Source organism: Rhyacophila brunnea, unplaced genomic scaffold (genome assembly GCF_057557595.1).
Source record: "Rhyacophila brunnea isolate RB1 unplaced genomic scaffold, BYU_Rbru_1.0 scaffold_2, whole genome shotgun sequence".
Lineage (NCBI taxonomy): Eukaryota > Metazoa > Arthropoda > Insecta > Trichoptera > Rhyacophilidae > Rhyacophila > Rhyacophila brunnea.
The window spans coordinates 6,984,534-7,056,622 of record NW_028232859.1 but is presented as its reverse complement, the minus strand read 5'-3'; the positions used below and the strand labels follow the sequence as shown (position 1 = coordinate 7,056,622).

Sequence of the window (72,089 nt, the reverse complement as noted above, 5' to 3'; positions counted from 1 at the left end):
TTACACGCCGATATTTTGCAATTATCAAAATTACCATTCCCAAGACGTATCATTACCTATTATTTGTAATCCTCAATCATTTTTGCTTCATTACACATAGTAATATGACAATATGAGCAATATAAAATTGACTAAAAATAATTACAAGATAAAAGAACTTTTTATATAGTTACCACGTTTTTAAATTTTCTGTTAAATCATATAAACTTGACAATGATATGTATTAATAAATACTTTTTTTTGTACTTGATAGAAATACTGAATAAATTTAGAATAAGTAGGTACTGATTGACATTTCATATTAATTTCCATAGTATTGCACGTATATATTAATAATTTAGTTGTTAGGACCTACTTAGCAACCGACAATAGTAACTTTCCATACAAAACAGAATTAACTGAAAATGAATTCAATTCTGCTTAAAGATGGCCAAAAGTACTAAAAGAATGCATTATCGTCGTGTTCTGATATATTCTAAAAGTTTCAAATGTCTAGATAGTCGGGAAGTTAGTTAAAAATCTTCAATCTTCGAATGCAAATCTTAGACAAACAAGAAAAAAAATGTACTGGACACACAAGAAAAAATCGGTACCGGACAAACAAGTATACGAGCTAATAAAAACGTGGTAATAATAAGTGTAAAAATACTCAATATTTATCCGCAAGAATAAATCTCCCTCTCTCAAGGCCCCAAGGACGACTAATTATTGGGTTATTTTGACCCTGATACAAAATAAGCATGCCATTGTATATATTATATACATACGAACGTCAAACACCCAATAAATTATTTGCATGGATCGGTTATTTGTCATTTGATAATAATCATAATCATTAAGCACTCACGATGGCCTGGATGGCAACATGAGTTTATGTTGGATCCGCATGGACTCAATAGGTTGAACGAATAACTGATAATGATTATTCGTAAAAAGCAGTGGCAGGCTAAGAGTCTTGGAGGCCCGAGGAACTGATTGATTTTGAGGCCCCTTTGATAAAATAAAATAAAAAACATACGTACCTATCTAAATTCTAACTACCAAATTACTTAGTAAAAATAGCAGTACATAATATATCTCTTCCCTTGTGACACGGTGACACAATATAATATAAGTGGCTTATTTTTTGTATATTTAGGTACGTATCTATTTGAGTGGTCATGTTACTTATATGTTTTTTCACGTCAAAGATCTATAAACTGTACAGCTACACTGTGAAGGTCTAATTATTCGGCTAACTATCGAACGGGGTAATTTGCTTTTTACACGGTTTTTATTATCTCCTATTCTTGTTTGTCCAGTACAAATTTTTTCTTGTTTGTCCAAATCTTGCAATCGATTTTTAACTAACTTCCCGACTAGATAGACATTTGAAACTTTTAGAATATATCAGAACACGACGCCAATGCATTCTTCTTTAAGCGGAATTGAATTCATTTTCAGTTAATTCTGTTTTGTATGGAAAGTTATTTCGGAAAAAAATGGTAAAAAGTAAAACACTATTATTGGTTGCTAAGGGGGTCCTAGCAACTAAATTATTAATATATACGTGCGTTACTATGGAAATCAATATGAAATGTCAAAATGACATTTCAGTATTCTATATTTTTATTCAGTATTTTGATCAAGTACAAAAATAAGTATTTATTAATACATAGAATTGTCAAGTTTATATGATTCAACAGAAAATTTAAAAACGTGCCAATATAAAAAGTTCTTTTTATTTTATTTTTTTATTATTTTATTTCCCCCGTTGATCTACATTTCTATGAGTCATTTTATAAACGAATTTTGTAACTTTATTGCGAGACAAAAATTGATACGTTAACGTTAAACGTTCCCTTAAAAAATGTGTCTTAAAGTAGATAGTCATTTTGACAAACTCGGGTTAGTATGTTTCCGGGCTGTAAATCAGCTGGACATTTTTCCAGACAACCGCAACGTTAGTAAGATGTCAGATAATGATTTAGTCAATTTTCACGAAAAATGCAGTTGTACACTTTTACTTGTATGACGACGATGTAGATGTGCTGCAGATATCACAATATATTATGTAGCTTGTAGCAGGACGTGCAAGACTTAGCGATGGACTGGGAGAAACAATGACCTTGCAGTTGTCATAGTATGCTCCGAGGCTAGACCGTGAAAGCTTTAAATAAGTAAATAGGGAAAATGTATATTTATTCTTGCAGATAGTGACGTCCCGTGTCAAATTGTATGTGAATTCAATAACTACAATACTTATTATTATAATTTCTTCTGAATCTTCTAAAACACAGAAATATAATGAAAATCAATAACAATTCTATATACCCACACATTTTCTAGCGTTTATAGTCTACATGTCTCTTTACCACCACAGTTGAAAAACAAATGTATACAAAAACTACTCTCAAAAGGTTGTAATATTAATATTTCTTCCATAATTCGCCGCCCTTAAAATATGTCGTAACTAAGCAACTCATTGCTTGTATACCCCACGGGATGATACATTTGAATAAAATAAAAAATAAGATGGTAGGTACACAGTTACTACAATACACATGAAAACTTTCCGAAGATTGTCATTAATAAATTCATACAATTAATTTTACAAACATGTAGATAGATCTCTATACTTACTGAAAAATAATGTGTACCAATTAATTAATTCATATTTCAATTCATACCTAATACTATTTTAAAAAATACTACTCGCATACCAGACATTCTTCATCTTTGTCATAGAAAAAAACATTTTATATGTGTGGTAGTAATGAAATAATGTATAAGTTATATTGTTAACCGACAATGTTTAAAAGTTTTCGCTGACGTCATCGGGAAACTAATTATTCGGCGGTTCGAAAACTGTGCAGCAGTTTAAAACTTAGTGGCACCCCATGGGGCTAATTTTATTCCCATGGCCGTCCTTGCCTACCATCTTGCAATGACAGGGGTAAATAAATTTAATCCGCAGACTTATATCATAGTTTAGAATTTTAGATAATATAGGTACTAAGTACCTATGTTCAATGATTCGCCAACTATTTTCTATGCGAATTGTTTAAATTGGAGATTCAAATATTTCAATCATCTGCTACACAACACTCATAACGAAAAACTATTTTAAAAACAATTGATGTATTACATTATTTTAAATAGGTATAAATAGTTATCAAAGTTTCTCAACCTTTCATCTGCCACCTTTTTGTTATCAACGTCAGCGACAAAATCTTCTGGGTCACGTGTCTCAGTCATGAGGATGAAGAAAAAATAGGTAAGTAAGTAATATTTCATTCCCATAAATAATTTGTGATTTTTTTCTCTCCCGGGGGTTCCAATGCAGTGGCTAGGGGTGGAAGTAGGCTGTTAAGATTCGACATAAATAGTGCACACTAAATTTTGTCAGTCATACTTATTTGTTTTCATTGTATAGGCGCGTCTTTAGCGTCCAATGTATTAATGTTTTACCGTTCCGGTAAAACGAGAATATTGCCATACTTTGGTCAACCTCTGTATCTTATCATTCAAAGAAATAAATATATGCGGTAAGCTATACCTTGGAAGAAAAATAAAAATGCCCTGGCTCTAGAATCTCTGAGACTGGTTTAAGCCCAGCACCCCATCCCTATTTATAGTAGGGGCAGACAGGAAAAAATGGCATATTAATAATCCTAATAGCAATATTGATGAAATAAAAAATTCTTACCCAACCTTGAGCTTCCCTGATAGGTGGTAGACCATTCCAAACGTGAAGCCGCATAGGATCATTAGCGGAAAGCCTTTGAGAGAATAGCAGAACAAAAAAACTCTAAGCCCTTCGAGCTTGTATAAAAAAGACGGGGTGTAAAAGCGATAATCAATCCCGAACAATGTCAGAACGCGGGGGCACCCTAGCCTTTTTATTAAAAAAAAAAACAATCATAATATTTTTAATGCTTCGAATGTCGGAATTGTTATGGACTATCATTAATTCAATGCTCAGCGTTCAATCTTTAATGAGCGAATGACCAATAACCCGATAACCAACATTCAGTCAATTCGAATCTGTTCCGTTTAGGTGTAGTTACATGTTACATACTTGAAAACTGGCAAAACGAGATGCTGAGTACCGGGAGACTGATGAACGGCCCACATGCCCAACGTAGGTCAACATGGAGATTTCATGGTATTTTCAAAGAGCCTGAACATTCCTTAAGCGTTGTAGATAATCTATTTATATAATTTTGAAATCTTATTATCCTTTATATTTATTTTAAACATTTGATGACTGCATAAAGTATTTTTATTATTTACATAAAATAGTATTCTTTTAAACCTCTCGATCCAATATTTTAGAACATAGTCATATTTCAGTACATCCATGTGCAGTGGTGTTAAGATTTTTTACATTTATTAATTTTTAAACGCATTTATAAAACCATTAGTGAAATTAATATTAACATTATATTATAGTGAAATATTTACGATAAAAATTATATTTTATAATCTCTGGTGATCCCAAATTTGACAAGAATTAGGCATTTTATTATTCAAAAAATGGGCAAGATTACCACATTTGAAGATAATTCTAAAGTTACTGATTATAAGCTATGTCTTTGACCATTCAAATGTGATAAACATCCTACGAATAATGATTGTTTTATAATAATTATTGACCTAAGAATAAGGTATTTTTTTGAAACACGCCATTTCTGATGGAAATGCCCAGTGGTTAAGCTACAACATACGGCCGTAGCCATAAATTGACATACGATAAATAACGTAGGGAGTAAGATCTTGTTTATGCGCGTATTTGAACATGTACCTAACCGGAAAAAATCGTTTTTTGTAAAACGGTACATGTTCAAACACGTGCGTTAACATGATCTTAAAATAAATATAAAGGATAATAAGGCTTTAAAATTATATAAATAGATTATCTACAACGTTCAAGGAATGTCCAGGGTTATGCTCTGAAAATACCATAAAATCTCCATTTTGACCTACGTTGGGCATGTGGGCCCTTAAACAATCAGTCCTGGAGTACATATTCAAGAATAAGATTGAAAGACGGGCTACATAACATGTATTTATGCTGGTTACATGTAAATTGTACGTCAAACATTTCACCGTGGCACAGTTCGCCGTGAGCTTTCTATCTGAAAGAGAATATGACCGTACACTATACGGTCTTCAATTGTATCAGACTCAATATGAACATTAATTCAATTTTCATAGCTGATTTTGGCAAAATTCGTGAATTCAAGAATGAAAACCTAACCTAACAAATAATCCAATATATCGGCTATTTTCAAAATTTGTTTGCTGCTGGCTTCCTGTAAAGTGTAAACCGACAAGAAACGTGTTTTAATTAGACATGAATTTTATGTCAGTGCTATACGAACCAAAGAGGTTGGACGGTCTATAATATACGGCCATATATTTCCGATACAACATTTCACTGTGAATTATAATACGACGAACTGCATACGTACAAGTTTCCGGACACGACATATGGTAAAATTCTACCCGATGCTGTAATGACTTCTACTAAATAGTATATTCATTCCATACATACGACTTATACGAAGTTCATTCCTTTGTAAACGTACATAGATAAAATGTGTTTGAAAAATGAACTCTGTCTATATTTAGGGACGTCAAAAAAGTAATGATAATTTTTGACCGATACTTGCGAATATCAATACTTGTTCTTTCGATATGACGTCCCTATCTAGGTAAGTACATTGCAATATGAATTTCAAATCCGCATTCATGTCTTTATATTCACATAAAAATGTTCGGTACTGTTCGGTTTTACGGAATACAGCGGAAAACGCATTTTGAAAACAGCTGATAAACTGGATTATTTGTTAGTTTGGGTTAGTTTAGGTTAGATTGAGTTAGGTTAGGTTAGGTTAGGTTTGGTGAGGTTAATCTAACAAATAATCCAGTTTATCGGCTATTTTCAAAATGTGTTTTCCGCTGTATTCCGTATAACCGAACAGTACCAAATGTTCTCATATTCGCGCGTTAAGCGTCTCCGCAAATATGAACTATTAAACGCAGGGTTTGACCTCCACCTCATCTGTCGACTACTCCACCGTAAGAAATGTAGATATCAGACGGCACGGTATGCATGCGAGGGGCATAGATGGTCATTAATTAAACGACGGCGTAATCGGCGGGTTCCGTTGATCTTGTCATAATTTTTCCTTCAACCCCAATGACATTAATATGGACGAATCATCTGGAAAAGAAAATGACACCCACTTTATTGTCGGGTCTGCCGAATGACATAATCTGTTCTACCGCCATTACAATAAAGGTGATATTGCTATAAATTCTTGATGCTTTTTGTTGGGTCTGCCGAATGGTTCGGTTCGAACGGGTTCGCTCAAATGAACATTGACATTAGAAACACTGCTCTAACGCCATTACAATAAAGGTCATATTGCTATAAATTCCCGATGCGTGATATCGCATAATGGAAATTGGGTGACGTCTCCCTATACATGCGAATGCGCGAATTTACTTGCTAGCTACTGTATTGAGTGCGTCGTCCATTAATAATGTCATTGTTCAACCCCGTCAAACGATTGGACACTCATTCAGATGTAGTTAATAAAACCTATCTGGGTGTCTCTTAAATACGTACTTAGGTACTAAATAAAGCTCGTGTAAGTCTAGAATCACTAAATGGATGTAGGATCTCTTTTAGTTTCAAAATACCTATATTTGTTGTATACAAAGTAAGTACCTATATAAAATATACGTCTGCATAATATATGTTATATTTTTAACACTACAACATGCTATGAGACAGTAGTGTAGTTAGTAATACAATACGATAGTTTATTTATTTTTTTATTTATTTATTTATAAAAAGAGTATTACGGCATTACAGCTATTGGCCAATGCGCCATAATACATAATACATACAAATGTATAAGAATATCCTAATTACAAATAACAATAAAAAGACAGCATGTGTAAATATTAATGAAATATGATAATTTATACAATTATAAATTTAGCCTATTTAATACGTCCACAAACATTATATAGTTAATAAAAAACAAATCAACCTTTATGGTGCCATCAAATAAGCTAATTGCACGATACACAGCATCATGAAACATAACATCTGTCCTGCGACGAGGTATCTTGAAGACCGTGGAGCTACGAGTGATATTGGTGGGAACATGAAAATTAATATTTGCCAGTATATACGGATTGTAAATGAACCCACGAAGAAGTAAAAAGAAATGCTTTAAAAGAACAATCACTCTTCGGGTAGACAGGGATTGCATTGATAGCATACCCAGAAGAAAACGAGTCGGGAAATTCATTTTATTGTCATTATCATAAGGAAAGAACCCGTATGTTCTTAAGTAGAGAAATCTAAGAAATCTATTGTGGACTCGATCCAACTTAATTGTGTGGGTGGACCTATTAGGACTCCAAATAATGCTGGCATATTCAAGAATACTCAACACAAATGATACGTATAATGTACGTAGCACTCGGACGTTTTCGAATGATTTTGAAACCCTCATTACAAAACCAAGCATTTTGCTAGATCTAGTACTGATGTCAAGAATATGCTGATTGAAAGTGAACTTTGCATCATACAATACACCCAAATCTTTTATCTCCGTTACCCTACTCAATATTATACCAGACAATGTGTATGGGAACAATAAGGTGAATTGTAATAGAAGTGAAACAATCACAAACACCCAGAAAATCACATAAATATATTCTCAACTCACCGTGATCGAATTCGGAGCCCCCGAGTGCGTACTGGCTACGGTCAAAAAATATTAATGTATGCTTTGAAGGATCGGTACTTTTTAACCGATCCTATCGATATTATTTGTCTTTCACGGACAAGCATCATTTATTTTGATATCGTTAGTTGCAAGTACTATTAATACTTCATTACTTTCACATTTTCATTTCACAGTAGGTAGGTATAGCAGTGGTGAATGGTGGAGGTAGGCTGTTGATATCCGACATAAATAGTGCACACTGAACTTTTTCAGTCATACTTATTTGTTTCCATTGACATAAGAATATAAATTGCAGATGATATTGGTATTGCACGGTTTAATTGAATTTTGAAAACTAACCAATACGTACCATCTGCAATTTTTATTCATAGTTCAATGAAAAAAAATAATATGACTGACAAAGTTTAATGTGCACTTTTTATGTCGAATCTCAACAACCTACCTCCACTCTACGCCAATGAGGTATAGTGTGTATTGAGTTTTAAGGGTTTGTGTACCGGCTTAGTAAATCTCAGTACACACTTGTGGCGATCAACGAGTCCTATGAGAACAAGCATTGTCAGCAAAATCCGTGACATACGAATCGATCGCAAAAATATTATTTAATTATCATTTTTATATATATTTTTTCACAGGCCGTCAGCGTATTGGTTAGAAGTCTCAGTGAGAAACATTGGCGGCGAAAATATGACTGTTTAGTACATACATTTTTAATATACAAATTCCACACAAATCTAATTACAAATTGCAAATAAGAACTTATAAACATGCAACAGCAAAATAAATGTATTAATTAACAATTATTGTAATATCTACTCGTATTTCAATTTTCAATTCGTCCGAGGACAATCAAAGTAACTTGATAATCGAGTAAAGATAAAATGATTACGCCACAATCGAGTTGTTAGCAAAATCTAATAATAAGTGTCGGGAGCCTAATGAGGCTGTATTTCTCCTTACAGACACTGTAACTGAGTATCTAACTGAGCAGTCGTCTAACTCAGCTTCGACACAAAGTTGGAGTAAACCTTCTAAACTTTGCCGCTCTTGGACGATTGAGGCTTTAAAACGTATCAGAAAACCTCAACAATAATAAACTAGTATTAACTCAAATGTTTTGAAGAAAAATTGTGAAACCTTCTTCTGTACAGATAGACTTTGGGAACGGCATTAAACTTTTCATCCAATACAATACAATAATTCATATTCTTCTTACTTCGTGTCCTCTTCTCAGTTGGAGCATATGAAAACCCCGCGACGCCTCCAAGAATACCTGTCACACGCTAGTTTTCTTGTGACTTTCCAGGTTATGCCGGCATCCCGTATTTCCGTCGTTTATATTTTGTGGGTAGTATTACGCGGCTTTCCAGGACGCCGGACTCCGGTTGGTATGAAAAATAAACAGGCCAGAATGAAACTCTCTTAAGGCATCCGTGCCTATCACAAAGCCGAGGCAGTGGCGTGTTTAATGACGTTGAGGCCCAAGTTCACGAACTGGTTTTGAGCCCCACTACGATAAACAAATAACAATATAAAATTTATTTCCCAAATAAATCCATACTGAGTAAATTAGTCTGAGTCAAAATCGCCACTGAGTCGAGTCACGACCAACGTTGCTTCTTTAGTCTGGCTGTGATAAGGGCTGATGGGGTTCGAAAGATATGTCAGTATCTATAGTCTAAGGTCACCACACAACTAGTAGATATCTGTCGCGACCATCTGTTACACGGATCTCGAATCTCAAAGCCTTCGCAAGGTGTCATTACTCACTATTTTAAAGCAGCACAAACAGAAAGCAAATCTGGAATCAGCGGTATTTGAGTTTAACTGAGTACCTACATACAGTCGTGAATCCTAGGCATTCTGCATTGACTTGAATATGACTCTAACCATAGATACGGATAGCAGGCTCTCTTTACAACCTTCAATCTCTAGTCATGTGTACCGCAAGGTATTTAAATTTTTCGACACTTATTTGCATCGAATGGGACAGCGCCATCAGTCGCACGACATCACCATGGGGATGACAGATATACTCCGTCAGGACTTTTTTAGTATGAAGTCAAAGAAGGCGATTTAGACACAATATAACCATGTATTATAATTATATGGCGATAGTAAAAAAACGTTTGATTCAAAAAGTGAAATAAATTACAAAACAAAACAAGACCGGCAATATATCAATCCTCGCAACAACTTGCAGTTTGGCCTGGCGTATGGCTAAAAAGGGAAAGCATGCATGCTGCATGACTCCACAATGTGCCCCGTAGTCGGAATCTCAACAAACTTGCAAATAAAATAATTACAAGATAAAAAGAACTTTTTATATAAGTACAACGTTTTTAAATTTTCTGTTCAATTATTATGCTCAATATGCTCAAACTTGTACTTGATATGAAGTAAATAAAAAAGTAACAAACAAACAAACAAATATAGAATACTGAAATGTCATTTTTATTTCCATAGTAACGCACGTATAATAATTTAGTTGCTAGGGCCACCCACTTAGCAACCAATAATAGTGGATTGGATTACGGATTTCTTGCGAAATAACTTTTCATACAAAACAGAATTAACTGAAAATGAATTCAAGTCTACTTAAAGATGGCTAACATCGTGTTCTGATATCTTCTAAAAGTTTCAAATGTCTAGCTAGTCGGGAAGTTAGTTACAAATCGATTGCAAGATTTGTAGCGGACAAATAAGAATACGAGCTAATAAAAACGTTGTAAAATGGGATTCTATTAACCTACGTATCAGTAACGAAGAGTGGAGGTTGGCTGTTAAGATCTGCCGTAAATAGTGCACTTTAAACTTTGTTAGTCATACGTATTTGTTTTTATTGAGCTAAGACTACAATAATTTACAGATGGTGTGGTAAGTTTTTAAAAATCAATTAAACCCTGCCTAAGCCAAACCTTCACAGTTTTGGTATACTTTGGGCAATGCGACAAAATTATCCACACTTTTTCATTCAAATTTATATGTTTTCGTTGGACTAAGAATACATATTACCCATATTGTTGATTATTTTGTTTTTAATTCATTAAGCCCTATCTAAACCAAACTATAACAGATAAAAATATTATTCTATCTATAATGTAGGTATGATTTAATTGCATAATTTTAGATATTTTATAGATAGACGAGTGTTTTTTGGACTATTAATTATTATTTATTATGTCTTACTTTTTTTCGCATGGTTTAACTGAATTTTAAAAACTAACCATCTGTAAAATGTAGTCTTATTTTAATTAAAACAAATAAGCTTAAGAGCCTACCTCAACCCTTCGCCACTGCTACGTATGCATCATAATATGATATTATATTATAAGCACATCTAGAATGCCAACATAAGATTCGATTAAGCCACACACTATATTTGCGTGGAACAATGACTTGGTACTGAAAAAAATACCTACACAAATAATAACACACAGTTTAAATAAATCTAAATAGTCCTTGAAAGTATAAGAACATTGTTATTAAGTCGAGTCAAAGATATTTTTAATATAATATTTAATTTAGGTAATTATCAATAACGATTGGACTACCCTGACTCAAACTAATCCAATCTAATCCATCCCTCAAAACACTTTGACAAGAGCTGGATGGGCTATGAATATCAATTTGGCATTGCTAATTTGCAGAGCTGACAACTTCAAGTGAACACAGACGCTTTATAAAGACATATCTAATATACAAAACTAATTTTGTATTAAACTTTATAGAGATTTCAAATTATTGGCAATTTTATAGATTGCTAAAAATGTATGTTTATTTTTTATCGTTTACCTACATTAATACATTTTGTGATTGGACTTTCGCTCACATGATAATCAATTATATTATGTTCAAATTCCGCTAGGTTCATGATTTTTTCTAGATTTTTTTAAAAATAATATACCTACTTATATTTTTCTTGTGCTATTCTTCAAAAAAAAAAAGATACTTAAATCTTAAATCCTGTGTATATTATTAACAGTACCGATGGTATTAATTGGTGTGGAGTATTTAGTATTAAAAAATATGTGCATGGTATTATAATACATATAAACACCAATAGTTTTGCCGGGTCGTGCGAATTAATTGTTATAATATAAGACTATTTGCGAACCGGTTGTTAGATTTAATCTGAATAACCAAAACAGCGTATAAAATTGTCATCTCAATATGCAAGCAATATAAAAATTCTGTAAGTATAGTATTATCAATTACCTACAAAACTACGATACAAATCCAGAATCTATTATTTTTCCTACGCAGCCAATCAAATCGCATACAAGGGGCTCCAAGCTTCTAATAACAGAACACGATTTTTTTTACTCATAATTTATATTTTTTATAAATTTTAAACAATCAAAAGGTAGGTAAATATATAAAAACGACAAAATAAAAATAAACTTACGTGCTTTCGTTGAATCAATTCATCTTGGAGATAGGTATATATATGTAGAGATAGTTTTTATGAAATATTATATATCTATAATCACAGTTTTAATGTATTTTACAACGTTTTTCTTAGCTCGTATTCTTATTTGTTCGGTGGTTCTTTGTCCGGTACAAATCTTGCAATCGATTTTTAACTAACTTTCCGACTAGCTAGACATTTGAAACTTTTAGAATATATCAGAACACGATGCCAATGCATTTTTTTAATACGTTTAGCCATCTTTAAGTAGAATTGAATTCATTTTCAGTTAATTCTGTTTTGTATGAAAAGTTATTTCGACACCATTATTGGTTGCTAGGGATCTGGGGTCCTAGCAACTAAATTATTAATATATACGTGCGTTACTATGGAAATCAATATGACACGTCAAAATGACATTTCAGTATTATTTCTATCAAGTACAAATTTTTTTGATCGTTTAAGCTAGTCAAGTTTATATGATTCAACCGAAAATTTAAAAACGTTGTATATAAAAAGTTCTTTTTATCTTGTAGTTATTTTATTTAAAAAAGCATCACTTTTCCTAAAAAATTAAAATGTGTGTAACAACTTAAAATAGTTTTTATTTATATCGATTTAAGGTTTAGGTACTGTGACCTCACTACAACTCAATTCGATACTCGATAAATAAAGAGGATTTCAAGTTGAACACATTTTTATTTTCTATAATATATGGATATTTTCTAGATTATAAAATAAATACATTACAACTAAGTAAAATAAGTGGCATTCTTGGTAGATTTGTAAAAGTACAACAGAGCAGGAAGACACAGTATTGTTTGAAAGAGAAAAAAGTAAATAAGGTCTTGGAAAAACTTTTATCGTGCGTTTTAGCCGCCCCCAGGATTCTGCTACTGTTGATAATGTAATGTAACAAAAGAAAATCCGACCCTGCTAACAGATTTCAAGTGGCGTGTATGAATCCCAACGCCCACCTATGTCTTAATCAGGCATGGAAAAGGAATAAAAATGCCCTCGCGACTATATATTATTACGATATTTTTTTAATTAGCGTTTAAAATTATATGTCGAAAGAAATTGGTTTTTTTATCTGCACATAAAAATGTCGAAGAAAATTGGTAAAGTATTTAGATGACATTATATAGTGACATATAATTTCATAATATTATGTTACGAGTATATTGTAACCAAATGAATACAAAAATAGAATATCGCCATAGGTATTAACAAATTAGCGTTACCTTGACGACTAATCTGAGATTTATAATTTAGACCAAATATAAGGTTTCTGTTTCTGATGAGTGGATGATTGAATACTACAAAAAGTCTTCAGAAATCTCATGGAAGCCCTTCGCTCCGAGCGAATATGAAGAAAAATACAAAACCATAAGTGTACTTTTTTTTCAATATATTCCCAACATGTTTCGTCTTGTTGTAAGAAGATTATCAGTATACACTTTTTCAAAAGTGGTTTGTGATTAGATTGATACTGATTAGTGAAAATTAATTTAAAAAACGTCAATATGTCGTATTTTTAATTTTCTTGTTTCTTTATCAACATCATCGTAATATATTATATAAATCCACTGCTCTATGAACTATGAAGACCCTTCATAGTTCATCTTTCGATATTCTGAATTGCTAAAGCGTCGATGACATTTAGCTACTTTACAAGCTGCTAGTCAGCGAGATTAAAAGCGGGCGAGTCAGCTAGTACGAATGTGATGATGACACACAAAACTTTCCACTCGCTCTGAAGCCAACAAGCTAGCGAGTTGAAACCGTCATTTATTGGGTATTATTTGACAAGATGTATTGAGTAGTTCGTTTTTTTACCGGCAGATTCGCCACTATCACTCTACTGCGCAGACGCAGATCGGCCCACACGCAGCGAGTAGCGAGTAAAGTAGCCCGGCTTTCAACTTGTCTCGATAGGTTTACAATCTGCTTGTTAGCTAGTTCGATGATGACACTGGGCGAGTTTACAAGCAGATTGTAAATTCGCCAGTTTGTAGCTTGTAAAGTAGCTCAATGTCATCGACGCTTATGGCACATACTTCAGCAAAAGTACCTACCGAACTATCCTGCCAATACTAGGACTTATAGATCTACCTTTCGGACATTATCGAAGTCGTGAATGCCACTGGATGACTAGATTTGCTGATTACTATATTCTTCGGGGTAAATGTCATGCCCATTTTTATTTAAGGTTTTTAGTAAAATGTTATACCTACGGCTTTTTTCAATAATCATAGTTTGAAACATCATCAGCAAAATATATATTCGAAAACCCTTAAAAAGGAATTTATTTCTGAGACTCACGTTCTTAAATCTTATGTCTTGAATAAAATAATCAAATAATCAACCATAACTTGACGGCGGAGAGGTATTAATTTAAAAATGACGACTACAGGGTATACAATAATTATTAATATTATTGTAAATTTCCTTATACACGCTGACACCTGTAGGCAACAAGTGACGTCTTACCTGCGCGATCTCAGATGAACGGCAAATGACAATAAATGAAATCATAACTCCCTCTCACTCATCGTTGCTATTATTTTTACCTGAATGCCGTCGCTGGCTGCATCGCCGTGTGCCCTTCTTAGTATTTTGAGTACGCTAACATTCAATTGAGTAGGCACTTAATTATGATTTACAATTATTACTAAAAGCAATTCAATTTGGGCAGAAACATAAAACACTTACTACTAAATCTTAATATATTACGTTTTAAATGTAACCTAACTTCCAGTTGTATGATCATCGAAGTCGATTCCAGTCAAATTCCTGACGGAGAGACAATATACCTAGTATATGTCATTAGTTAACATATTTATTCGTTTCTTTTTGTCTGTGACGTTCTTCTCTAAGTCAGTCTTAAAAGACATTAGAACTTCTACCCACTTATAAATAAAATAAATACATACGAAGCGATTTTAAATATATAAACATCTCGCTGTCGTACTTTTCAGTAAAGTATCCATTTCCTCACACCAGCCCTGTGCAATCCCATGACGCGCGAGCCCCCATAAAGCACAGGAGATTTTCTTTATTTTCTCTTTAAGTCTCCTTTATTCCTTTCTAAAAGCTTCTCTTTGAGACGGTTTATCTTATTTGGAGACAGCTCGCTCCGCGTGAAAAATGCTCCGACAGTGTCGACAATTGTGTCACTTACCCCCGTCCCCCACATACATAATAATTAGATATCATTCTTTTACACTAACACTTGTAAAATAAAAATCTTTAAGACATATTATATTAACTGGTTTACGTTACCGTCGCCGTCGATTAGTCAAATAGTTATAATATATAAGTATATAGATGAACTATATAATATATATATAACTGTCAAAAGGTGCTATCTTTTAACAACCCCTCTCTAGACTGCGTTAATTTGTAGAGCGAGACAGAGTACGTCAATTTAACACATTGAGGATTGAGATGCAAGATCCGACTGTTTTGAAATATGATTACGTCACGGCCGCCATCTTCATTTATAGTTTCCTACGAGCTGTCAAATATCGAGTGGCTAGTAGCAGCTAGTAGTAATATAATATTTTTTTCTTTTGCTGCAATTGCAATGGCATGACTAATAAAAATGTAGGTTATTATGTTGATATGTCTGAAGTGTGAATACAAAATTCAATTTTTTACTTATATAATAAATTTGAGATAGCCGCCGATAACTGCTTAATTTGGACCAATGAAAATAACGGAAACGTAGTAAAATGATAACTGTTTAGAATAGACCTGCTGAGTCCCAAGTTAGCTATGTTGGTGTTACTACGTATTGTTGTTTAATTTAATAAAACGCATTTTATTGTAGTACTTATTCCACTTAATTAAACAATTAATTAAACAGTTTGTTTTATTCCACTGATATGTATTTAAGTACTTTCGTACGTGTTTCGAACAACAATTAATAATGTTGTCGATGGAGGTACGTATGACGAGATTACTCACATAACCAATCTGGCAGGGAACGTATTAGGACTCCTGAATAGTATATTCAGAAGTGACCTTTCATTGTGACTAAAGCGGTAAGTGTTCAAACAATATCCGCTACCAGTGATCACGTATTCATATAAAATAATACCCTTAATTTAAACAATATCCAAACACTGCGAATTGCGCAATGTTGCACGGAAATCTTCATGCTAAAGGTCGATAAGTAAACGGATGGAATGACGAGTGGACAATCGTTAGAAAAATGCAGTCGTACAATGGTATAGGTCTTTCGTTCTACATTGGCATTGTTGTACGCTAAAAACGATTTGCAGTTGTGTTGGTGTTCTTTGGTAGTATTGACACAGGGTGTGCATGAAGAATTACGGTAAATAAGCATATTTTTATGACTTATTGTTTTAATAAAATATAGAATAAAAATGCGTACATTAGAACATAGGTACCTATATATTATTTACTTATACCGATAGTTACAATTCAATGAAAACATCATGTTTTATTATTTATTTAGTTGGGATTAGGAACATACAATGTTTTGGAATTTATAAATTAGCCTTAACGATATCATTATCATTATTTAACAGATAAGTTATAAATTTATAGAGAACTAAGCAATTAAAGACAATTATAATACAGCAAAGACATACTTTTGTTGGCAATTTCATTTAATTATACATACAATCATTAGGACTTCGGAGAACAATTACAAATGGCATTTTCAACTATAAGTACACAATATGATACGCTGTTAAAGTAATATAAATAGTAGGAAGAACATAATTTATTGAAGGTATTCGTTGATGTCACCCATTTGAGTCACTGTCTGTGTCGTCGTCATCAGAGGTATCTGCGGTGTGGATTATAATCTCACTGGTCAATTCATCCGTTCTTATGTCGTATTCCAAAAAACTGCGTTCTTTTTTTTCCACATGACCACAGATATTCCGCCACTGCTCTATAGGCAATTGATTGCAGGCTTCTGCCACCAATCTATCTACAGATGCCATTGTCATTTCAATATTGTTCTTTCCTACATAACCTTTAACAACAGACCATATGTTCTCTATGGGATTTAACTCTGGGTGATAAGGAGGATAAGGCATTAATAGTATGACTAATTAAACGGGACATTATAATTCAGTATGCGTATCGTTTCGATAACAATCACTATATGAACACACTGTAGACGATTGCAAAGAATGAGTTTATGATATGCTTATTACCAGCAACTGTCTTTAACAATAGAAACTCCGCCTTTTATGCCCCTAAACTGCACGGATAACCAATTGGTGATAAGGTAATAATTGCAGGCGGTTCTAAGTAAGGTTTTATTACAGGGCTTAATGCATACACACAAATAATACCAACACAGATGCGAAGCAATTTTAGCGTACAACAGTGCAGATGTAGAACGAAACTACTATACCCAAGCGGTACTAAACGACCACAGTAAAGTTAAAGTAAATTACAATGTTCGATCCTAAACGGAGCATATGAGCCTACACAGTGTGGAGATTGTATATACCTACAGTTTTGTTGTGGATCCGGGATTGACATTTTTTTCCATTGTATAAAATTTTTATATTTACAAATAACATTGGTAAAATCGGTCAAAAATAAATCTAGTATAATTTATACTATTTAAGACATTTATTGTTAATAGTGTATACGTTCAATCTTGGACGTACATAAGTTTAATGGAGTAAATAATATTGTAATATAAATAATAATGTGAATTTAATATGAGATTGCTGTTTCTGATAGTAAAGACATAATGAATGGATTAGCGAGATTTAAAATAGTAAAGCAAATAATCATGGCGTACTTATGGCCTTTCCGCTTCATAAATCTAATTAGTCAGCCAAATATAAAACTGCCGTAAAACGTATGATATCATGGTGGAATTACTTTGTTAAAAGTGCGAAGCATTGTTTTTTTCCAATCTTTCTCATTATTAATAATTTATGTGAAAAAAATAAAATGAATCGGCAACCTACACATGGGTATAAATCAAACTTCATTCAAACTCAGTTTATTTCTAATGTAGTTATTTTTTATTAAAAGTATTTTTTCTGTTATATTTTCGGTTTTATTTTATTTTCCATAAAAATTGATAAAAAAATCAATCCCGGGATTCATAGGTATCGAAAATAGCTCGGGATCCCGGGATTGGAATCCCTAGTAACGACTACAGAGACAACCTAATACCCACTGGATAGATTAACTCACTATATTCGATGAATTACGTGATAATAAAGAATTAAGGATCGATAAGAATGTAATGAGATAGGGAAGGCCTTCATCCATCAGTCGGTCATGACAGTGATGATGATAATGTGTATAAAATCCTAATGACAAGAGAAACCATTTTTTAATTCAACATGACGCCACAGTTCTTCTATAAAGTACTCGTTTTAAATCGTTCACATCAGATGTTTTCCTTATAAATAATACTTTATGTTGTGAATAGATAGAATAATTTACGTATGTGAGTATGGTGTGGCAAAAATCGAGTTAATGTTTCGGGATGGTGTTATAATGTCGGCCAATTTCAGCTGAAATGCCTTCACTATAATACTCCCTAATGCGTGTAGAAAGACAAAGTGAAAGCAAAGAGAATAAGACATTTTTCTGTATCACATGTTTTTGAAATACAGACTATCAAGGTCTTAAAATAAAGCCTGGTATGTGTTGGACTCTAGTTGGATATTTACTAAAGTCAGATTATGTGAATTATTTTCAGACGAGGCAATGGCTGTCCCTTCAGGTATTTTGGTCGGTACAAGCTTCTGTATATCTTACAATCAAAATCTAGCTGCAATTTAGTTGAAAATAGTGTCAGTTTTACATAATTTTGAATGAAAATAATTGTATTTATTTTGTAAACTTTTTTATCTCCAAGCACAGCGTTCATGAATATGTTATCATCGGAACTTTACCACCCCCAGTGCTACGATAGAACTACAGGCCATGACTGATCTCACGAACGTTCGATACACAGGCACCTCGAAGACTATATAAATATATAGACGCTTCAGACTATATAAAAGAAATATCTTAGAATGATCACAGATGCCCCATGGTTCCTTCGCAATACTAATCTTCATAGAGACTTGAACGTGGTAATCATCTACGACCACGTCTAAACTGTCTAAAAAAATCTACAGCTCCATGACAGCAGACTTCTTAAACCAGTCGATCATAAATCTTAACAATTACGATCCAGCCATCCCCATCGAATTTTCGAGACCACGATCAATATTGCTCTGAAAACCTCCTTAGTCTATATTTTACTATACTATAATTAGCCTATATACAGTAGGAGACGACGAAGGGCCATATATATACAAAATAATATATTTCATATACTCCATCAATTCAAATGAGAAACCACTCTATAACCCCTATTTTTCAATGTTATTTTTTTATTTACAATTAATATTAAACATTTCTAGCAAAACAAAAATCTTTTAAGAAACTACAACGGAATATAGAACCAATTTTATTTAAATTTAAGTAGTTGTAGGGATCTATTGAGAAAATTGCATATTTTAACTACTATTTTGTACATAGTAGGTATGTAGGTATTATGTAGTAAGGCTTTTGTAACTAATTGAATCTCGATGGCGGCGACCCTTAAAGTAGTATGGTTTATGGATTTGCAGCGTGTATTAGCTGTGATATATTTACTAAATAATATTAATAGTACCTACTTTTAGAAGAAGTAAAGATAAATTAAAATTTCCATAATACGATTGTACAATAAATATGAACATATAGGCACTTTACCGATTATTTTTGGGCATACTCAGAATTAACAGCATCAGCTATGGACCACACATCACTGACTAGAGTAGTATGTAAAAATACCATTTTCACTAAAATGTACATAATATTTTTATTTTTTTTTAGAATTATTAATAACCATGTCCTTGCTTTTTCGTACAAGGTGGTTGTTAGTAATTTTGAAGAATCACAAACACCCAGGCTTTGATAAAAACACATAAATGTTTTTGTCATGACCGGGAATCGAACCCAGGAACTCTCGGGTGGAAGGCGAGCGCCTTACCAACTGCACCACGAGAGCCGCCTACATAATATATATTATGCATTGTACCTACATACCTACATCTCTAACTAAATAATAATGTTAACCACTTAAAGAAATAAACATAATATTATTGTTTACCATTGTATCCATATTAAATTAAATAATACTATTCATGCAAAATATTACATTTTATAATAATTTGGCTTTATGTTTCCTAGAGCTTTCTCACGTGACCAACTTATGCCCGGATGCTTTCGACGCCATTCCCACTTCTTTCAGCGCCACTTTGCCTCCTCTTAAAGCCTCTTTACCCCCACCACTCCCAATCCAGGAATAGAGCCTTTGAACCTTTTCTCGTAGTGAAAATTATTTAATTATGTTATGGGATTAGACGAGCATTATATGTTACAATTTACCACATATATAGTGTTAATAATTACATCTACATTAATTACTTAAGTTATGTCTTAGTTAAAATTGACTAATTAGTTGAAAGCTTTTATTAGCTTTTATGGTTATATCACTTATCATGTTTCATATCATAATTTGATAATTGACTGTAGTGATGAAATATCGAACGCAATTTAATTAATACATATAGGTAACACAAATATACATTGCCCTTAATCTTCGAGTGATTATAGGTAGTATCTACAACTGAAAACCGACCGGACGTCGTATATTTTCAAAGTTTTTTTCTAGAAGATAATATAATATATCTGCGGTGTTTTTAAATGAAATTAAGTCATTGAAGAATATCATATTCGTAAATCTTATAAATTATTCGAGAGGTCTAGAAGCGAGAGATGATTGGCAAGGGACAGTATCCTGTTTACGAGACCAAATTCCATCCTAGGATAATAGTCTAAGAATGAATGAGAAGGAAGATAGACACCCAATAAATCGATATTAATCCTACGAGATTCAATTAGATTTTTGACGAAAGAATTACTCAATTAATTGTAAGAAATAACATCTTGGCTAATTTAATATTTGTTAAAAGTTGATTTCAAAATATACCTAGACATTATGTAAACCAAAGGTTTAGAATGACGTTCCTTAAACCAGCGCTTTTGTGCTCAAAGTTCGCGTCGAAAACGGATTGCAAAGCTCCTCCCGGGCTGAGATTTGTCAATCCGACATGTGCTTCTATCCTACATAATCCATCGTCAGAAATTTTGGTCGAATACAATTTTGCAATTTTTTGGCAAAGCATGCATACAACACTACGTTCCTTGCCCGTTTTCATAATTTGGTACTGTTCGGATACAGCGAAAAACACATTTTGAAAATACCCGATATACTGGATTATTTGTTAGTTTGGGTTAGTTTAGGTTAGGTTGGATTAGGTTAGGTTAGGTTAGGTTTGGTTAGGTTAACCTAACAAATAATCCAGTTTATCGGCTATTTTCAAAATGTGTTTTCCGCTGTATTCCTGATAACCGAACAGTACCCATAATTTTTACTATAATTATAGTAAATACCCATAATGCATGCAAAATATAGACAAATATTCAGGAACAGGACAAGGTGCATGCTGGTCATAACGCCAAAGGTGAGAAAACGAAATAAGAAACTAAACAAGAGTAGACGATGTCATAGATTTTAATAATGTACAGGTACATAGTTGGGAGAATAGACAATCGCTGGACAAATCTAGTCATCCAACGGTACCCAAGAAGTAGAAAACGTTTAAATGGCCGACATTTAGGATGCCGAATTGACGAAATTGTAAAGTTCTATGGAAATGCCTAAAAAAGTAACGCACGTAGCAAAGAGGATGAAATCCAGGCTGTTGACGAGCATACCTACTATTACTAGGCTTCATAAAACTTTTTTTATGGAGGCGGAACCTAAATATATAAATCTGAAGCTAAAAAATGGTACCTACTAAACGATACCATGGTTAAAAAAGACGAGTAACAGGGTCTATTCTAAAGTCGTGTATCGTGGATTTCAATCCCGCGTCCGACAATTTTACAATGAATCTATTATATTGAGCGAGTGGCTATCAACTATTTCTTGCTAAAAAATCTCCAGGAGTAAATTTGTGTTTAACGTAAGTGCTATTTTTACATGCAAATAATATAAACATCTGTCTCCCATATCGGAGTGGTGTTATAGTGTTCCTAATGGCGATTTTCTTTGACGCAGATGACGCAATTGATTTAAATCATAAAATTTAAAAGGGGGCCTCGAAACAGTTCAGATCAGTTACACGGCTATTAAATTATGTCCGAATCAAATATTGTTCACAAACTGAGTGTAAAATATTACCCAAGGCATACAAAATCCCTGATACTAACATAAACGGGATCTGTAACAAGTACGCAAACAGATACGTAGATATGTATACATGTATGTATGTACGTTGGTAGTTGGAATTTATGGTTTATATTTTATTTCTTATACTGAGGTGGCCTTAAAATTAGCCAGTGCCTCGGGCCTCTAAATCTATAAACCCGCCACAGCTTAGTAGTCCTATTTTGCGTTATTTTCATACTATGTTTAGGCTATATCTCTATACAAGAAAGTTTCTTGAACGTCTTTGATGTGAAAGCTCTATCTATAAGTATAATATAGTACCTATTTAAGAGGTTTTTCTACAACATACCTATTTGAAAATTGGAATTTTGTGTCGCAGCCCTGGCAACACAGTTTTACCGTTCCATCCAGAAGTATACCAGCAGTACACAAAACCTCCCGCGAACATTCAACGCTAACATTTCTATTTCCTCACCAGTTTATTATTTTCCCTTCTTTATATTATTATTATTATTGTTACATTCTGTGAGTGAGAGAGATGTTGCTCTTGTTATGTATTTCGCTGTTTGCCACCGCGAATAAAGAGATAGGACAACGAGTGGAGGGACAGGGAGGCTAAAATGACGAACTGCGGGGAAATGGGAAAGTTACCGCCAGAATAAGAAAAGCCAGCGCGGCGACTTTGCTATTGTTGTGTGCTTTCATGAAACGGCGGCCATTATGAGAGAAGATGGAAGACGTTTTGGACATAAAATTGAAGATGACGGGAGACGTTTTCGATCGGCAATGCATATTCCATTTAATTCAAACAATTTTGCGCGCGTCCGTCAATCAGTCATAATTAAAAAAAAAAAAAAAAAAACAACAACGAAAACAAAAAATTCAAAACATTTATTATTTACCTCACCATCGTAATTTTTGGGACCAATGCCACAGTTATTCCCAGTGACGTTCCGTGATCGCTTGGGGCGGCAGTTACTCGAAGGGCGTCAAATCGAGGAGAATCATTAGGTATATATAGGTACCAAAACTTAGTACTAATGGAAATATATTTTCATTAAAACATTCAGCTCACTGGTTGGAAACATAATGTATTAATTAACATATAAGGTTTAACCGCACTGTATTTTTAGTCGGGTTCGCGATGTCTAGTTTACTTCTGTTTTCCTTGAACGTCATGTCCTTGATGACCAGCAATGAGACGTTCAGACATACCTACCCAATTAATGTATCCAAATATTTTTGCCAGTCACTCGCGAGTTTTGAATGTTGCCACGTATATTTTTAAATGTATCTGAAACCGTTGAAGTAGAAATGGCATTTAAATCAGTTTTAGTGAAATATATTTTGTCAGTAATGTATCTATACAACACATTTCTTAGAAATTGGAGTCATGAAAGGATAATAAAAATACTGTACAAAAGGGACGGTATTTTGGCTCTGCTTAGGGGCAGCAGTTTGTCTAGGAACGTCACTGGTTATTCCAGTGCCCACAGATCTTGCGTATCGTAAAATTCCGAGAGATGTGTGGCCAATCCGCTTATAAATTCAAATTACCCGCTTCATGATTCTCAGTCATGACGTCCTGACGAAAATATAGAGGAAGTAATCTTCCATATAATATAAAAATTAAATAATTTGTATTTTTCCGTTCCTAGGAGGCGGTCCGGATCGACCCTCCCCATGTTGTGTGCACGCCTGCCCTCAAAATATTAAATGCGCGTTATGTTTACGTGACAAACTTTAATGCATATTATTTTTTAAAACGTGTTTAAGTTTATATCATATTTCTCCATGGTACCTACTCTAACTCTGTTTACTGTTATATTCAAGGCCTGAACAAAAACGATGCATAAGTGCGAGTGAAAAAGTATTCGGCACCCTTATAATCTCTGCGACACGCGCTAGAGTAATATAAAAGGTTTACAGATGTGTGAGATGATTTGCTGTGGTGTCGCCGCCAAATCTTAGTTTCTTGCATAGCTAAGCGTCGATAACCTCCGAGCGCGTGTTGCTAAAATTGATATTTTTGTGTTAAACATACAGTCAGTGGTAAATATTTTTAGTTAATAAAGTAGAAAAGATGGTTCTGTGTGTTGTATTAAAATGTGTTAACCGTAATGATAAGCAAGACTATGGTATTACGTTTCATAGGTAAGTTGATACATGTTCGTGATAATTTATTTGTATATTATTATATATTTTATATGAAGTGACCTAGTGTTTCTTTAAAATAACTTAAATTATAGATATTTTTACCTAATGGTTGCATTTTGACCGCTTAAAAATACTATATAACGTAAAAAAAAATAGAAAATTAAATTTTAATTCTGAGCGTCTAGTGCGAGCACTTTGGGCGAACACCAGCGAAATGGTCTATGGTCTCAAACATTTGTATACGAATGCGTTCGCTCGCCCACAAACCAAACGCACGGCACGCAGCTTTATTTAGCAATGCAATGGGTGGCGTCTAGATGTATCTATAGTCTAAGGTTATACTAATTACACCCAGTAGGGTAAGCCAACTCCCACCAATTTTGTGTTACCTGATTTCGACGTAGCTACCGTTTCATTTTCTTGCCGGGAAACCAACACTGATTATGTATATACATTATCCTATGTATGAAACTTTACAGACTATAAGACGTGTGCAATAAGATTTAAAGACTTAACGGCATATTGAGAGACGATAATTTACTGTGTTGATTTAATACATTGTTTTCATACTGTATTATATTCCGCCTACAATGTGGGGTGGATCGGGGTGAGCTGGTAGGGTCAGAGGGCGGCGACCCGCCCCCAAAACCTGCGCCCTAACAGCCTTTTCTTGTTACTACGTGCTCTGAATGCAACATCCACAATGGCGTTACCAATCCAACACCTCGAATGTACCTACTGAACGTAACTATTTTAATCAACCACGCGAGATGTTATATCTTAATAAATACATACCTACCTAAGAAAAATGTCGAAGAAACCATTACCCATACATAAGACGGAGCATAAATATATGAGAGTGAAGCTGAACATAACATCAATTTCATTATCTATAAGTCATTTCGTATACATAGTAGATTAATTTGGAGAAAAACTTCACATTATGATCAGTCAAATCTTTCAAAAACCGGAAACTCACAGTTTCAAATTCACAGTGATGTCACCTAAGCTGTTGATAGACACGTTATACATTTGCATATTTAGAATATATTATAAAGATTTTTGCAACTTATCTCACTCTTTTTTAAAAATGTGGCATGTAACGTTTTCGAAATACAACATTCAATTAACTGCAAAAGATTTCACATTACACATTCATGTGTGACTAACCTCACACCGTTAATAATTGTCGTATCTGCAAAAATCTGTAAGAATTTAATATTAGTACTAAATTTTAGACTGAGCCAGTCAAGTTCGTAATTTATTAAAGGCAAATATAGCCCCCGAATTGTGAATTTATTATCCTACTTCATTATTTATAATATTTAGATGAACAATCACAACTTACAATGAATGTTGTGATATCAATATGTTGTATTCCAACATAAGCCCAAAATATGAACTGTCAGACGTGATCTTTTTATACCACGGCGATTATATAAAAAATGTCAGTGCTATTCCATATGCGTAGTGGCTCTACAGCGTGTTAACTTTCAATTTAGATATCCACCTTGTATACAGTATTGACTCTAGTGATATCCGTGATGTTTCAGGTACCTACATAACAGAAACGTCAAAATAGAGCTCTGTTCAATCAGACAATGTACAACATATTATTTTGTCTATCATATCATCCACATTATATATAAACAAATCAAATAAGTGTGAGATTCGATAGTTTGGCTGTGGAACAAGATGTAGGGGATGATGAACGAGAAAAAGTAACAGAATACACATTAGTCTATAACGCGTGTATACGTGTATGGATTTACTGGTACCAGTAGTATGTAAATTAAATTATTGCTATAAAGCTGTTTACACGCAAAAGTGCTGACTGTCTCGCCAATCTCATTCTTGTTGTGAAACATTGGTTATGAAAATTGGTAAACGTCAAAATACTCTGCGCTGGCGTAGTTCATATTTTTCCGGCAGGTTTACCACTATCGTTCAACTGGGCAGGCGTAGATATCGCACAAGTTCCAACAATCGCGTGAAAATTCAGAAGCTGTTGAACTTTTTTGATACATGCATGCAATCTTGTAACTTGCACGTTAATACGTGTTTACAAGTGAATTTCTTATTATGATCGCGATAATACGTACCGTCAGCAGTAAATTCATGCACGTGTAAACGGGCTATACGTCGACAATAATTAGACAGTTAAAATTACTGACCACTAGGAGAAATTGCATCTGAGCATAAATATAATTATATATATATTATATATAACAATGGTCAAATGGTTCCACTATAACAACGTAATGGAAACTTCATTGCGTGTTTATTTCTAAATGTTTATACGACGAGTCCCTCCAATTATACTGTGTGAAAACATCTTCTTGGCTACGCTTTTAGGCGCTGTTGTTTACTAAATGGGAGGAGGTTGTTAGTTTATAATGGAAGTGCGATTAAAAATGGGCGGAACATGTTAGTTCACAGTTTTAACACGTAGTCAAGAAGATGTTTTCGCACTATCAGGGCTCGAAATGGACTGGAACGCACCGGAGCGCCGTTCCGGTTCATAAAATCTCCAAAATTATCGCTCCGTCTCGTGGAAATATTAATTTGACCGCCTGAGCTAGATAATATGTCATATAATAAAAAAATCCAACAGACTTATTTTTATAAAATACATATAAAATTAGATAACAACGTTAATATTTTCATAAAATTATCGAGCGCTCCGGTTTGTAAAATTTTCCATTTCGAGCGCTGCGCACTATAGATACTTACTCGTATTATTAATGAATGATTTGTTTTATGATAATAATATCATCTCCATTGTTCTGTATCTCACTTCGAGACGAAACTTTGGTTGGCTTTCTTTAGCATAATTTTCCAAGAGACTATTTTATATAAGAAGATATCATATTGTTAGTAAATCAATGCATAACGATCTAAATGTTATATTTCGTACGTGGTACATAAAACCCTCGAATTTAAAGCTCCTGTATCAGGAAAATCAGTCCAACAGGGTTAAACTCGTAAAGGCGTCTCCATTGTGAAGGGGTAACCTCACAAAGACGACCTTTTTGTGCTGCAAATCGCAAAGCGCTACAGTTTTGGCAGCCTTTCACCCCCAACTACTTGCACGTAGATCGATTTACTCAACGATAGCACTTATCGAAAAACGCGGCGAGTATCGAATTTAAGCTCTCCGTCTATTGGCTACGTCGATTTTGTATGATAAAGATTTATTAAATTTAAACTTGGAACATTATTTTATAAATTGAAATATTACAGTTTTCTTCTTTCTACTTTTGCAATAATCACGAGATGTCAATGATCATTATTATGTCATATTTAATAAATAACCATAATTCTATACTAGATTTTACGATATACTTGGTTTTAAAGTCGTGTGTTTGAACGGATGGTCAAGAAATTAATTTTGTTTTTTCAATACGTATTTGATTCAGTTTAAAGACCCAATGGGTTGAATGAATGTCTAACAACTATTCCTTGTTAAAAGTCTGTTAACACAGCCTCTACAACAAAATTTAAATAAACTTTCTATTAATTCAAATATTATAACACAATATAGGTACCTATAGTACAGTGGTAGCGAACCTATGGCACGCGAGATGATTTTGCATGGCACACGTCTAAAGAGGAAAAATTCGTATACTAATAATCAATGACAGATCGCATTGTATAAATAATATCAGGCAAATACTCTTCAAGGATAAGCATTACGTTTAATATAAATATATAATTGCATAGTTCAGTCTTTAAGCTTTATGTGTCACATATAATATTATCGCACTAACCTCATCAGGTGGCGGGAGATGCCGAGCCGCGAACCTCTGATTTTGATCAATTTACAATGCTTGATAACACTATAGTGAGAGAATGCCTAATCTGGCGGAGCAATTCTACTGTCAATATATGTCAATAGTATATTTCGCGTAACGAAACAAACTTATTAATACATTAACCATTTCATTTCTACCCAAAAATAATGGCTGCACCAAATAAGAAACAAAAACTTGGAGTAGCTAGTAGTAGTAATTCTGGCAGACAGTTTCAAAATTGATGGACCGAAATGTATGGCGTAATTGATAAAAGTGATTTAATATATGTGCGGTAGGTTCCGTGAGTGGTATCTAGAAGATCGTCATTTTTATAGAACTCTTACAAACTATTGTTTGCTCATGAAAAACTGTTCGGCACGTCAGACAATCAAAAAATAATATTTGAGAAATTTTGGCACGCGCACGTAAAAAGGTTCGCCAACCCTGCTATAGTAGTTAATTCACATACTGTTTTTACGATCAAAATCAAAGATGTCGAATCTCTTTGATACTTAGGTAATAGTATATTGAGAATTCTGTGGTCTCAATATGAAATTACTGAAGCACGTTCCAATTCAACGTAAATTATGTTGTTGTATGGAAGAAAGAAACACCAAGCCCGAGATCCCTGAGAGTTTTTATGACAATAAATTAGAGATCCCATAAGTACTTATTGTATTTTCTGCACTTTAATTATGCTAGATGTATATACAAAAATAATTATACATATTTGTGTCGCTACATTTCAAAATCAGCCAAGTCCACCTTTAGGTATTTTTGACTTTTTTGTGAATTGCTGAAGAACTACTGCTTTCTAACATTTCTGCATTATCAAAATGTGGAATTTATTAATTTTAAATACATATTCTATACTCGAAATAATATAAACTTTCACCCTTATGACTGTGTATTTGTGAAAACAAAAAGTTGTTTTTCTCCTATTCATCTATTATGGACTTGGCTGATTTTGAAATCTAGCGACACATTTGATCGGGTTCTATTTGATCCATTTAAACGAAATGATATTGCTTACAAATATCTCTATTTATATTATAAATACGTTTTCAAAAAAAAAACAGGAAACGTAGTTACCTATTTAATATTATATTTTTGATAAGCAGCATTGTAAAACTATATATAAAAGAAACTGAAAGAGCTTCAAAACCGTAGCTTAGTTTAGAATTGAAGAGTTTCTCATAATATATATGTACACCCTGTAGCCCCTTATGATTAAATAAAATTATAGTCCTAAAATCGAAGCTCTTTTGTAAATTGGGTCCCATATTTTGTTATAGTATAATATCTAAATGGATTTTAGTATGCTAAGGAGTCGTGGACTAAGATGGCTTGAATGTTTAAAAAGAGACAGAACATCCCTAAGAGAGATGAGTGGAGACGTTTCCTAGAAGCGGTTTGAATTAGGATCAGCGCTCGAAATGGAAAAGTTTACGAACCGGAGCGCTCGAAATTTTTCTGAGGATATTAACAAGGTTATCAAATTGTATGTGTATATTATAAACATAAGTGTGCTAGATATTTTTTTATATCTATAGCATATCTAGCTCAGACGGTCAAATTATTTTGTCTGTGAGACGGAGCGATAACTTTACATATTTCACGAACCGGAACAGCGCTCCGGTGCGTTCCGGTCCATTTCGAGCCCTGATTAGGATTAGTTTTGGTTCAGTGCCGATGTGAATAATGATAATGAAGTAATAAACACATTATAAAATAAAATAAAATATTATATAGTTAAGGCATTGCTATTAGACTCGTTAAGTATGTAGATTATCTTATCGCAGGATCCTTATTATTGTATCTTTAAAAAGGAAAAATTACTTGTTAACTCTTATTGCGTTTGTTTCACAGGCGGAAAATTCATTCAATACACATTATTAATTAATGAACTCTATGCAAAAATAGTACCTTCGTATTAAAATAATATACGTATATAATAAATACGTTGGCAAATTCAGTTGCAATCCGTTTTATTTTTATTCGATTACAAATATTTACAAGATTTAATGTATATCGGGTGTTTATTTTTTCAATTTGGCATTTTAAAACGCAATTTTACAAACACAAACTAACAGTAAAATCATTAACGTTTTGTGTACATAGTTTATTTGGGTATTTTGTGTTTCGGTGCATTAATTTCGCACAGACATTAATGCAACTGCCCAATCAATCAATCTTAGCTCTCCCATATAAGTAAGTACCTATAGGTAATAATACTTCCGTTATCAACACTTATGATACCGTCACTGTACAGGCCAATTGTCGTAACCCTCACTTTTCACCAAAGTGATATTTTGATTATAATGGACTTATTGCATACTCTTACACGAACTGGCCAAGTATCATAAATCCCAAAAAAATATTTCATATCAAAATAAATCAAACTATTTTTAAGCCATTTGTAACTCGAAAAAAAATATTCCAGCCAAATGCTGTAACCGTCTCTAAACGTAAGCCACAGGGTATGTACAGAGTAAGCCACTCAATTTCTAATAAAATAATAAGTAAATCCAATGCCCACAGTTTTTTTTTGACTTCCTGAACAATTTGATATTTGAGGGTTACACTATTTGGCCTGTACAGTGACGAATTACAATAATGTCGGTTTCGTTCAAATACTTGCTCACCTTATTTTAATACATCTATCCCATGCCACAAAACATATAAATACTTGACAAATCTTCTAATTATTATTAATAATATAACAAAGTAACGTAAGTTTAGGTTAGGCTTAGTTCCTGTGTTGGTTTTAGATGTGTGCAGACCCCAGTCGTTAACGTATTTCGAGGCCCCGCAAAAATGCAATTCAATCAAAATTATTTAAATATTTATTTTACTTTATACGTAAAGACAGTTGTGTGAAATCGTCAAAGATGAGTTTGAATCCCACTCGGTCAAATTCGTTTTCTAAATATTTTTCTGATAGCTATGTTTCTGGGTTTTTTCAAAATAAAGTATTTTAAATGAAAGCAATAATAATATTATATTATTTAGTCTTGAATAAAAAACAATTTAACAGAAAATAACATGTTGAGTGGCCCTCGCCATTGTACGAATCAACCCTCCAGTCTCCACTAATAAAGTGGATAATGCCAAATAAATCCACCCCCGTCTCCCTTCACAGCCACTCCCTCTATAAATTACATCTGTTGATGTTAATGTAACGTAAATTAGGTGTAATTGGCATTGAATAAAATAATTATTACTGAACACAACTCTGCTGAAATCGGGAAGTAATTCTTTCAATTTGGGCAGCGATTAATTCGCCCCGAGCTACGCATTTCAGTCAGGCATACTGGAATTACTAAGGATTTCGAATTATTACGGTTTATTTTTATATAAAGAACTAGTTTCCTTACCCGGCCATATGTTATGTATATTATGGATTACGATCCCTGACAAAATTATCAATCCCTGGATCCCGGAAATGACAAAAACATAACACTTATGAATGTTTGTCCAAAAATCAAAAAATGAGTATCTTTATTCAAATTTGTAGGTATTGAATATCAAACTCAATAAAACATTTTACACATTTTGAAACCATGTTTTATTACGTTTGAGAAGGGAAGAAGAGAAAGTAAGGTTTCGATTTGGGTACCATAGTAGAAGAAGAAGAATAAGGGAGGAAGCTTAAGAGTAATATAAAAGAAACCGTTGGCAAACCAGCAATACCGAGGATACGTAAATTCTACTTCATACTGTACCATAATAATAATATATGTACCTACTTACTTCTTTTCGGAAAATTTGAAAACTGTTTTAGTGAAAAGTGATTTCACAATGGAGCCCCAATCCATATTATCATCATCGGTCGGGATCGATCCATTGCTGTATGAAGGACCCTATAACCTCTTCCACTCTTCTCAGTTCCTAATTCTTCGTTACCACGGACATCCACAGAACATAATGATTTTATCGCTCCAGCGCGTTGTAGGACATCCCCGTGGCCCGTTAGTACCTCTTGGGTACCACTGTGTGACTTCATTTTTCCATTCGCCTTTATCTCATTGCGTACTCTTGTCTGCCTCCTCATCTATTGGTTTTCTTTGTGGTGTTTCGGCGTTATGCCCAACATGCACCTTTCCGTACCACGTTGCGCTACTCATAATTTTTGGATTTATATGACATTAAGAGTTCATACCATTTTATTCGTTAATGTAACAATGTACACGTGTTACAAATAAAACAATAATTTTCACACCCCACGTGGTGATAATCCTTACACTTTTCATCCCTTAGCTTGTGAGCATTGTAATTGGATAGCCATAATATGCTTCGCCACCCCTAGATCATCATTTCATATGACAGCTTTATTTTTATTGATCTAGTACTTAGCAATACATAAACAAACACCTTTTATAAAATAACATAGGACAATTATTTATTGGCGATCAACAGCTTAAGCCAAAACCTTTCACGATTCGTTTTTGTACTTAAGAGAAAAAAAACATCAAACACATCTACATGTGCAGCCAATGTTGTCAAACGTAATTCGCAAAAATATGGCAGATAGGGTAAGAAAATCAGCGACGTCCCGTGGGGGTAGGCAGATTGAGCGTTGCTTGGGGGCGGCAGTTACTCGAAGGGCGACAAATCGAGGAGAATCATTTGGAATATATAGAAATAGCTAAAATTGTTTTGCTGCCATGTTGTACAATAATAGCATAGTGAAAATGATAAATATAATAATCTATGTATTGTAATGGTAAAAACCAAATGTGTCTGGTAATTTGGGTGTCTAACATAATTAGCTACTTCTTATTATAGTATATTTATTCGCTTTTTATATCTAAATTTAATTTTATATATTTTAGTGGTATTTATTTGGTTAGTAATGTATCCATACAACATATTCTTAGATATTGGAGTCATGAAAGGATGATAAAAAATACTGTATAAAAATATGGGGCGGCATTTTGCCTAGGGACGTCACTGAAGAAAATAAGCTAGATAACATAAAAAAGCGAATTTTTTAAAATTATAGTTCGTAAAGATCGATATATTTAAACAAATAAATTTGATCTAAATTTGAACAATGGGGAACAGGACACCACGAAGAATGGATTACTTGTCAACTAGAAAAACTTGAAAAAAATCAATGGTTTCTATAAACGGCGATCTATCGATCTGTCGCGAAAATATAAATGTATTGTAACTAATGTAATCGACATTCGGCCTTGCGCCTGGGGGCCCCCCATCCCTCCGCCATGTAAGTGAATAAGTAGGGGCTTTTCTTTTCATTTCGTATCATGCCTGATTTATTTTATTGCCCGCCATCATGCTTTATAGGCGGAAGTACAGTTGCGAAAATGCAAACCGTAAGCTGATATATGATTTCTACAACTTCTTATACAATCATTGCTGCTAAATTTCTTTCAATCCACATAAATAATTTTATATAAATTATTTTTTTGCAACCATGTGGCATATATAGCTTCATAAATAAACTTATAGTAACTATATAAAGCAACTTTCAATGGAAAATCACAGAATGTAATGTTTTCACATGGGAGCGGATACCTTTGATCCTGAAAGAAAAATATATATCGAGTAACACTATCCACTCATAACATCACAGTTTCCTTGATTTGATCATACTAATGAATAATTATAATTCCTTCTATCACTATAAACACATAAATAATATATTATTCTAAACAAAGAAAACTAACAACCTTTGTGAACTTAATTATATCTTCTCACATGCGCTCATGATGGAAAATTTTACGAACCGAAGCGCTCGATAATTTTCCGAAAATATTGACATATTTGTCTAATTTTATGTAAGTGCCTATGTATATATATTTTATAAAAAATATTGTGTGTTCGATTGTTTGTTGTATGCGATAATTTTGGGGATTTCATGAACCGGAACTGCTATCCGGTGCATTCAGGTCAAATTGGAGCCCTGTCTACCCATGATGAATTTAATTATCATACTGCCGTACCATATTATTAGTGAGCTGACAATATACTTGTATGCGAAAATATCGTTAGGTACCCCATTTGAATAAGGAAGGATTTTGATTTCTTTTATTTTGTTAACTGTCAATTCATGGTGGAACTGCATTGTATTGTTGTTTTAATTTAATAAAACGCATTTTTTTGTAGTACTTATTCCACTTTTATTCAATAAATTAGGACCGGTTTCTTCTGCCTCAGAGGGAGATTTTCAACCGTTGAATAAAAATGGAATAAGTACTACAAAAAAATGCGTTTTATTAAATTAAAACAACAATGAAGGATTTTGAGTTAATAATGCCATTCGATGTAGAAGGGTCTTCTCTTTATAATTCATAAAAAAAAGAATCAATAATATCTTCAGTGTGTTATAAAATCGAATAACCCTTTCTGAGATCAATCATTAAATCAGTTATATATTGAAATTTCTAGATTAATTCCTTATTAAACTGTAAAATGTCATTATGCATTGCTGAATTCTATTAAACTGAATATAAAAACATACATTTTCTTCAAAACCAAGGCTTTAAAATTCAAATGAGAATTTCTGCAAGAAAATCAAACGCCATTCATTATCTTAGAGCAATGTTTTTTGAGTTGTTTCCTTATTGAAAAATGATATCGATATGTAGATACCTACGAAGTATTTCATCAATTCATAAAGGTATCTACCGTGGTGGTCCCAAGGCTCTGGCCGGTTTGGAACCCCCTTTGCAAAAATGTAAGTACATAAAGTAAGTCCGCTTGGGTATTAAAATACAAGAATGGTTAAATTATCAACAAGTACCCGCCTCATCTGCTTCATGGAAAACCGACACAAGGTATCTATCTCCTAAATTTATCGCCAACCATGCGTTTCAAAATTATCTAACTCGCATATTGGGTAGGTAGCATTTTAGTATTCAAGCGTGGTATCCGTTGTAACTTACCTTCGGTTTGATTGGAGTGAGCACAATCGCGTCTCAAAGACAAATTCGCGCAATGGGTTTGGTTTGGTTTGGTTCGGTTGGTTCGCCACTAAGACATATTTGCCTAATGGCATAACTAAAGGCATTAACTACCCTTAATGGTATGACCAGGGAATATAAAGTCGTGCAGAGATTCTCAAACGCACATCTAATGAAAGCATTACTTCGTAGAGTTTCAACATATTTGGTACAAATGAATATGACATTTTTTACGATATGTGTATATCCAGTATATCACACAGTATCGTGTTGTAACTAAAACTACTCGTCATGATTTTGTTACGAAGAGTGGAGTGGTAATTAATAATAAGCATTTCATTTACGGTTGGATCCCCGGACGAATTTATTTTTTATACACGCTGTTTCAACATTTCACAAAGCACATTATTTATAATATGATGATTGATAATTGAGTTTTAACCAGAGCGTTGGAGCAGACCCTTTTTTGAGTTGCTCCGCTCCGGGACCTAATACTTGGTCCAGCTCCGCTCCAGGGTCTGCTCCGCTCCGGATTAAAAGGTGTTATATGTATACACATGCTAAATTCTTTAAAATAAGTAGTTTTGAAATAAGGTTTATTATGCGTACTTTTCATTATTAATTCTGTTAAACAAAATCCGACAGAAAATTGTCTTTCATGCCTCTATTGTAAAAAAAAAAGTAAGGTTATTTATCACTCAGTTATTTTTCAAATAATTCCAGTGTTGCAAAGTGTCAAATATAATAGTTTCATCGGATTATAGGACGAAAATTTAATAATAATAATAAAAAAAAACATCCGTAGCAGTGGAGCACCACAAATTTTCGGTGCTCCGGCTCCGCTCCTGCTCCGGGTAAAACCCCATTGCTCCACTGCTCTGTACTCCTGCTCCGAGTTCCGCTCCAACGCTCTGGTTTTAACTAATTGATTGGGGTTATAGCATGCTCTATAGTCCTATAAACAAGCCTATGGAAATAGCATGCTTAACCAGAATATTATTGTATGCTAATACGGTCAAACAATCGATATTGTTGACGAACAACTTTACTGAATTTATCTCTCGTCCTTGTCACAGAAGAGCATGGCCCTCTGAAAGGTCCGAATTTCATGCAATCAAACTGGCTCTACTCTCGTCAGTTATAATCACTATCGCGTGTCTTACCGATGTTTACGATGGTAACAGTACCTACACAGTGACAACCCTTGGGGCTAGCGGTTAGACCATGGCCCCCATATCCTCAAGCGGGCCACGATTTTAAGAGCAGGACGATACCCTAGATCAGCGCATCCCAAACGGAATTCTGCGGAACCCATTGGCCCCGAGAGATAAAATTAAGGGTTTTTTGTGTATTTTTAAATACACTTGAATTATTAAGTGGTCGGCACTCGGCATTATATGCTGCACAGATAGCGACCCTCTTTTGTAGTAGCCTGTAACAGACGACCCGTCGCCATATTGGATAAATAACCATTTTTATTCGTCTGGAAACACAGTAAAAATAATTATAAAATAAAAATCTAAATGTGAATTATCATTTAACATCAAAATACATTGCACAACCACATATTATTTTTAAATGTTTATAGTCTTGAAATTAGCTTTTTTTAGTATTAGAACAAATTTGTAATGTGTGCTTATCTCATTTACTGTAGGTAATTCAATGTATACCTGAAACCAAACTACCTTATTTATAAAAAAATAATACTTCTAAAAACGGGATATAATAATTTTATATTCATGTCCTTAATAATAGTGCAATTGCATATTATTGTTTTAAATTTTTTGAGTTTAATAAATGAGCATGGTTTGCAAATTAAATTCCGTTTATATTAACACTACCGATGACATGACTTACCTCTGCATTATTATGTTGGTCACACTACATACATTTTCTAATATAACCTCTTTTACGTGGGTCCTATATGAATCACAATAATTAGTTACGACCCACAGTTTTCTCCGAATATTACTTCCCTCCGTACAGAGGCATTAAACCGTTAAACCAACTATATACTCAATTCATCTTTCTTTATTTTTCCGTCCATTGTTCAGCGATTTCATTTTATTGGGCGCCCTAAACAGCGCACTTTGCTCACTCTCGCTGCTAATGTTAATGCAGTGCATTCATTTGCCCTCCCCGCCTCCGGCACTGGCCAAAAACAAGATGTTACATTCAGGACCGAACCGGTTCTATACAGAAATTATCTTGAAAAAATATTTTTGATGACATTTCAATACAGCCCACACTTATATAAGTAGATAATACCTACAATATTTAATAATATAGTTGATTGTGATGATTACCAATATTTACGCCCAGATATTCAATAGGGCTAAAGGGGCCCTGAAATTGGCAGCGGACCGGGCCTAACCAGTGTCACGATAAGTAAATTAATTGACGAGGAGAAAATAAAATTAAGGTAGGTAAGGTACCTACCTATTATTTTTTTTAACATGAAATATGTTTTGCTCATGATCTCCGACGCAAAAGCGTTACGAAAAAGAGACGTAGAATAACTACTGTCCAACAAGAACTTCTTGGCTACGTGTTAAAACTGTGAACTAACAAGCTCCTCTCATTTAGTCGATTGTTTTGTCTGTGTTTTGATAGGCTTGTGCCTAAATCTTCTTGTTGGATAGTATAGACGCGCAGCCCGCCCCGATTACTTACGCGCGCCGATTGTTTTCATTTTACGTTCAGTAGCCTACATTCTGTGCGACGTATTGTTCGTTTGTTATTATTACTCCTTTAGTTTTATATTGTAATTACATAATTTTCAGAAAAGTAAAATTGTTCGAATCCTTTGGATTCGGTTACTTTGACAAATAAATTTTCTTTCGAATTTGGACAACCAGCATTCAGAGAATCAGTAGGCAAAGCATGTTCCATGTTTAATAATTTTAGCCGTCAGGGTTTAAGTAATCATCATCTGAGGGGCCAGGAGGGCGGAGCCTCCCCGTGAAGCCCAATCATTTGAGGGGCCCAGGGGGGTCAAGCCTCACCCGCGAGGCGCAAGGCGCCGAGTTTTAAATCGGTATATTTTAACTATTTATTTTATGAACGTCCGAACTGTCGAGGGCCTTTTCAAAGATAAAAATGCTGTCCTGTATGTAGTATATATGTAAAGTATTTTGAAAAATAATCATATTGGTACACCTATATCAACACATGTTAAACAAAGCAAGCACACATGCAGGCTCTCTCTCTCTCTCTCTCTGTCTAATCTGCCAAAGGTATGCTTAGCTAACCATAGACTGACTCTTTGACGCACGCAAATTGGCATACGAGAGATTTTGCGTCTTTGTTGCGCGATCGCATTAGTATAACACCCACGTTGCATCCACCTCATGTACGCTGAACTTAATGGCTTAGCCACGTATATTATTATGCTTCTTCATTTACTGTTTGTATTCAAGTTTCGTTATTTTTATAAATTAAAAAAAACTATTTTAAGACAATACTAATAAAACTTACATAATAATAAACACCAGCGCTTCAAGTCTACACACAAGACTGCTATCGGTGGTTATCGAAGGTAGTTTATCATATTTTTGTATTGAAGTATTATAATTGTTGCAATAAGTTAGCCGTCTAAACAGACAAAAATGTCTATCTCGCTCCAAAAGTTAGCACAGCCAAGAGAGGTGGTGTTAGAACACAGTACTTATTGTAACAATAATTAGAACTAACTTATTGTAAAAAATACTTCAATACAAAAATATGAAAAACTACCCTCGATAGCCACCGATAACGCCCGACTTCAGTCTTGTGTATAGAATAAATACGCAGCTCTATGAAAATAGATTCAAATCGACACGTTCTTTAACTATACTGTTACCCTATATTGCTTTGTTTATGATCAAAAAATAAACAGTATTATTGAGCGCACCGGCAATAATGTTGACAGGTGGCACTGCCATCTGGTATTTTTCTAGTAACTGTATTACATAGTGACATTTTAAATACATGCTAATTATTAATGAGAGGTTCGTATTATTGAATAGGATTTAGGTTTAGCGTCCTGTGTTTCGTCTTACGCGTACCTACTTCAGGTGATGTGAATATTATATTGCGTTATTAATAAATTAACCAATTAAACGTACGTAAATTATACCTACATTCTTCATAAGTAGGAACAGAACAGTCGTCTGGAGATGAGCAGACCAAGCACTGCGTACCTAATGACGGCATATAAACAGCGCTTGAAATGGAAAATTTTACGAACCGGAGCGCTCGATAATTTTCCGAAAATATTAACCATATTTTTAAGTATGTATATTTTATGAAATAAGTGTGTTAGATTTTATGTTATATGGCCTACCTATCTCAGATGGTCAAATTATTTTTTCAACGAGACGGAACGGTAATTTCGGGGATTTCATGAATCGGAACTGCGCTACGGTACACTTCGGTCCATTTCGAGCCATGATATAAAGGAAGAAATGATAATAAGTACCTACCGACTACGCTACAATTTTTGACAATTTATTTCGTAGATACTATACACAATGCGGAACAACCTTTCCTACCCCAAACTTCAGTAGATATACGTTGAAGTGCATGTCAGTAGTTTAAAAACTTTTATTTAACAAAATAGGTCTGTTCAAGATACCTAAACATAATATAACAACAACAAAAAAACACACATTAACCAACTCGGAAAATAAATATCGAGCGCTCCAGTTCGTAAAACTTTCTATTTCAATTCACCATAAATAAATAACGTTTAATATTACGGACTGGAGAGTCTGTCATTGCCTATGAATTTAACATGACATGTAACCGTTTTGCAAAAAAATATTGTGAATTCTTTTTACTTCCACCGCCAACTTATTTATATTCAACATCCCAAAGTGCTTCCAAGGCTACTGCCGCCCTTTTGGATTGCTCCAGTGCCCCCTAGAGAGCCGCATCACTCATTTTGGGAGACACTGTTTAGATCAAAGGATTTTCCCCAAGTCAATAAAAAAAATCTTAAAAAATCAAAATGCGAAACCGAATTAGAAAAGTGCATATTAATTAAATATTCCTATAATAAAACATAAAAATAAATTACAATTTAAAATAACTTTACAACAAACATACATACATAACAAATAATTATTATCTATGTTAAGCTATCACCATTATCACAAAATTTGTAATTTTTCCGACGACACAATTTTAATTTTTTCAACAGCCACACTGCGTTCTATCAAATCTGACGTTCCAATAACCTCTAAAATTGCACGTGAAAATAGTGACATTTGAGGTTGATATGTACATTTCTTACAAGAAATGGATTTACAACTGAATATTTCATCTGTAGATAAAAAACCTAAAAAGGTATACAATAATTATCCAAATTTTAAAGCACTGTTTGCTCGATTATTGATATTTTAATTCATACTTTCTGTTTGTTTACAGACCATCCCAGGTGGTAATAACAACAAAAATGTCAAGAATAAGCCCGCAAGTGGCACTTCCAGTTATAGTTTTGTCAATAAACCAGCATTTGTGGGCAAAACTATTGCTAGAAAGCGAACACCTCAAGTAAATACTGCAAAAGGATCACAATTTTCGTTATTGAATACCAAGAATGAACCGCAAGACGTAGCCTTAAAAACAATTGTTAAGGAAAGTCTGCCACAGTTTTCCAAGAATACAGAATTCAACAAGAAAGACAATTTTACACCTGAAGCACCTAAAAGTACTCATATTACTGAAGACAATGTTGTATCATTTGATATTACAGAAGAAAATAGACGGCTACGTAAAGAAAACTATCAAAAATATGAAAGGTCTAAGAAACCTTTCAAGCATAACAATAAAACAGACAGCTTCCGCAAAAATGACAAACATACCTCGGAAATCAACGACGGCAAAATAAAAAAATCACCTTACGCTCAAGTTTCTGCATTGTTCAGAAACAATCCTGAAATTCCAAAGATTGGACAAAGGCACGTGAAGCCAATCAATGAAAAAGTTTTTTCGGGAAAGAATTTCGAAGATTTGAATATTCACAGTTTTACTATTTCAAATTTGGAAAAAAATCTAGGACTGAAACAGTTGACAGTCGTTCAACAGAAAGCGACACCTGTCATTTTAAAAGGTCGAGATGTCTTAGTAAGGTTAGTATCATTTTTTTTTTGCGAAAACAGCGGCCGAGATGCTTTCGATCCAATAATTAATTGTTAATTTAAAGTTTGATATTTTCATACATTTCGATACATCATTATCACAAACTAAGGTTAGGTTGGGGTTGATTAGGTTAGGTTAGGTTATGTTGTGCTTGATTTAAAAAGAAAGTTATAAAAGGTTATTTGCCATTACCATGTTTTATTTGACATATTTTCATAGAGTCAGTATGTAGAAATTTATGAAATTGACACGTTTTAATGTTAGATTTATTTAACATTGCAAGAACTTGCAATATTTTGGTAAAAATAACTTTTCTTATTTTTTGCAATCTCTTGTATCATTGGCACATTTTTCTATAAAAACACATGTTTATTTTCAACGCGGAACGCATTTATTCATATTTGCAATACTTACCAAGTGATGTTTTTAATTTTATTGCAATACCACGCAAGTTGGCAGATCGCTGTGGCGGAGACAGTGTGCTGACTATATTTCTCAGTTTTATATTTTTTTAGAAAACTCGTTTTTTGTCTCCTGTAAAATTTGCGAAATTGAAGATAAGTTTTCCTGCTGTATTGACGACGATATAATTTTCCAGATAAGTAGTACTTAGATAGTTATTGAAATATTTTTTCTCTCAAATCTGTAATGCCACTTCAAAAATTCATTAATGTTACAGTGACCTGCGGAAGCTTTCCAGTAATTATTAACAACAATTATGAAATGCCCGGAGCATCAGTTAATAACTGAATACGCGGAACACTTCCTACATCATCAGCTTGTTCGTAATTCAAAAATAAGGATAATGTATTCGGCAAAGGATTTAGTGCTATATCTTTACTTAATGCTCCATCTGTTCAGTTAACGTGACCTTATTTTACGTTTTTGAAGAGACTAACAAAAAAAAGTATTCTGGCACCTTTTCAACATCAACGTGTACTTTCATCTTTTCGAGAATGTTGCTTTTCTGACTGACAATGTTTTTTTTCGCTGAGACGAACAGGTTTAAATAAAGAAAAAACTTAAAAACAAAATGTGCAAATCACGTAAGCATGAAGAACTAAACAACTATAACATTCGAGCCGAAATGCAGAATGACAATGAAAAATAAGCCCTAATTGACTAAAATAAAAGATCGCCCTCCAATTGTTGTGTGCAACCTTTCGCCTTGGACACTGCATATAATATGTGAACAAATTGAAAAGCACAAGCGCGTCTGCAATTCACTTCAATGATTGCCATGCATTCAATCGAATGTGTTAAATTAAATTGGATTTTTTATTGTAATCAGGGCTTCCAACCAGAACTGAACTGAAAATCGGAAAAACCGCTATCTTTATCGGAACGAAACCCATTTTTTTTCAGTTCAGTACATGTTCAAACACGTGCATTAACATAATCTTACTCCCCACTTCAGTTGTCGTAGGCACAACACGTCTTTCGTCTTGGGTCTTAGAAACTTGCTATACGAGTGCTTTGGATTACAAACACGTATCTGAAATGAATTATACTCACAATCCAAGGTTTTACTATACTATAATAAAACGGAATTGCAAAAACTACAGACAAATCGGGGAAAATGTGGATTCCGAACGTGTAAAATCAGGGTTCCACTGTATTATAATTTAAACTGCAGACAAATTTTAAAGGCTCTAAAAAATTTCCAGCCCTTTGTTAATATAGAATGACACAATGTAGTCATTACTTAAAGAAAATTGCATTCTTCAACGGAAGCCAATGTATTAACATATTATAATAGAATGCTCACAGTTCCTATATTTTCACATCAAATTTCTTTCTGTATTTTAGAGAAGGAAAATTACTTAATATTCTATAATTTTATTTCAGGTCCCAGACAGGCTCTGGTAAGACTCTTGCATATGCCTTACCGATTGTCGAAGCACTACAAGCCATAAGGCCTAAAATAAACAGGCAAGATGGGCTGAAAGCCTTAGTTATTGTACCAACAAGAGAACTGGCTTTACAAACTTATGAGCTATTCGTTAAATTAGTTTATGTAAGTATTTTATTCACTACGCTTGTAAAATATTGTACAATATGTAAAATGAAGGTCTTTTTATAAAGGTACAACCTTAACTAAAAGCGTTGTTTTTCTAACAGCCTTTTACATGGATAGTACCAGGATATCTAATTGGCGGAGAAAGTAGAAAAGCTGAAAAGAACCGCATAAGAAAAGGATTCAATATTTTGATTGGTACTCCGGGAAGAATTTGTGACCACTTACAACATACAGCGTCGCTGAAATTCAATAGTACCAGGTAAGCGTTTATTAGAGTTTATCTACTTAATATCTGATTCTGTCATCCAAAGTCATAGAGTATAGACCCTTTAAGAAAACAACAACAAACATAGTACTGCCAAAGGTTTGTAAGTCCCATCTCACCTTACAAAATGCGATTATTTTGTATGATTAATTTAATTTTACCTACTTAATTATTATTTGTTTGGCTAATGTTTGACTATGGATCGAGGGCAGTGGCGCAAACTTGTGCTTGCCCTATACCCTAATGCTGGGTCGTGACAGGGTGATAGAAGAAGAAAAATTATCAGCAGGAGTATGGCAACATGTAGTGGGTCATGACTTCCTTCAACCACTCTTTCGGCCTCTCCCTATCCATTGTGGCTGCATCCAGTGTTTAGCCTGCCTCTACTCCTACGTTCTATTAGATTGCTTGACAATATTACTCTGTTAACCTGTTCATTCTCGTCAAACAGTACACATGACATAACCAATGCAGTCTTCCAATTTTAATTGAATGAATTGCATTTCAATCTTTGTTCACACCGTAGAACTCGACCTTCTGCAACAGTCCCTGATTAGCCCATAAATAAAATTGAAGAATTGATTTTTTTTAGATGCCTTGTTCTGGATGAAGCTGACAGATTATTAGACATGGGTTATGAACGAGATGTATCTAGGTGAGTAATCTGGTCCCCATGGTATTATCATAAAATTACATCAAGAATATTAAATCATTTTTACATCAACTCCAAATTCAAAACTAAATTAGTCGAAATATCAGTTTATTCCTATTAAAAATATTATGAGTGGTAAAGTATATCATTAGTAAGATGTTTTCCATATACAATAACGATGAGACAACATGGTGATGTTATATTATTATCTATCAAAATTGTTATTGTCACTACCGTTTCAATTTTTCAGCATTGTCCAAGCTTTAGAATCTCATAAAGCAGCATCTGGTTATGACCCAATGGCTATTATTAGAAAAACCATGGACAGAAGTCATGTACGGTTTGATGGGGAAGAACAGTCTAAAGAAGATGTGAAAAAGACACCTAAGGATTTATCACCAGAAAAAATCGAACCACAGCATCTGCATGAAATGACTAACGTCTTTCAATCACAGAGAAGACAGACTGTTTTACTGTCTGCTACTTTAACAAAAGTATGTTTACTTATTACTAGATAATGTTGTACAATTTCAGGTGTCAATATTTTTACATAAACATCTTTTGTTAGGGCATACAACAATTCAATCCAATTACCTTAACCAATATTGTTATAAATACAAAATTTTTAGAATATTAAAGTGAATTCCCGGTTATCCGAAATGCCTCATTGTTCTGTTTTTATTGATTTTAGGCTGTAGAAACACTCGCTGGCTTAACAATGGAAGATCCAGTCTTCATCGACTCATCTGATGGGAGATCAACAGTTATTGCAGACTCTATCGCCAAACCGGTTAAAGAGGAGGATGAAATAGAAATTAAGGTTGAAGAAGAACAAAATGAGACTGATAATGAGTTGGAAATTGTGCCACAAGAAGAATCTGACAATGAAAATAAATCTTCAAATGAAGATGACAGTGAAAGCAATGAAAGTGATGATGATGGAAGTGAAGAGAATGAAGAAGAAAGTGATGATAGTGATAGCAGTGACAAGGAAGATGAGAAGATAGCAGCCAAAACATCCGGCAATCCGTACAAAGGTATTTTCTACTCTAATCAAAATATTATAAAGAAATAGATTTTACAATTTAATTTACATTCCTCATCGTTAGTATAAATAATGACCAGATGGATGATGAATTTCATACTGTTTCAGTAAAACCTTGTTAGGGTGATAAAAACTTACATAGTACATAAATAGTGCATAGTAACAGTTACATACGTGAGGTTGGTATTACGTATATTTATGTATGTATTACCTACCTCAATAATTTTCATATTCTTCATTCCTCACAATCTTGTCATTTATCGTAATAAATACGGGTTATCCCATGATAGGATGAATGAATTTCCAGGTGGTGTTATATGTATCCAGAAGCTTTTTGAATTCCCACCATCAGGCGAACAATCTTCAACTCCTCCAGATGTTGCATTTGTGTATGTGGAACTATGCCAGTAGCAGAAATTACCAATGTTCTTATATTTACTTTTTTGTGATGCCGCATTTTCTCAATTTCAGCGACTAGCTCCACACATTTTCAGTGTTATTATCATTAATTCTAGAACCATACCCTGATACAAAATTCTGTTTATTAGGATTAAAAGCATTCGGTGGAATCACTTCTCCAAAGAAATCAAAATCTTCACCCACAAAAACAGAAAAGTTATCACCTAAAAAAGAGGAAAACCCTAAAAAGAAGAAATCCAAGAAACAAACAATTGAAGGTTCAGATTCAGATTATGACTACTTTGTTGCGACCAAAAACGATCCAAAAGTACAAGTGCCGACGGCGCCAACAGATACAGATTTTATTACAGAAGTTGGAACACATTCTAACCCATTCCAGAATGCAGTCAGTCAAGCTATCGCACAAGATGAAATGGTTATACCGGCATCTGTCACTCAAATTTATATTGTCACTCCTATGAAACTCCGATTGGTTACTCTGAGTGCACTTATCATTGAAAGATGCGTCAAAAAAGGTAGTGGTAAAATGTTGATATTCATGGGTACTCAAGATTTAATAGACTATCATTGTGAACTACTTTCTAGGGTGCTTACTGGAAAAGCACCCAAAAAGATGAAATCTGAAGAAAAAAGTGATCCTAAAAATAAAGTGAAAAAGCAAAAGAAAGATTCAAACATGTCTGTGGATGATGAATCACACCAAGGCTTGGGTGCTTATGATGATGAGGACAAGAAAAATCAAAACGAAAGTGGGAATGAAAATTCTGATGAAGAAATATCAGTTCCTAAAGTGCAAGTAAAAACACCGAAAAAAGAAAAGAGGAAAAAGGTTGGAAAGTTTTTGAAAGCATTGGAGATGGCAAAGATGAAGGAGGAGGCAGTTGACGAAAAAGTTGAAAGTGGTGACGAATACCAGTACGAGTATGACGGTATGTCGTTGGTGAAATATGAAGAAAAAGTGCGGACTGACAAGGCGTTTGTGAATGTGGAGTTTTTCCAGTTGCACGGCTCCATGGACCAGAAAACCAGAACGGAAGTCTTCAAAACCTTCAGGCAGGCCAAGTCCGGTGTACTTCTATGCACTGTAAGTAGCTCTCTTGCCTTATAAGAATGAATTTTACATATCGATTACCATCTCTGATACCTCTTTATTTTGAATCATTATAAATTCTTTCATTTTGTTATTGGTGGTTGTTACCGCCCACGGTGTCCGCGCGACTTAAGCGTTGGACTATAACGCCGTGGGACCCATGGTTGAATCCTGGGTCTGGCAAGTACACATATTGTTTTTCAATTTGTGTGTGTATGGAGGGTATGGACCTAATAGGTTGAGCAAGTGGCTGACATCCATTTCTCGTAAAAAACAAAATCTGTCAATACAAATCTCTACTCTGTGGAGGCCCATATGATCCTATTAGGATCGGACATGGTCGAAAAAAAAAAGAAAAGAATCAAGTTGAGAATTTTTTTTACAATAATAATTGTAGTTTTCTACTTTAAACATTTCATTATTTGAAGTATGGGCTCATTATCACAACTTTCTATAATATAGGTATTAGATTGACACTGCCATATTTAGCAATAAAACAATCCTCTTCTATGATGATGACTATTATTTTAACGAATTCAGTGAGCAAAGATCTCTCAACTTGTTTATCTTAATTTGTTTTTAGAATCCTTTTTTTATATTTTATTTTCCTGCGTCAATTAAAAAAGATATAAGAGGTAACACTATAATATAAACTATGACTGAAATAAAAATACTATGTATGAACTTATGCTTCCTCACCTCCCGCCCCTCAATTTGTCACTTTTTATATTTACAAATAGATACTAAACAGGGAACACTGAATTAATGGGAACTGAAATACCTAACGGGTGTGGACTAACAGGCAACCGATCTCGAGTATGGAAGAATATGGGATAAACTTAAACAAGTGTCAAGAATACGTCATTCTAAGCTTGTCCTTCGTTCTGACAACTGCTCTCAGTTTATGCACTGAAGCTCATTCAATATTTTTGTAATTGAAGGTTGCAACACACACTATTGCACGTCTATAATGTGTGTTTCATTTTCGTAGGACACACACACTCAAAACCCTGCTTCAAATTGTAGTGTATGGGGGGGGGGGGCTATAGCCTATCTGAATTATATTTATTAATCTGTTCTGTGGTACTAAATTAATAGAATTTAAGTGAAACCTCACTAAACTACTGCCATAACATACAAGCGACGAACCAAATTCGTTTCTGAGAACACCCCCGGTCTCCACAAACGATATTATTAAAACCGAGAGTAAAGTTTCGCCGTTTAGTTAATATGTATTTAACTTTACTTATCTTTGGACCGTTCGGTTAGTATGCTTATAGCCTGAAACAGCTGTCAACAGCAATAACACGAAAATTATAGAAAAAAAACAACTTCAGAAACCACCATGGACACAAATGGTTTATCTTTAAAATGCACCTTCCGAAGCTAATAATTACAGATTATTTATTACTACCAAGCACATGCCATCGATGCTTCCGTTTAATTTTATTACATTACGATTCAACATTTTATGAACAATTAATAAGAAAGAGAGAGCCGATAATCGTAATTTTGATCTCAAAATGATTTAATTCACCAGGCCAGCATGCGTGTTCGACAATCATACATACTTCTTTTTTTTAATAATGGAATTATTTATTGCTAATGTTTAACAAAACGATGCACCGATATTCGAAAACCTGCCGAACGATTTCCGATTGGGAACCGCTGTGGCTTCAGTATTAAATTGGGTATAATTTACATTATTGCACAGTTTTTACAGTCGGGGATAGTCGCAATAAAAAAATCTTCTTCGTATGTATTTACTAGATAAATCACCATTTCTTCTCCAACATACAATAGGCAGGTAGGTTTATATACATATCCCGACACGGCCCCCACATCCTGAGGCGGGCCCCCTGCTTATCGCTAAGGTTAAGGGCAGTGTGATTTTCTACAGTTAGTAGTGTTCCCCAAGTGGTTTCCACGGAACCCCTGGGTTAAATGTATTCCGTGTATTTTTAGCGATTTTTATATAAATCCCGTTGATTTATTGAGTTGTTAGCACTCAGCATAACATTATGAAACACTGATGGCGACCTGCTTTTGTGGTACCCAAGTAACATGGAACCCTTCGCCAAATTGGATAAAAAGCCATTTTGTAAGTCTAAGAAAGGAAACACACTTAAAATAATTATGAAATAAAATTCTACGCGTGAATTATCATTTAATTATATCAGTCATCAATCACATCAAATTATATCGCACAGCCACATATTTTTAATCAATAACAATGACAATAATAATCATTAAGGAAAATAGCGCCGCAGGCGGGACTCGAACCAGCCACCCTCTCACCAGGAGCGCTGCGTACTAATCTTTGATCCACGGTGCTAAACGGGAATTTATTCATTTAGTGTTTAAATACGTTTTCCAAAATATATCAGCGCTCACGTTTAATATACTGGCCAATTCTATTAATGTACTGCCGCGGGCCGCGACCCACCGCTTGACTTATATGACCCGCCGTCGTACTGTGACGTTTCACTCTTGACTGCTCGCAAAGGACTCTTATCATGATTAGTGTACTTACAGATGTTTTCATTAGATGACAGCGGCCAATAACTAAATGGAATAGGCACCTATATTAATTTACTTTGTATTTGCATGTGACGTTTTATTTTTTAGATAGGTATATCGCTTTAACCGTTCGATTTTTGTGAAAAGTTTATAATAATATACTGTCCATTCCCCGTATACATCATTATTACTCCGCCGGAGTAATGCGCGTGTAGAACACCGCATGTCTCCACATCCAATCCCCAGGTCCAAACCATGCCTGCAATGAACACCTCACCTGTTACTTGTCACAAGTTTAGTCAATGTCGCGTGTGGTGACTCTAATCTTAAAAAACACATTACCATCGCGTCACGTGAGCTCGTGTGCTATCAACCATCAGAACATTCAGTAATAGAAACTCACAACATACAAAAATATTGTGTCAATTACCTGTCATTTGTAGCTTTCTTCCAAACCATTAAAATAAAAAATACGTGAGGTCACATGTAAAAACGTGTAAACTTGTAGTAAAGAGACATTCTATCACGCGTCAGATAAGTGGTATGGCGTTATACGCGTAAGCTGACCTATTTATAGTGGAACAACTTAATATTGAAATTACTCAAATTGCGATTTCTTCAACTGTGCATGAATTGCATAGGGAAAATTGAATTAATTTACTGTTTTTATTACCGACTTACATAATAACCTACTGCATCGTTTTCTCTCGCTCGGCATCGCTACGTCATATTTTCTGTCAAAACTATCCAACTTCACGCTTATGTGGTATGTTTATAAAGTGTGGTCCAGATACATTTTGGCAGATGCTTACTCTAAGCTTACGTGACGTGATGGTAATGTGTTTCTAACATAAGAGTCTCCCGTCGCACATGCAATGTGTGGGCATCTTCGCTTTATTAAAAGCGAGCGACGACTTGATTTCGAGTTTATGTCACGTGACTAAGAAAGATTAATTATATTATAATATTAAGAAAGAATTTAAAATTTATACTCTCATTTCATGAAGGTCAATCATGGCCCCCACATCCTGAAGTGGGCCCACAGGCTAAAATCTTTGGCGCCCTCACCCCTATCGCTAAGGTTAAAGGCTGTGTGGCGCTCTAAAGTAGCGTTTTCCAAATGGTGATCGAGATTAAATTACTGTGGCTGCATATACATGGCAGGTGGAGATTGGATAACTCAAAGCACCATAATTATAGTGAATTATAGTATTTTTAACGCTCTAATTACGGAGTTGTTGAATATCGACACAGAATCGCACAACCATATAATATGTTATTCAATAGCGCCGTAGGCGACTTTTTCACTGTTTGCGCAAATTTGTGATGTGTGTTTATCTCACTTATCTGGTTGACCCGCCACGCGGGGCCCCTAGGCTAGAGCCCTGTCAGCCTTCCTCCTTGTGGAGGCCATGAGGTCAATCGTAGGTATATCTCACCGAATGCATAATTTGACCCGACGTGAACACAAAAAACAATTTATTACATAGATCTAAGAAAAAGTATTCACATGTTTCATTTTCTTTTTTACCAATATTACTCTGGCCTCACTCGTAGAATTTGAATCAATTATTGTCATATTTAATTATTAGTACCTAGTTTATATAACTACACAGCTGATTAATTATTCACATACGATGTCCGATCATAGCCCTCTTTGTTGTGTTACCGTATCGATGATGTGTTGGTATTCTGGTGCATACACATTGTATAGACATCGGCGACAGTGGGCACTCAATCAGCGCGGCCGGCGAATAAAATTTATCGATTCAATTAATATTAATCGATTTGTTTTAAATCGCGTTTAGTCAACCGATCGGGTATCCGATCACGCGATCCTGCCCCCAAAATGGACTCGCTACCGATCGTGACCCCCGCTGCTTAACTCGAACTGCCAAAGGCACCCTGCGAAGATAAATATTTCTTTTATTATTATTTGAATAGCAATGTATTTATTATATTGAAGCGGAGAGCTTCTTGCGTCTATGATGTTATGCCAACTGTAAATCATCAGGATCAATCCAATCCACTGCCCCTCGAAACTGGTGCCATTTCTCTCTCGGTCACGTTCTCAATCCAGCGGCTTCTAGATCTGTCTTTAGTGTGCTCTACTTCTTCCGTATCACTGCTTCTACCAGTGGCGAAGGGTGGAGGTAGGCTGTTAAGATCTGCCATAAATAGTACACACTAAAATTTGTCATCAATCATACTTATTTGTTTTCATTGAAATAAGACTACAATTTACAGATACTGTTGGTTAGTTTTTTATAATTCAATTAAATCCTGCGAAACCAAGCCATAATAGATAATAGTCAAAAAATACTCGTCTATCTATAACTAAAATTATGCAATTAAATCATACATAACTTTGGATATTTTATAGATAGAATAATATTTTTATCTATTATAGTTTGATTCAGGCAGGGCCTTATTGAATTAAAAAAAATAACCAACAATAATAATATGTGTAATATGTATTCTTAATCCAACGAAAACAAATAAGTATGAATGAAAAAGTGTGCACAATTTTGTCGTATCGCCCAAAATATACCAAAACTATTATGGTTTGGTTTAGGCAGGGTTTCATTTATTTTTTTAAACTAACCAACACCATCTTTAAGTTGTAGACTTGTTCAATGACAACGAATACGCATGACTGACAGTTTATTGTGAACTATTATGTCGAGTCTTAACAGCCCATCTCCACCCTTCGCCACTGGCTTCTACTGTTATTCGATATATTATGTGTTCTGTACATTTACATTTAAGGTGTCGAATCTCAACTCACTTATATTATAATAATGCCCAGTCCAAACCAAGATACATCGGTTCCTATACATATACAAACTTTTCAAAAGTTGTTTCAATGTTTTATGTAAATAAATATAATTTTACATTTATTCTACTTCTACTAATTCAACGTCGCTAAAAACTTTCGAAATCGCCATTAGGTAAGTATTGTAATACAAAAAGTTCAAATGAATCTCTCGTTATTGTACCAGCTCTGTGGCCTAGTTATAATTAGAGCTTGCGATTTGTGGATTTTTTTCATTTCTCGAGATTCCAGAATTCTCGAAAACATTCAATATTTTTTTTTTTCGAGAATCGAGATTCAGCTTTTCCGATTATGTCTCGGGAAATTCTTGAGGTGATATTTCTCGATCACGACCTGTAATTTATCGTCATGTAATACGTTTAGTTTCCATTTCTATAATATGTCTGTGCTTTGGCAAACAAGTGCAACGATATGTTATTGTCCGATTTTGAGAATCTCGAATCGGAGCGAATCGAAGAAAGCGTCATGCGGCTTTCGAACTTCGGTTACATTCCATCTCAAATTCCGTGAATCAGAATCAGATCACCAATAGTATAAATTGTATTATTTATTCAAACATCTACCACATTCGCTTGTCGGGCAATGAAATGTTTGAATAAAATCAAACATTTTTGACTGTACCTACGCAAATAAAATCATAATATTAACGTTGTGTAGGACCCAATTTGGGTCACGGTCCTGTTCTATGATAATGGTGTTTGCATTTTTTTTTTAACAATTTTTCATTTTAATTTAATACCCTTTTTTAAGTATGGGTTTGTGTATAAGTGTGTTTTTTTAATTTATTTCGTTTCATCATAATTTAAAATTATGTATAGATAAATCACTGTACCTATACAGTAGCCTCACATGCGATTCTCGGGTGTATTAAAATTGTTTCTATGCCAGCAAACAATACCAATAATAAGTGATGCCACTGTGTACTGATTCACAAGAACACAGCCCAAATGTTTCCGTATAGAATTAAAATAATCCCGAAACGTTGAATCGATTTTATGGCACATGCAATTTTTTTTAAACTTCCACATCGGATTGCTATTATTAATTCAAGATCTTAAATACGCGATGGTGTCGTATAGAACTAGGGTTTAGGGATTGCAATACCGATATCTCAGTATTTTTCGATACCGAAATACCGATTTTAAAAATCAGACAATACGGTATCGTAAGTGGAAACAATGTAACAAAGACGAAAGTCATGTTCAACTGCTTTACGGGCCAAAAAGAGATCCTCGTCAATAGCACTCAGCTCGAACAGGTGAAAAGCTACATCTATCTGGGACAACAAGTGTCTATAGATGGATGCATATTTGATGAAATTGTTCGCAGAGTTAAGCTAGGCTGGAGTGCTTTTGGCCGCCTGAATAATGTCTTCAAAAGTGACCTTCCACTGTGCCTAAAGCGCAAAGTGTTCAACCAGTGTGTGCTTCCTGTGATCACATATGCGTGTGAAACATGGACCCTAAGTAAAAAAGAGATCCAGAAACTTAGAGTAGTACAACGTGGTATGGAGAGGTGCATGCTGGCCATAACGCGAAAGGACAAGAAGAGGAATGAGTGGATAAGGAAACAGACAAGGGTTTGCGATGTAATAGAGTTTATTAAAAGCCTTAAATGGAGATGGGCTGGACACATAGCTCAAAGAAGAGACAATCGTTGGACAAATCTAGTCATCCAGTGTTATCCAAGAAGTAGAAAACGTCCGCAAGGTAGACCTAGAGGCCGCTAGATCGATGAAATGAAAGTTCTGCGGAAGTACGTGGCAACGCAATGCACAGGACCGAGAGAAGTGGAAGCAGCTTGAAGAAGCCATAAAAGGTTTAACAGTGATGAAGTAATAATTGTATACTATAATCATAATTGACTCGTGCCTATTTTATTACAACGTTTTTCTTAGCTCGTATTCTTATTTGTTCGGTGGTTCTTTGTCCGGTATAAATCTTGCAATCGATTTTTAACTAACTTCCCGACTATCTAGACATTTGAAACTTTTAGAATATATCAGAACACGATGCCAATGCATTTTTTTAATACTTTTAGCCATCTTTAAGTAGAATTGAATTAATTTTCAGTTAATTATGTTTTGTATGAAAAGTTATTTCGACACCATTAATGGTTGCTAGAGGGGTCTGGGGTCCTAGCTACTAAATTATTAATATATACGTGCGTTACTATGGAAATCAATATGACATGTCAAAATGACATTTCAGTATTATTTCTATCAAGTACAATTTTTTTTGATCGTTTAAGCTAGTCAAGTCAAGTTTATATGATTCAACAGAAAATTTAAAAACGTTGTACTTATTATATAAAAGTTCTTTTTATCTTGTAATTATTTTTATGTTTATCTACTAAAGAGTAGCTTATACAATAATGGAGATTTTTTTTCAACAAAAAAGTGAGCAATTTTGTGTTTAGTTTTACTGCTTACGGGATAAAACTAAAGAAATTAATTTGTGTAAAAAGTACAATAATAACTTCATAATATAAATTTATTGAAAGATCGTTCGAAGAAGAAAGTGCCAATAGTTCAACTACTAGGTATTTGTGGATATTAGCATCTCTAATATATCTTACTTTAACCCATTTTTAACGGTTTACATATATGTACCTATTTATATATTTTTTTCTCTGTAATATTGATATTTCAAAGAGATTTTTCTATCTATATTTTATTAGTGTATCTATATTCAATTTGAAATACCGAAATACCGACTATGGTATTTTCATTCGGAATTGCAATCCTTACTGGAGTCTACATAGTATGTAATAAAAATAACAAAAAAGTATATAAATGCATAAGCCTTCTCAGTTTAGTTAAACCAAATTTATAGAGCTCTTATTATCAAATGATAAAAAAAAGTTCACGCCCAATTTCGGAGTATCATTGCGTGAATTTGAATATTTACGAATTAATGGAAGATTTTATGCGTTCATACTTTATTGGTCTCACGGTGATTTTCCAGTGGAGCGCGCTATTTTATTATTTTTTGTATTTTTTTTAATTAATGCGTATTACACGAGATTTTAGAATATACAAATCGTTATCGGACAACATACTTAATTTGGAACACTTCAGAATCTTACCAAGAATGGGTGGATGCAGTTTCAAGTCCCGCTCGGTGCAAATATTTCTCAACAATAGTATTAATTGGTAAGTTTTCTGAGGTGTTTCGAGTTATGTAAATTTATCCCTCCCAAGAATCAAAATCTCTAATAAACATAGTATTGTAATATCAGTATCGACGTGTGATATAAAGTTTTGTTATTTATATTCAAGTCTGAATATCGAAAATTACACAACTTTCGATCATAATATTTTAGTCGACACTGCTAAGCAAAAAAATCTCTTAAATGCTCCCAACTTAAAAAAAACTTAAAAAGCTCCATATAAAGTAGGTTTTTTTTACAAAGTAACAAATCCCAGTACAGCAGTGAGAGGTTTACATTCGTTACGCCACGGTATATGGTTGAAAAGGTGTTGAGACATTGATTTTTGGTCGTGGGAAAGCATCATTTTTTTTTATTAATTCAACTGATGTTCACATAATAAAACTCCATAATAATAGTTTTGAGACAAAGTTTTTTTGTTGTTAATTATTCTATACTATTTCAGCAGTGGCGGCCGGTGATAATAAAATTAGGGAGTGCAAATAAAGACATGCATTTTTCTTTTCATGGTATTGAAAAAAAATCTGCAATAGCCTTCGTGGTGGAGGTAGGCGAATGCTAAACGACGCTTACATTCACGAACAGCATTTATTTGTTGTCAAAGTTACAAAGTTCAAGCCTCTGGTATGATAAGTATGATGCAAAAGGCAATAGGTACACACATTTTTCGATTTTTATTGTACCTAATTACACTTCATATGTGCTGACATAGTTACCATGTTTGTCACTCGTAACTTCCATAAATCGTAACTGATGTAAGTATTTTAGACGTGTGTCATTGAGAAAAAGCCGTAAAATTCTCATTTGTCATCCCACATCATTCTCATATGCGCGTTGTATCATTTTTATAAATACTGGGCATGGATCATTAATTTTCCAACGGGATATCACGTGTATTAAAAATTTGCCACTTTTGTACACCTCCACTCCAAAATTGCACTCCAAATGGGACTGATTTGAAAGACATTCAACATCAAAAATAATAGTAAGTATAAGTAGGTATATTGTATGTATTATGTTACTGACTTACTTTTCTGTAGATTTATTTATATTAAAATTATTTAGTGTTTAATTTTGAAATGTAAAATTATAAAATCGTATTTGTATGGTGAGATGGCTGTACCTAACTTAATTATCACAATATTACTCTAATCGATATGTTGATTGATTCAATATTAATATGGCACATCAAACAACAGAGCATTTACCTCATAACGTCATAACGTATGAAATAATAATATACCTAGTATTTTTAAATACTGCGCGGGAACCTTTTACCTACTTCATACGTACGTACAATAATATTATTATAAACGCGCCAGTCAATGGCGACATCTATCGGTTATACTTGAAGCACTAAGAGGGAGGACATTGCTCAAAGCAAGGTAAAAATTGTACGTTCAGTGAGGTTACATTTCGGCAGCATGCAAAAAAATCGTCTACGGTCGGGCACTCGGGCGGTACAGGTCGTCTTTCGAACATTCAACAAATACTATGAAAGACGTACATTTAGTATACACATCTCCAGCTCAGCGGCTGGTTAAAAATACGCCAGAAATACTTACGTGGATGCACTTAGCGGACGGGCGACAAATTAAAGATATTTTACAATAATTAATTATTACAATAAATGTAGTTATTTGAATACGTACATATTATTACATAATAATTTGGGAGATCAGTGCACATTTGCTCCTATACAAGAGCCGTCCCTGTATTTCAGTTATTCATATTGTTGTTTTTATTTAATAAAACGCATTTTTTTGTAGTACTTATTCCACTTTTAATCAATAGATTAGGACCGGTTTCGTCCGCCTCAGTGGGACATTTTGAAATTTTAAAAATGTCCCACTGAGGCGGACGAAACCGGTCGTAATCTATTGATTAAAAGTGGAATAAGTACTAAAATTGCGTTTTATTAAATAAAAACAACAATACAATGCAGTTCCACCATGAATTGACAGTTAACAAAAAAAAAAAAAACAGTTATTCATATCCACAGCTGTCATTTTTGAATTGTCCACGAACACTAATCATAAAGATTCACAAAACAAACGTTCATACTCGGATAATCATTATAGAACGAAAACGTGTACTATGTTAATATTTTGCTTCCCCCTCCCCCGCCCCTAATTCGCAACAGAAGTGTCGTCTTCGTGTAGGTACCTATATTATTTGTTTAGTATGATTTTTTAACCTGGGTACAACTATTATTACTCGACGCACGCCGCCACTGGAGATAAAATACATCGCTAGATCAACATTCCCAATTAAAAAGATCAGTGGGTCTATTGAGTGCGATTTGAATCTCTTGTTGGGGGTCCATTGTGGATTTCGGTAAAGGTCGAGCGCGCAATTTTACGCGCAGTCTTCACGAAAATTGACGCTTTTTTCAACGCAAACAAGCTATTACAGAAAACTTACCATATTTCGTAGATGAATCGTCACTAAACGCTTCATCATGTCAGATGTGTGGAATTCTAATTGTACAAGAAATACAGAATCGTCTATATCTACAGTTTCTAATAATTGTATAGTATCCTACTATAATAATTTTACATATTACCTATCATCTTCATAATATGTACTTTATTTTGTAGATAAATAAAATAATCATTACCAAAACTTTTTGTGTTTTAATTATATTTCGTTGTATTATAATCGTTAAACCCATCCAAAAATGGGTTAGTTACTTATGTTGTTATGCTTAATGCAGTTTAGGCAGTGAATAAACCATACATTCGTTTTAATCTTATATTTAAAATATATTATTACATATATAAATTTCCACAAATGAATATTATCGACCACGTCTGTCGTGTTCTGATAAAAAAGTACGAAGTTCGAAAATATCAACCTCACAGGAGAGCATTTTTAAATAATGTCCCTGTTACATGCGGTTTATAAATACATCCTAATTAAATATACTTACAACACTATTCCAAACTTGTTTCTTTTTAGTAAATAGGAATGGGCTAAGTTAAACAAACAAGTCAATATAATATACTCGATGTGAAATTAGTTGTATTTCATATAGAATTTTAATTTTGAACAGCTTTAAATTTACTTATGACGGAAGTACGTACTTTTTACGTAATCCTATCAAATCAAAGAGGTTTTAAAATTCAACCCACAGGGGAAAAAAACCTACTAAAATACAATCCCACATACCTACTATTACGTGAAATACATTATGCCCAAAAAGAATATATTATTATCTATTTGATACAATAACTAACTGACTGTCATTTCCCAGTAACTGTAAATTCTTAGTATGTTGTATTTTTTTTACATAATAATATTGTACATTATAATATTATAGTGTCACATTATATTTTAATTTTCGATCTTTTTTTCTATTTCTTCGAACCCATACCGACTGCCATGGTAAATACAATTATAATAAGGTATATAAATGTATGTATTGAGATACAGATAATAAATAGACCATATTTAAATAATAAATAAAATATACGTCTAGGAAGTTACGCGAATAAAACATTGTCTTTTCCTCTATTGAAACCAGCGACAATAGTCCTTCCCGGAATCTGGCAGATCTTTGATTCGGTTGCTAATATTATGAATTATTTTTTTATGCTGTGTAGATTTATCGGAATCGATTTTATTGGTCGGAATGAAATCGATCAGATTAATAATATTTCTACGCCATAAATTATAGAAATTCCGAAACCCGTTTCTCCGTTTAACAAATTACTTAAACGTTAAGCGATGACACGGTGGTTAAAATATCCCGCGGTTTTGTTTTTTTCAACACACTGCGGTCCACCCATAGATCATTGAAATTGCTCACGGCTTATTTTATAAACGTTATCCATTTTAGTTAATGGAAAATCAACTAACCTTTAACGCTTATTGTAGCCAAATATCAATTTACCTCGGTTTGCCGTTTTAAATTTATAATTTAATATCTACTTGCAATTGATTATAATTGAGGAACTAAGGATTAAAGAGGTAGGTACACGTGACATACGTTTACGAGTTAGGAGTAGATTTCACGTAACCACATATCTACTTACGGATTTGGATTACATTCCATGAACTCCTGTATATAAAATGTTGATATTATTTTCATATCAACGTATTTCAATTTGAATATCTTGGCCTGATTCATACCGCTTCAAACCCTAATAAACATGAATACATACGTATCAATATAGTTTCTTGTCATAGTAACAATATGCCCACAGAACAGATAATAAATAGAATACCGATATGCTATATTCAATACGCCGCATGTTGATGCAGGCTTTTGAATGTGCGAGTGTCCTACGAAAATGAAGCACACATGCACGTGCAATAGTGTATGTAATACATCAACATTAAATGAGCGTAACTGCATAAACCGAGAGCAGTTTTCAGTATTCGACGTAAAACGTATTCTTGACACGTGTGTAAGTTAAACACGGATTCTTCCTTACTCGAGTCGGTTACCTGCTATCGCCTTACCCGTTATGTATTTCAGTTCCCATTATTTCTGAGTTCCCTGAATATGCCATTCTAAAGTCAGACTTTGTTTGCCTTTGAATAATGTGGCATTTATAATCGCAACTTTGAACTCACTACCGTGCTTGATTTGTCTGCTTGTGCACGTGGATTTCATTAATCCACAGCTCACCATAATATGTTCTTGTTCTAGGCCTAGCTAGGGTTAGGTTTGAATAAATTATCTCATAAAATTACATTAAAACCGCCGTATAGCCAACTCCTCTTCGATTCGATAACAGGTTTCAGAGATTATTTTTAATTGACATTAACTGCAAAAATATCAGCTGGGAATTGATTATTTCTTTTCACAAGCATTGACTTTTTAAATTGCCGGTCGTGGATGTGTTTCAAAATCGCAGAATGATATTTTGAAAACCGCGGGAAACCGCTCGGGGCGCGCGTTCCCTTTTCAAAATAATATTTTTCGTTCTTTGAAGGCGTCACACGGCGATCGACATTCGGCCAGTCACACTCCTTTTTTCTATATCATCATTTTATTATCGAGGAGATTAAAATTGTTTAACTGTTTCTTATTAAAAATAACTAATTACACATATTAATTGAGCTGGTATTAACGTGGTAGAACTCCATTAGGTATAATGGTTCCGAAATAAAATGTTTGCTAATTTTACAATATTTTAGTTATTTTACAGGTTTTTTATGCTAATAAACCCATCGTCAAAACGATCCAAATATTATATCCAATGCTAAAATTTTTAATATCATATCAGAGACAAGGGTCATCGATTTAACCTCATAGGTCATAGAGCAAGTGGTTGGTACCAAGTTTAGTCAAAATTGTAAAGTTAATTGAATTAATACATTTTTTATTCCTTCAATACATTCACCACATACAAAATATGTAATAAGGTTTATCGTCCATAATAAACTTTCTCAAGTGCAACTGGGTAGCAAAATTTAACGTTTGCCATACTGGAAGCCTGGAGAAAGATCTATAACAGAGGTATAATTATGTATGTGAAAAGGAGACATCTGGTAAATTTCTAATTTAGTAGAATAGGCGGGAAAATCGTGGATTATACATTTCTTTATTATATTATTACATACATACATGAAATAAACACAAAAAACAGCAGTCATTCAACGTGTGAAATAACAACATAAGTTTTGTTGAATAAGAAATTGACAAGCAAGTGATGTTCGTAAATTATTTCTTGTTCATAGTTTAAATGCCGTAGGTACGAGTACCTATGTCAAAATAAATATCATCCTATTCATCCGTAAACATTTGTGATGACGCGTCGAATCTGGCATCTCGCTGGCATCCGACGGGAGTCGGGACGATGATTGGCATTGTCGGAAGCCGTTTCGCTCACTTCACTTCACTTCTGGCTTCCATTCGACTCTTCGAGATGGTGATTTGTGATGCGTCAACACTTAGCCCCTAACAATGCACGTATAATCAAAGAACTATCAGAGGCCGGCCGACTCGCGGGGCGCTATCACCACCGCAGTCCAAATCATCAAGATAGACTTAAAGGGAACCTATTTGGAATCTAGATATTCCGTATTAGTAATTTTGAAGGCAAATCAATTTTCGAATCGTATGATTGTATTTATAACAAGTTCATTATCTTCCTCTTCTATTGGCAGCCCGAAAATAAAATGGCGGCTCGAGTTCTGGTTTGAAGTCTGTTGTTTTATTTACATAATCTACATACGCATTTCTCGGTATTTTGTGTGATTATACATTTAAAAAATAATGGTCAATATATTACTTTTGGTTGCCCAAATAAAATTGACGATGAAATATCTTTCAAAAAGCTAAGTTTTATATGTATGTAAATGATTGAGCGGTTTTCTTTTAAATTATTAATAACCATGTCCTTGCTTTATCGTACAAGGAGGCTGTTAGTAATTTTGAACAATCACAAACACCCAGGCTTTGAGAAAAACACAAATATTGTGTCCTCACCGGGATCGAAGTCAGAACTCTCGGGTGGAAGGCCAGCGCCTTACGCACTGCACCACGAGAGCCGCCTGATTGTGCGGTTGAGCCCGATGGGCACCGTGGAGTTTCAAACTGAAGAAAGGAATAACCTAGGACGTATAATATGGAAAGTATGGTAAGCGGGGTAATTTGTTCCTGAAATCGAAAGTTATGGTTAACTTTGATAATAATGTGTCAGTACGTCCTCAATGCAATATATACTTTACTTGATTAAACTAATTGTAAATTATTGTTTGTTTAATTGTGCAACGGGATAATGTTCCATCGATTATTACATGACTATTGCATTGTTTATTCTCTACTGATAAGTTAACTATTGTTGTGTTGCAATTCCTCTCGGCAGTCGATATGTTATACGCACACTCCTTAGATCCGTTTCCGTTTTTTCCTAAGGAAACGCTTGAGTCATAAGTGTGCAAAAGAACAGTACCTCCATCTTCAGTCCGCATGCTCTTAAATCTCAAATTGAGCGCTTATTGCCCTCTTTTCTATGGATTAAGAGCTTAGCTGATGACGGGGAACACAAAATAACTAAGTATATTTATTATATTCTAAACAAGGTTAATAGCGCTTGTACACTTGCATGGATTTACTGGCAGCAATAGCGCGTATTTAAAACTATCGTGACAATAACTGTTTACACGTAAAAGTGCTGACTGTCTCTCCAATCTCATTCTTCAAGAGTAAGCAAGACGCGATGTTGACATTGTATAGTACCTACTATTTGACAGGTAGTGAAAATCGGTTAACCTCAAAATGTGTATACTTAGTTCCTTTTTTTTTGCCGGCAGGTTCGCCACTATCATTCTAGAGCGCAGGCGCAGATCGAAAAAACTCCCACTGTCGCATGAAAATTCAGAAACTTCCAAACATTTTTGATTCAAGCAAGCATGCTTGCAACTGCAGGATAATACATGTTTACCCATACATTTTCTTGTTATGGCCGCGATAATACTTACTGTCAACAGTAAATCCATGCACATGTAAACAGGGTATTATTTATTATAACAGTCGTTTGATTGACCCCGTAAGTGTATAGGTACCTACTGTGAACTAATATCGCTCGATTAATTTATCAACTGCAAGGTTTTCAAAGTTACATTAAAATTATTATATTTACTGATTTATAAAGATTGTTGAATAAGTATACAATTTTACTTCATGCGACATACAAAAATATAATTAAAGAAGAAATCTTTGAATTAAATTAAATTAGTTAAATTAAGTTAAATTTAATTAAATTAACACAGGTACCTAAATTATTATTGCTGCCTACAGGGAGGCATCTCTTGAACCCTTGCGCCCATGTTACATTACTATTTTTTAACGACTGTTAATCTAAAAATACATATAGGCAGGGCTTTTTTTAAAAAAAAAAGGTGCCGGAACTCACTTCATGTCAAGCTTTTTACTAAATAAAATTATATTCAAATGTCACTTAAATGAAATTTAAAGGAGCTATGCCACGAAGCGAACAAAAAAAGGTTGATTTTTACGATAATTTTTTATTTTAGTCAAAACAAAGCTACAGAAACAATAAAATACATACATTATATTTGAAATATATTGTACAAATAAGACTAAATAAGACTAACTTTAAAATATAATTGTAAATACATATGTAATGTATTTATTTATGAACTTGAATAAAAGTTTAGAGTGATTTCCAAAGTTTTTTCCAATTCTCGTCTGATACATCATCTCGATTCCTTTTCTTAGTGTTAGAGTCTAAGGCCGAATGTCTTCCTTTAAGTAACCACCTATCAACATATTTTGAAGGATCGAAAAGTGTCAAGGGTGGTCCCACGAGTTTGATGAACAAGAGTGCCGAAACTGTTTTAGTGTTTAACGAAGCTCTTGTTGGGGTAATAATAAGATTCATTTGCGAAAACCCCCGTTCACATTCACTTGAAGAAATGGGAATAGAATTCAGAGCATATACCAAACGCAAGAGTTTTTCAGAATATGTCTTTTCGAGAATGTATTCGCGAAATCCACGAATCATTTCTCGTTCATCTAGTTGTAGCCTGATCGAAATGTTTCTAATTTCCATCTCTCCAAATGTCAACCGATTATCAATGTCTTCAGGCCAATATTTTTGGTCAAGTACGCGAGCCCAAAGTGCAAACTCAACATCTTTATTATCTAGCAGCCTTTTTTCAATTGACGTTTTCAACGTGGAATAAAATATTTTCGGATCAATAGGAGGATCATTTTTAGAAACTTTTTCGTGAAGTAAAACTCCACGAAAATGCAGATTGCTTATAGCAGCTGCAGCACATTTATAATAGGGTCCAAAATTCTGTTTTCTTTCTTCAAAAACTTGAACGAGTTCATTTATTTTTCGATTTGCAATGTAAAGGTTCACATTGCGATTTTGTAGGTCCAAACTAAGTTCCGACAATTCTTGGAGAGCGTCGCACATCAATGCTAGATCCAATAAAAATGCTGTTGATGTTATTTTGTTCTTTAAGCCACTGTAAGTACACTTGTCATTTTTATCTCTTGTAGGGTCATTCATCGCTTCTTCAAAATGACGCACAAGGGATTCATAATTATTCCACACAGCCGAAACTGAACGAAAACTAGATGCCACCCATCGGGTACTTAAAACTCTTCCGATTTTCAGTACCTCAACGCCTAGTGATTCTGCACATAAATGCAACTCTCTATTATTTTTCGGCGACGCGTGGTATAAAACATAAAGTTTATCAATAAATGATTTGAATCTATTGATCCCTGAAATTTTTTTTACAACATCACTTACTGATAATTCTAATCTGTGATTAGTACAATGCCAAACTATAATTGAAGGAAATTTTTCTGTCAGCAATTTTTTCACTCCATTTTTAGAACCTAACATCACAGCAGCGCCGTCGCATGCAACCGAAACTAAATATTTTTTTAAATATTCTTCTGTCATCCCATATAAATCAAGAGATTGGAGTAATGATTCAAATATTCCTTTTGCCGTTACGTCTTTAAGTTCAATCAAATCCAAAAACAAATTAATTGGTGAATTCATTCCAACACTTTCGACACAGCATCGAACATACACAATGAGGGTGGTTTTTTGGCTTATGGTGGTAGACTCATCAATTATCAAAGAAATTATATTTTTCGATTGAACAATTTCTTTGAAAACATTTTTTCTCATTTCATCACATATATGATTTACAATGTTAACACATGCGTTAGTGGAATGGAGAATATGACCCATTTCGATCCCATTTAGTTCTTGGAGATTAATTTCACTTTCAAACATATTGAATGATTGATTTTCCTTAGCTACTTTATATGCAGTTCGAAAAATGTTTGCTGTTATTACTTTTTCGCGAGATAACGATTTTAAAAAAGTATTTTCAATCTGCTTTTTTTTGGCTTCAGAAATGATTTTTAACGCTGCTTTGTGTGCAATAGATCCTCTGTGATCGAAAAATTTTTTTCGAAGTGACCCCAATTGTAGCTTCCTCTCTTTCCCAGAATACGTGATTTCATTATTGGCCCATTCTTTGGATATTTTCATTCCCATTGTCGTTTCAGTTCCAAGAGTTCCAACGTTTCTGCAAATTGTGCAGCCAAGTTTCATTTTGTGTACGTTCAACCATTCGTTTTTTGAGCAAAAATCGTTTTTTTGATCTAATGACCAGCAGTCTGGCCAATCGTTTTGAGTTCGACCTTGATCCCCGAGATCAGCTAGAGATGATTCAGGAACATCTACATGTACCGATATTTCCATATCTTCTGTCATCGTTTCTGTTTTGAGCTTTTTATTTGCGGAATCGGCGCCGCTGCCGGTGGTTGAGAAGTAACAGGAAATTTTTTTCATATTTAAACTTGGGGTTGCACTAAATAATATATAAAATAGTTGCACAACACGTAATCGTAACACAAACTGACTAAACAAACGTAAATAACAATATACGCAGATGCTGCCATGCGATAAACGTCAAACTGTCAAAATCATAATACGCAGCATACGTATGAAGCTAGTTACATACGCATGTTTGCTATTTAAACTATACGGTTACTTCACTAACACTAACACGCCAACATTCAAAATAGCTTCCACCTGTACCTTATTTTATCATTTTAACGAATTATTATTGTAATTACTTAAGCGCAAATATTTTTTCGTTTAATTGATTTTGAAATAAAACCGTGAAAAAAGGTGCCGGAACGCCGTTCCACCGCGTTAAATGGAAAAAAAAGCCCTGCATATAGGTATTATCGTCTCATCGTATAGTAGAAGCTAGCGTATCAGGATTTAAACCAGTAGATCCGGGCTTGAATCCTGCTGGTTGGGTGAAATACCTAAATGCTGTTTTTTCGATCCACACGTGTATTTGCTTCAATCTACGCCATATGCATTGGTAATGCTATCCTCTTACTTTTTCCTTCATTCCAGTATCGCCACGTTGTGAAGTTATACATATTATTTAATCTTGGAACGAAAATTCACCCTTTTACTCTATTGATGTCGATGTATGTAATCTATTCGCAGTTTTGTAATTATTGATTCTCACATTTTGTGATTCTTCGTGTTAATTTAATGAATGAACGTTTTTTGTGTATTCGTATTAAACTATCAAAAATTTTTAATAGTCTAATACCGACTTTAGAAGCCATAATTAATTCGGCACATTAATAATTGTTGAGGCCCCACAATGTTAAGGTAATCTGGCATTCTTGTGTTATAGTTTACTTATTCAACATGGCGAATAATTGTGATGTTTCAAATTATTTAGAATACATACATGATGAGAGAATAAACTATGTAATGGTCTCGCGCCGTAATATCCCCTCGCCACACGCTCCGAATATGATACAATGGTGTCCCAAAAGGCCGAAATAAATGAGTAGGTAGATATTATTATATTATTGCTATGACGTTGCTGCCGCCGACTGAATTCAATGCACCATGTAAATGAGTATCCACGAGTGGGATTCGAACTCAGATACGTCTCTACTCCTTTGTGTTAATTCTCCACTATCTACACGGTGACGGCAATCTAACAATTACCTGGACCTGATAAATTTTACTGCTTTTTCAAACAGTTTTCAAAATTACCTTTGTTTTAGTTACGATGTTTTTTTTCCAAATATAGAGAACGTTTTGCTATTGGCTACCTCTTGAAATTTATTATAATAATAAAAAAGGTGCCGGATCTCACTTTTTGTCAAGCTTTTTACTTAAGAAAATCAAATTCAAATATCATTTATATGAAATTTATGACAGCTTTTCCTGTGCCACGAACCGCGTAAACATTTTTTTTGACAATTTGTCAAATCTAAAGTTAAACAAACAAACAAATACAAATATACAACTAAAATTGTACAAAATAAAACTATAAATAACATCATAAAACTTACCCTTATTTGAATAAAAGTTTATAGAAAGTTTTGTCCAATTCTCGTCTGGCAAATCGTCTCGATTCCTCTTCTTAGTGTTAGTGTCTATGGCTGAATGTCGTCCTCCGAGTAACCACCGATCAACGTATTTTGAATGATCAAAAAGCGCCAATTTTACCATTTTGACGAATTATATAAATATGGATTGTAATTATGCAAGCGCGAACATTGTTTCGTCTAATTGCTTTTGAAACATTAAAAATTCCGCCAAAAAAGGTGCCGGAACGCTGTTCCACCGCATTACATCACAAAAAAAGCTCTAGATTTAGGTAACTATCGAGTTATATGAACTAACGTGATGGGGCTTATATTATCTGATACGTTAGTACGTCACTTTAACTAATTAAAGAACATAATACATTATGCTCATGTTTGATTAAGTAATTGCTCACCTATATTAAAGTATGTCCGATAAATAAATTACGTCAAATAGGTATATGATATATCAATTGACCTTGGTAGAATTCACTCTGTAGAATTATATTTTATAATGATATAATTATATTAAATTCTACAAATTTATTTACTATTACAGCCAACATCGAGATTATGAAAATAAAAATACGCGTCTTTGCTTGACTATTTTACTTGTAGAGAGAGAGGTAAAAGTTTACCTCTGTAATTACTTATTAATTAAAATAATACAATGTTTCTTTTAATAAAGAATTCGCCATTAAATTGTCTAGTAATTACACTTAAACTAAAAGGTCATCCATGGACTGAAACCGTATGCGGTTTAGATCCGTGTCCCATACTAAACTTATGATTTTTGTTCATGAAAATCAATGACATTAATATGGACGAATCATCTGGAAAAGAAAATGACACTCACTTTATTGTCGGGTCTGCCGAATGGCATAATCTGTTCTAACGCCATTACAATAAAGGTGATATTGCTATAAATTCCTGATGCTTTTTGTTGGGTCTGCCGAATGGTTCGGTTCGAACGGGTTCGCTCAAATGAACATTGACATTAGAAACACTGCTCTAACGCCATTACAATAAAGGTCATATTGCTATAAATTCACGATGCGTTATATCGCATAATGAAATTGCGTGACGTCTACCTATACATGCGAATGCGCGAATTTGCTTGCTAGCTACTGTATTGAGTGCGTCGTCCATTAATAATGTCATTGATGAAAATATATTTCCAAGAACAGAAAAGATAAGCTTAGTATAGCACACGGTTCTAAACCGCATACGGCTTCAGTCCATGGATGGCCTATAAGTAATGCCAATAGGTCTGATTATCATATTATGTCACTTAATAATTATCATTTTTTTTGTAAACTTTATAAGTACAATTTTATCTTAAAATCAGAATAACCGCCGTCCATAAATTGCCTCAATTTTATAACATATTATATGCTTCGTAAATGCTTTTAGTCCCCAAATAAAGAACCATAATAACCACACCTATCATGGACCCTGTGAATGACAAATTTTATTTCAAGAGCTGTATGTAGGTATAGCATTTTAAGTTTTGACAAAATAGATAATATGCTGAGTATACCCTGTACTCTCGATGCTACAGATTCGTTTTCTTTTATTTGGCTGAACCGTACGCCACTGCAGCGTTTAACTAATGATCTTTTTATAACGCATGCCCGATCTGAAATATGTATTTAAAAGTAGCGACCATTAGACTAAATCGTTTTAATACTGATCGATTAATATCTCGGAATGTTTTTATAGTTGATGTCTTGTAATCTTAAGAGGCCAGACATACTAAGCTGGATTTTCGTGTTGGCAATTCGCATTTTTATCGAATCCAACATCCATTTTACCTAGTTTACCGATTTAAAATTATTTATATTGATTTTATGAAAATGTTCGTCTTTCTCCAATGGCACTGACCGCAGAAGCACAAACCTCTACAAGCCAGACTGGTCAGGCAGCCCCAACGCGTCTCCTCTTCATTTAATTAATTCAGCTGACCTTTTTCTTTGTATCCAGGGTGTTGGATGAGTCATTGCTCAAATTAAAAATCTAGAAACATACGAAGACAATGTTTGATTCAATTAACGTTATTCTTTATCACATTTAGATATCAATGATTGACTAGTCCATTTTTAATTTTAGGACGTAGCTGCCAGAGGCCTGGACCTTCCTCACGTAGACTGCATCGTCCAGTACACCGGCCCTATCAGTGCAACGGACTACGTTCACAGGTAAACATAATATCACTTCCCTGACTTAAGCATCTCTTTTCACAATATTACTTAATTACCAACGTTATGGATAGAATTAAGTATTGTAATTTAAATACAACATTTTTCCCATTCACAGAGTTGGCAGAACTGCACGGGCTGGAAATGTGGGAACAGCCATTATGATGTTGCTACCGTCAGAAATATTGTTCGTCAGACAACTTGAAGAAAGACGAATTAGGTTGGTATTTCTGATATTAATTTCCATCACGTTATTCGTCTTAGGTATATAGGTGACAATTTTATTACAGGACAAATTTATAATATTTATACTCACCGTATATAACTTAAAACATTATTTTATTCATATATGTCGTCTATTTTTTAGATTGCATCAAGAAGAAATGGAGACCTCCCTGTCATCTCTCGGTGGCGGGGCCCGCGCTCCAAAGGGTGGCCTGGACCCAAACCAGGCCGCAGCTGCAGCTTTGCAACAAACATTCGAAGAACTGGTTGCGGCAGATAATCAGCTGCATCTGAAGGGCTGCAAAGGTAAGATAAAAAAACATTACGGCCAATATAATGAAGACATGGCAACTTTTGAACTGATTGATTATAAATCGTCAATATACGCAAAATCTACATACAAAAATGTAATATCGTCCTTTATTCGTTTTAGATTAAATTTAAAAGATTTGTAGACTTATATCTACCTTTTCATAAATAATTTTGGTATCATTTTATTGACATAGCCTTCACATCTTGGCTGAGATTCTACTCAACGTATCCTCGCGAAGCCAGAGCGGCGTTCGACAGGAATGCGTTGCACGCGGGTCACGCAGCCAGGGCTCTGGCCCTCAGAGATACTCCCAAAATGATTGCATCCCAAGTGCCAAGAAACGAACCAGCTCCTAATGAGAAAAGGTAATCAACTCGATTTAAAATATTTGCCAATGATAATTCAATAATAGTCACATGGCTATAATACGTAATGTAAGAAGCAATCACTGATCGATTGAATACATACAGCACTATCTGACGAAAGGATAGTGATAGCTAACTCACGTTCAATTTTCCTTTGTATCTGGTGAATTGCACTTGACCTCAGTAGAAAAAAAACCTTTGCAGTTTTTGATCACCCTTAATTTACTTCTTGCTTCAAACCCTCGCCAGCCAGATTTTTGTGATTCTCTCTGTTATTATTCGTGTTTTTCATCTTAGCTCGCATCCTCCGCCCAAAAAAACTTTCTATAAGTAGTAAAACCAGAAAAATGTGATTAAAAACTAAAGAGAAATACGCTAAACGCACGTCTCGCGCGTCATTTAAGTCAGGAGTGGAATATGTGACTTTCTCCGTGTAGTGTTCGCGTGGAAACGGTAACAGAATTCCTACGTCATGCATATGCTCGAGTTTTCACGCTGTCTCTACGAAGCGACTGTGCTAAAAATAATGTACCCTGCCAATAAAATTGTTGTAAGTTCGTCACAGAATAACCCTTGCTAACGCTGAAGATGACATTGAGAGAATCTAATTAACATACTTAACTAATTTTCTCCATAACGTCCATAACGCCTTTTTACCCTCAATAGCATCTTTATTTTATGCTATTTGCTATTCTAACAAAAGTTGACAAAATGTATAATTAGTTATAATAATGTTTGATCAAGTGAGCCACAAAATAACTTGACATTACCTGCATAATTATTAAAAAATACACATATCCATGGAGCAGTAATTAGATGCACTAATGTAACTTAAAATTTTCCTTTCACACGCGTTTGTTCGTCAAATTTCCTTTTTTCAATACCTAACCTCCAAGAGCACAATAATTTTCGTAGGTCATTTTTCATATTCCCCTTTTTATACAGCACACCTTGTAATAACCTTGCTTATGCATTTGTTTAATTCAGGAAAGAAAGTGACATGAAAAAGAAAAGACCAGAGAAGATGCCAGCAGGATTCGACTCAAGACCTACCTCTTTCAAGTCGGCAAAGCGAGACAGGGAGATGATGGTGGGAGAGTTCGAGAGCGGGATGGGGCCACTCAAGAAGAAGAAGAAGAAAACGTAATTTTAGATGTCTTTATGATGGAATAATATGGAGAATAAATACAGTTTATTACTTACAAATCTTTGTTATAAAATCAACTTGCTATAAATTAATGTTAATTAGGTGCCTACCTATTTAAGTTGTATCATTTGGCATTATAACAATTCAATTAATTATCTGTATGAAACACAAAACATAAAGCAACAGAGCCACATAATAAATATAGCTTAAAATAATTTATTTTTATCAATTTTACTTTGATGATTTAATTATTTTAAATAAATATTTTTTTTATGAAATTTTGTTTTATTTATATACCCTACCGTTGTAGTTTTTGTATTTTCTTTGTGTCGTTTTATGGCAATAATAAAAGAAAATAATGATGATTATTATGTAACTCTGTTGAATATCGTGGGCACTCGTAAATATATCTTTACCGAGCGAGCTGACTGACCCTCTACCCGCCACTGTTCTCTACTTTTCTCATGACATAATAAAGTATGCCGCCAGTAAAA

General features: G+C 34.1%; 1 protein-coding gene and 1 non-coding gene across 2 annotated transcripts; both read left to right on the top strand.

The window, feature by feature from the left end:
• Window positions 1-40,544: 40,544 nt before the first annotated feature.
• Window positions 40,545-71,873, top strand: LOC147071788 (uncharacterized). The gene is made up of 13 exons (XM_085947110.1): window positions 40,545-40,667; window positions 40,749-41,452; window positions 43,311-43,479; window positions 43,584-43,741; window positions 44,340-44,402; window positions 44,650-44,893; window positions 45,091-45,436; window positions 45,993-46,948; window positions 69,457-69,545; window positions 69,664-69,765; window positions 69,913-70,076; window positions 70,277-70,448; window positions 71,436-71,873. Exons 1-13 carry the CDS (start codon window positions 40,620-40,622, stop codon window positions 71,593-71,595), a joined length of 3,375 nt encoding a protein of 1,124 aa, XP_085803236.1. The 5' UTR covers window positions 40,545-40,619; the 3' UTR covers window positions 71,596-71,873.
• On the top strand, window positions 62,316-62,483 carry LOC147071789 (small nucleolar RNA SNORA53). Its single transcript, XR_015070738.1, has one exon. It is a non-coding gene; the product is annotated as a small nucleolar RNA SNORA53 (small nucleolar RNA).
• Window positions 71,874-72,089: the final 216 nt, after the last annotated feature.

What these genes read in the sequence shown, in the direction of transcription:
- LOC147071788 (XM_085947110.1), top strand. Translation starts at nt 40,620, where the DNA reads ATGGATTTACAACTGAATATTTCATCTGTAGATAAAAAACCTAAAAAG. An exon ending in GGTCGAGATGTCTTAGTAAG is followed by an intron (nt 41,453 to 43,310) that starts GTTAGTATCATT and finishes ATTTTATTTCAG; the next exon opens with GTCCCAGACAGGCTCTGGTA. An exon ending in CTTGAAGAAAGACGAATTAG is followed by an intron (nt 69,766 to 69,912) that starts GTTGGTATTTCT and finishes TCTATTTTTTAG; the next exon opens with ATTGCATCAAGAAGAAATGG.